This window comes from Vigna unguiculata, chromosome 5, assembly GCF_037176805.1.
Source record: "Vigna unguiculata cultivar grain cowpea cultivar isolate G323 ecotype 2 chromosome 5, ASM3717680v1, whole genome shotgun sequence".
Classification (NCBI taxonomy): Eukaryota; Viridiplantae; Streptophyta; class Magnoliopsida; order Fabales; family Fabaceae; genus Vigna; species Vigna unguiculata.
The window spans coordinates 13,525,703-13,587,275 of NC_140796.1; the positions used below are offsets into that span (position 1 = coordinate 13,525,703).

A 61,573-nucleotide genomic window follows, 5' to 3' on the forward strand; every position below is an offset into this window, starting at 1 on the left:
GTGGAAAAAGCAACAGAAAAATGTGAGTGTTGAAAAAATAGGAGACACAAGTATGGAGAGAAGGAATAATTTCAGCATACTTAACAATGACCCAATCAAATTTCAATTGGAAAATATTAGGAAAGTGATTTTTAATAATTAAATTTTGACAATTTTTTTACAACTTTGAGATGCCTTCTCGGTTTATAAAAAAATTGTCAAAATTTTACAACTTCCCTTTCGATTTAATATTTTGCACGTTGAAACCCTCTCCTTAGCATGCACACCACTGCTTTGTTCATCATTGTTGGTTTGCTCGTCGCACCTGCTTGGGTAACCACGATGTTATTTTTTTCAAGTCGCTGAGGCGGGTCTACATGCTGCCACCGCTAGTCTGCTCGTTGTCGCTTCTGATCTTATTACCATCGGTGCTACTTGTCGTCAACAAAAGATTTTTCTTTGTGATGCAGGACTAACGTAGGGAACCCTAGGTACATTTTATAATTTTAATTTTTTTATAAATTATATTCAATTTTGAGATGGAATTTTTATAATGCAAGGAACCTTCGACATGTTTGTATGATAACTTGTAGATGGAATCTCATGAAGAAAACCAATTTTGAAGAGAAAGATACAAAGGCATGGCAAAAGGTTGATAAGAGAAAATCTCAAAAAGTTGGGGTAGATGAAGATTAACGAATAATGAGCTTTCTGAATACTTTTTTTCACTTTGATGACATATATTAGACCACTTGTTGAAACAATCGATGTAAAAATATTAAACTTATTACGGCACTAATGTTTAAAATTAAAATTGGATTGAGTCAACTACTTATATATTAAGAAAGAAATATCACCATAATTATTTGTTCAATGTTTCTTAAAAAATTATAAATATTATGGGATAAACAATATTATTTATCATGTATTTCTTATGTATTTAAGTTTGATTGAATTTATTATTTGTGAAATTTGTGAATTTATTGTAATTAAGTCTATTAAATAAAACTTAACATAATATAATGTTCTAACTCAATCCTAATTCAAATAAAATTTAACCCAACCCATAAATTGTAATCCTGATAGGGTGGGTTTGCAATTTTGTGTAATAAGTGTAAACAATTTAAAATTCTCAATCATTCATCAAACATTTATATAACAAAAGGATATCAAATAAGAATTATCTATTAACAATTTTTAAGAAGACTCGGATTTAATAGGTTTAGTCAAAGATTAACATATGACTCATTCTAAGCTTCCAAGGTATGTAATCATTGACTTCATAAGACAGGATAAGTTTAAGAAATACAAGACTAGGCACATATATGTGTTCCAGATATGTATTAATTTTTCCTCAATTTTACAACGTAAAATTTTAATGTACTTGATTTAGACACTGAATAAAGTTAGACATCTTTGTTAAACATAGGTGTATTTACTTTATACATACATTCAAATAAAGGTTCACACATTATCAAACATCGTGACCATAACTGATTACGTATCATATAAGCATTATATAATCATTCCAATAACATTTAAATTAGTATAACATCATTTATATCTATAACATCACATCACACCTTGAACTGAGCTGAATAATTAATGAGAATTTAAAAATATTGTTAGATCTAGATATATATTTAGACAAGATGATTTCTTTCTTATTTTAAGGAGAAACAACTTGCTTGAATGAGTACACCATCATTTGAACAACAATTTGCCATCATTTGAACAACAATTTATTGTTTAAGTAAGAAAATAATAGAGACATAGACCTAGATCTTTGTCTCATTTTTTTCCGAAGCAGGAATATATTGTTTAAATGAAACCGTACCAAGAACTTTATACATTAACTTAAAACATCAGCAAAACCCACCAACAACATATTTTATTTGCTTAAACATTCTTAACAAGTTCAAAATACCAAATACCAAAATACGAATCATCTTCTAAGAATTTCTACTCAGAAAGGTCATTTAAAGCTCAATACAACATTCAATGACATTATATCTTCAATTAAAAACACATGTCAAACAAATATTACAAAATATAAGCATCCTACCAAGTTTCAAAACTCAATAACAAGTGACTTTCTCTTCCAACATGCACAACCAACCATGGTCGTTCAACATTTCAAAGTCAACTACAAAATTGTCATTAAAATCTAAAATTTCACACATGCATAAATTTAAGAATTTGGAAAAAGAAAGAGAATAAAGGGAGCGGGTATATCCACAATTACAAAAACTTTTGACCTCAAAAGTTCTCTTACAAAAAAACAAAGAGAGACAAGGACATGATTCACACACATTTTCATGTATCTCAAAGGTAAAGTCACTAGACGTGAGATTCCAAAGCACCTTAATCATGTAGATATTCCTACCACACAATTATTTCACTTAGGAACTTACAATGTCGATCAGTCTACCTTTAAAAGACATGTTATCCTTTACTTGTAATGTATCAGACTTTAAAATATGTTTGGATCAAGTACATTCACTATTAGTTGTGAGACATGGAAGATATTGTGGATATTGACCACTAGAAGAGAAAAACCAAGTCAATATGCAACAGGGCACATCCTTATAAGAAATCAATAAGGTTCTATAAACTTTCTTGATTTGATAATCCTTTCCCACACTAGCAAAAGGTCTGACTCTTTAAAAAATATGTTCCCTAACAGAGAACTCCAAGGATCTTTGTCTCTAATTTGCATAAGATTTTGGTTTATTTAAAAGTCTCTCTTGAATCATATTTACATTTTCATTATCCTGTTGCAATAACATTAAGGTCCAATGCATTTCCTTCCGTACAAAGTTTCATAATGAGTCATATAAATACTTGTTGATAATTGTTTTTATAGGTGAGTTCTACTATTGAAAAATTCTCATACCAATACATAAGTTCTAAAAAATATTTTGATGATTAGATCGTTGTTTATAGTTGTTCGTTGGTCTGCAAGTGGTATGCTGAACTAAGTTGGAGTATAGTTTTTAAGTCTTTTTTGAAGCATCTTAAAAGTGAAGTACAAATCTCCATTCAATATTATGTTTGACGGCACCTTATGTAATTTCACAATTTAATCTATATATATTTGTCAACTTCGACAAAGAAATTATAAGATTGATTGGGGGGAAATGTGTTGACTTTGTCACTTAGTCTACTATATCTAAAATCATGTCATGCTTCCTTATTATATGTTGCAAATGAGAGACAAAATCTTTTGAGATATTGTTTCACATCTAGAGATGACAACGAGGCGGGATAAGACGGAGGCGGGTTTCGCTATCTCATACACATCTCCATAAAAAAATCCATCCTCATCCCCCCGTACCCAAACCAAATAAGTATCAAATTTTTGTCTCATACTCATCCTCCAAGTAACGAGTATATACTTGTACACACATACTCATACACACCTTCTTACTATTTCCCTATTAATTAATTAATTTTTATAAAATAATAAAAAATTATAGTAAAGAAAACAAAATATTATCAAATATTTAATATTAAGAGGATGATTGTTTCTTTGATATCAAATATTTAGAAAGAAATTATAATTGTATACATTTCAAATTAGAATACCAAATAAAATTTAATGAGAACCAAAACATTTAATAAATTTGCAAACATTAATGCCTAGTTAATAAAATTTAAAAATATATTTTTTAAAATATAAAAGGATAACAAATATTCAAATTAAAATATATTAAATGTTTGTTTACTTCAATTTTTTAAATTCTAATGAATCTCTCTTTTATATACTAATAAAATTTATAATACACTAGTGCAGATTTGGGATTTTACCGCGCCTTATAGGCCTCGGTTGACGAGCAACCGAAGCATATAACGGTGCGGTGGCAATTTCGAAATTAAAGGCAACTTATAGGCCTCGGTTCAGCCAAAAACCGGTGCCAAATGCTGCTTTAGGCCTCGGTTCTTAAGAAACCGGTGCCAAACGCTGTAATAGGCCTCGGTTAAGGAGGCCCGAAGCCAAAAAGATTGCCAGATATTTCAAAAATGCCACTGACGTTGGGACCTATAGGCTTCGGTTAGGGAAAAGCCGGTGCCAAAACCTGTTATAGGCCTCGGGTGTTAGGAAACCGAGGCCAAAGAGGGATTATATGCCTCGGTTCTACGTGGAACCGAGGCCATATTGTTTAACTAGGGCTCAAAAACAGAACCCCTTCTTCCTCGCGCGCGCAGCTGCCACTTCTCTCTGCAAATTCCGGCGACTCTCTGGAAGTTCCGGCCACTCCATCAACGCGAGCCCCGTGTTGCCACTGCCACCGCCTCTCGTGCTGCCGCTGCCACTGCCGCTGTTGCGCTGCCGTCGTCGCTGTTTCTTCTTCTCTCTGCGACTTCCGGCGAGCCCACCACTCGAGACCACCACGCGAGCCTCCTGCCACCACCGCCGTCTCGTCTCGCATCCAGCCACCGCAGTCTCGTCTCGCCTCCAGCCACCACCACGCGAGACCACCATGCGAGCTCTTGCCGCCGTCTCGTCTCACGTCCGTCCACCACCACGCAAGACCACTGCCGCTGTCTCGTCCCTCTCTCTGTCTCTCTGCAAGTGTTCCGGCGTCCCTCTACCACCACGCGAACACTTTCGTTCTTTTGCCGCAATTGTCGCGCCGCGGTTTTCTTTAAGGTAAATTTCGAATGCGTTTTTGTTTGATTTTCTGTTTTTGTGTATGTTAATTTTAAATTTTAGTTATTGTGAGTGTTAATTTGGATTGAGATAGAAATTGTTTGGAGTGTTTTGATTAATTTTGTGAAAGGATTGAGTCTCAATTTAAGAGCATTGTGTCTTCAGACGTAGAGCATTAAGTCTGAATTTAATTTAAGAGAATTGTAAAAACACTATAATTAGATAGGTAATATATGATGTTAAGGAAATTGTTGTTTTTGCTTTTATTTGTTACTTATGACTTTCTCTTGTGTTTTTTGTTATCTCTTGTAGCTTTCGAACGCGTTGAATTGCATCATCTTCCAGTGTCATCTGCTCTTTTTACGCGCTCCCAGGTTCTTAATTCTAATATTTTCCTATGATGCCAATCTGTTGTTTGCTTTATATATTTTATTAATTATTTGTTAAAACATGTTGTTTGTTTTTTCTTATATGTGAGTTAGCCTTAGTTTCCCGTTTGAGATTCAATACGTAAATTATGTATTGTCCCCGAGTTTTCATTTTGAAAAAATTACATTTTTTTAAAATTAGATATAAGGGGATACAATACTAATAATTTAAATGTATTGAATCTTGAATTGTCCGATTGGACAGTTTAAGAAGATTAATCACTTTCTAGTAATTTATTAGTGCATATATATTTAAAATACATATCTTAAAATTCATGAATATTTGTCAATTGTGTTTTGTATTGATCTTCGGGTGCATATTTGATTGTGGTTTATAATCACTTTCATTTCGTGTATCCTGAAGGCCAATGCGAAATGCTGGCAAAATTTCGTGAAATTTAAGATATGTATTTTAAAAATAATATGTACCAATAAAATAAGGAAAGTGAATCTTCTTAAATGGGATAGGGTCACACCTTGATTACGACGTGAGCATTGATTCAAAGATTACTGAAATTGTTCACGCAATTTCAGTATGGATCGAGATTGGATTAATTTACCACGTATTAGCGCTGAGTATGAGAATGGAGTAGAAGAATTTATAAAATTTGTGCAACGTTATGAGGGGAAAAGTGATGATGAGGTGAAGTTCAGATGTCCGTGTGTCAACTGTTTGAATGGAAGAAAATTGAATGCAACTCAAGTTAGGGAACATCTTATTTGTGATGGTTTCCTTAAAAGTTATACAATATGGACATGGCACGACGAATTAATACACATTCCAACTGTTTCTCGATCTGAATATCTTGCCAATTCCTCCATGAAAGAGCGACGAGAAGAGCGACGGGAAGAGCGATGTGAAGAGCGATGTGAAGAGCGATGTGAAGAAGACAATATAGAGCGATGTGAAGAATTTGAAGATTTGAAAAAATGTCCAAAGTGTGGGTCATCACGGTACAAACAGAAAAGAAACAGTGAAGATAATGGTCAAATAGAGAAGGAAGGATCTGCTTTGAAAGTAGTCTGGTACCTTCCAATCGTGCCTAGACTTAAGCGTTTGTTTGCAAATCCTAAAGACGCTAAAAACCTTAGATGGCATGCAACTGAGAGAAGATGTGACGGACTCCTTCGTCATCCAGCTGATTCAATGCAATGGAAAAATATTGATCAGGAATTTCCCAAGTTCGGTGAAGAATGTAGAAATATTCGTTTTGGCTTAGCTACCGATGGAATGAATCCATTTGGTAATTTAAGTACAAATCACAGTTGTTGGCCTGTTATATTATTCATTTACAACTTATCTCCTGGACTCTGCATGAAGAGAAAATACATGATGTTGTCTATGATGATATCTGGTCCAAAGCAGCCTGGAAATGACATAGATGTATATCTCAATCCTCTAGTTGAAGACTTGAAGGTGTTGTGGGTTGATGGTGTTGAAGTATTTGATGTTGTTGCTTCTGAAACTTTCATGATGCATGCAATGTTATTTTGCACCATTAATGACTTTCCATCTTATGGTAATTTGTCAGGGTACAGTGTCAAGGGTCATAAAGCATGTCCTATATGTGAAGAAAACACTGCATCTCATCAATTGAAAAATGGAAGGAAGACCGTGTATCTGCGCCATCGAAGGTTTTTACAAGCTAATCATCCTTATCGAAGGTTAAAGAAAGAATTCAATGGACATCAAGAGAATGACAAAGCACCAACTCCATTAACTGGCATTGAAATTCATGAAAAAGTTAATAAAGTACATCATGTATTTGGTAAAACGTCCAAGAAGTCATCTGCATCGAGCCCTTGGAAGAAAAAATCAATATTCTTTGACCTTCCATATTGGTCGAAGTTAGAAGTTAGGCATTGCATAGATGTCATGCATGTAGAGAAGAATGTGTGTGATAGCTTGATTGGTACACTACTCAACATTCAGGGAAAGATAAAAGATGGAGTAAATGCTCGTTTGGATTTGGTTGAAATGAAGATCCGAGAAGACTTGGCACCAAGGGAGGTTGGTAGGCGCACTTATTTGCCCCCTGCATGTTACACTATGTCCAGACAAGAGAAGATAAGTTTTTGCTTATGTTTAAAGAGTGTCAAGGTACCTCAAGGATACTCTTCAAATATTCAGAGTTTAGTGTCCATGCAAGACTTGAAGCTTGTTGGCCTCAAGTCTCACGATTGCCACATCTTAATGCAACAATTGTTACCTGTAGCTATTCGTGGAATTTTACCCAAAAATGTTAGACAAACTATAACGCGTTTGTGTGCATTCTTCTCTTCAATTTGTAGCAAAGTCATTGATCCTTTAAAGTTAGATGAACTTCAAGCCGAAATTGTTATCATCTTGTGTCAACTAGAGATGTTTTTCCCTCCATCATTTTTTGACATCATGGTACATTTACTTGTTCATGTGGTGAGAGAAATCAAGTTTTGTGGACCAGTATACTTAAGATGGATGTATCCCATTGAACGTTACATGAAGATTTTGAAAGGGTATGTGAAAAATCAATATCGTCCAGAAGCTTCAATGATCGAAAGATATATTGCTGAAGAAAGTGTCGAGTTCTGTTCAGATTACATGGCAAAAGCAAAACCGATAGGAGTTCCTCACAGATCATGGTTGAACAGGTGTTCTATAAGTAACAGCATACGAGGTGTGAGTGTGGTTACCAAAAATCGCGAAGAGTTGATGCAAGCACACCTATACATTTTGAACAACACAAATGAGATAATGCCTTACTTATCTGCACACAAAGTCATTGTGAAAGAGAACAATCCAAGACAATCAGAGAAATGGCATTTGATGGAACATAATAGAACATTCATGCCTTGGTTTAAATCTGAGGTTTTGAAAGATGCGCAATGCTCTGAGACTTTGATGTGGTTAACAAATGGGTTGAAATTTGATGTCATCTGTTGTACAGGTTATGAAATCAATAATTGCACATTCTATACAAAGTGTCTTGATGATAAAAGCACAGTACAAAATAGTGGAGTCAGTCTTGAAGACGAGTCGCTACAATTTTCTACATCTAAAGATCAAAATCCCGTAGTAGGATCAATGACATACTATGGTGTAATACAAGAGATATGGGAGGTTGATTATACCATGTTTACTATTCCACTGTTCAAATGTAAGTGGATTGACAATAAGAGTGGTGTCAAAATAGATGAATCAGGAATGACTCTAGTGGATTTTTGAAAGGTGGGTTATTGAGACGAGCCATTTATCATGGCACAACAAGCATCTCAGGTTTTCTATGTTAAAGATCCTACGTCTGAACATTGGTTTGTCGCTCTTCATGGAAAAAAACAAATTGATCCTAATGAAGAGAATATGAGTGATCTTAATATTGCTGTCACCCACCTATTTAGAAGAACGACAAATGTTGATGAAATTCATCTAGTTGATGATGTACATGCAATTTGAGAAGATCACGATGAAGGAATATACATATGACCAATCAATAACTTTATGTATGAATTTCATATTCTTGTTAACATTTAGGTGTTTTGCTAAATAATGTTTTATATATTAATTTGTCAGTTGCTTATTAATGTTTTTTTATGTTTTTATTTCACATATACATGGCTGAACATACTTCATCAGAGGATGAAGCACCTACTAAGAGACCCACTAGAGGAGCCACTAGGTTGAGAGAGCTCTTAATTAGAAGAGCTAAAGGTCAGAAAACACATGTTGATATTAACGTCGACACTGGTGAACTTAGTGGTCGTTATGGGGACGTCTTCAAAAGCTATTTAGGAATGTTGGCACGAGAGAGAATATCAATCCTTACGCCATCTTTTGATCATGTCACTGAAGTTGATCAGGAAATGATATGGCAAGATTTATTGGTAACTAATATTAATGTTATTAAAGTTATACTTTGACTTTGTTGATACTATGATAAATATTGTTGATGACATTTTCTATATTGTAGCTAACATTTGATATTCCAAATGTGCCGACCTTAAGACAAAAATGTTTGTCATCGGTGGCTGAGAAATTTCGTGGTTTTAAGACCAAGTTGACGTCAAGGTATGTCTTTGGACATAAAAAGAATGAAAATCCATTGTTGAAATACACTTGGATTGATCAAGACACATGGCGTCAGTTTCTTGAGCTTCGGACATCTGAGGGATGGCAGGTATGTTTATTTGAAATCATTAATAGCATAATTGATAATTATGCAAAATTTTAACTAATTCATAAAATGGGTTTTATATGTTACAGGTCAAGAGGAAAAAGGCTCAAAGCATAAGTGCTCAAAATAAAAACCCGCACATATTATCTCGTGGTGGGTATAGAAAACTTGAAGAGAAGATAATGACAGAAAAGAAAAAATCTAGGCCCCCACCTTCTGAGGGTGAAGATACTGAGCCTCCTTCACCACCATCACGTCATCACAAGTGGAAGTTAGCCCGTTTACGCTCATCGGGCAACTACACTTCTGACTCTGCACGAGAAATCTCTGAGAAAATTGTAAGATACAATTCTTATCTAAATTGCTCGTTCATGTTTTATATTGTATTTTGATTTATAAATGTTTTTGTTACCTTGTAGGATTCGTTGGTTGAGCAGACCTCCCAAGGAGGATTCATTCCAGAAGGTCGTCATGACATACTTGCTGCTGCAATTGGACGACCTGAGCACCCTGGACGTGTGCGTGGTGCTGGATCAGGAGTCGGCATACGCCAATTTTTTGGTTCCTCCTCTCGTCAGTCTTCATGTAGTCATGGTGCTGATTATGAACAAAGACTAAAGGAAATGATCACGGCGCAAGTGAGAGAAGAACTAATGCGCCAATTTGAGCATTATGGCATTCGTTCGCCAGTGGATCATCCGCCAGAACTAGACCCATTTGTGCCTCCCACGGGTAAATTTGTTTTCTATAAGTTATGAATTGAATAAATGATATTTAATAAAGTAATTGAATAACATTAATAAATCGTTGGCTCTAACAGGTAGAAGCGGAAAGGGGAGTTGTTCAGCTCCACCCGGGGATGACATGGATGACACTCATCCATGTCAGCTATATATTTGGGATGGTACAGAGAAGACACTAGTGGCTCGTGGAAAAGTATTTGAGGCAGCCATAGTTCTTCATGGCATGGAGTTATCAGAGGATGAGGTTAAGGTCACGGTAGAGGAGGTTCTCATGCCGTATGCTTTAGTTCCTGTGCCAACAGATGAGGTGTATACTGTGGCACAGGCATTCCAGTGTTTCCTCGCCTGGCCTAGAGATTTGGTTGATACTGACCCCCCGGTACAGACTCTTAAACCCACAAATATACTACATTTTTAAGTTTACATGTTTATTATATTCAAACTTAAATTATATTCCATTTTAACTGAAATTGCATCAATATAGGAAAAACCTCAATCAAAGAAGATTCTTCTCTCTTTGGATGATCCTCTTGGTGCATTGCTCCAACTTGCAGAAATCATAGCTGATAAGCCGATGCAGGTTCCTTGGGATGCTAACATTTTTGGGAGAGATCTTGACATCCCACTTTACTTGCATTCCCAAGATGTCTTGGAGCTTGCACGAGGACAAGAAGAACTCAATATTACCATTATTCAATTATGGATGATGTAAGTCTTTTAGTCATTATATATAGTTATTTGATATATTTATGTATTTACTTATATCAAATCAATTTTTGGTTTAGGTATCTGTCTGGTGTCACTGAAACTATGGGGCTGAATGATGTATATGGGTGTATAGACCCCCAACTCACCCATGAAGGCAACAAGTTTGATGACATTCAAGCATATGTGACCAAATGCTTTCAACGTGGAAAAGAAATTTATTTTGTCCCTTATGTTGCTGGGTAAGTCATTTTTGTTAACTTATGAATATAATAAGTCATTTTAATGCATAACAATGAATTTATTTTCTTATCAGGCGTCATTGGCAGTTACTTGTGGTTTCCCTAAGGGAGAACCTTGCTGTGTGGTTTTGCTCTTTGCATCGCCCTCCCCCCAACCATCTTAGACAAGTGATAGATTGGTAAGAACCTCAATATCAATCTTATGAATATGACATGTTATATAAAAATATCCTAACTTATTCCCTATATCATAGTTCAATTGCTGCACATAACATGTTGTTAGGGAGATCAACGGCTAAGGCAAAAGGTCTTGTATGGTGTTCTCTCCAGGTTTGATATTTCTATCCATATCTTCATGATTGTTTGCTTGATTTTCTTCATTAATTAATTGTAACGTTGTTAATATAATGTAGTGTAATAGACAAACCGGCTCATATGAGTGCGGTTACTATATAATGCAATGGATGACAACCACTGTGCGTGCTCGTATTACAACAAATTGGGAAACGGTAATATATATTTGAATTAAAATGAATACTTTGCAATATTTCCTTTTTATATACTAACTTAACTTAATCTATTATTTTGTAGACATTCAAGAGTCCTGCAGCAATTCCCGCAAAGTCCATCAAGTTTGGTAGGATAGCATGTGCCAAATATATAATTGAAATGTACCATAGTATTGATTAGAACATGTATGTTGATTACAAAAGATTTGTAACTGTCTTTTAAATGAATTTGAATTGTAGATGTGTTTTAAAATATTCTGTTTTGGTCTATTCTGGTCTGTGCTGGGTGCTGAATAAAATTTGCAGGTTCAAATGTGGGAATAACACCAAATCAGAAACTGCATTAAAAAAAAACAGCGTATTAGGCCTCGATTCATACCAAAACCGAGGCCAAAAAGGGTATCGAATTTAAAAAAAAAAAAAAAAAGAAGCCCATATGGCCTCGGTTCATACCAGAACCGAAGCAAAAAGAAAACTTTTGGCCTCGGGTGCAACCAAAACCGAGGCCAAAAAGGGTATCGAATTTAAAAAAAAAAAAAAAAGAAGCCCATATGGCCTCGGGTGCAACTAAAACCGAGGCCAAAAGGGTATCGAATTTAAAAAAAAAAAAAAAAAGAAGCTCATATGGCCTCGGGTGGCACAGAAAACCGAGGCCAAAAGGTGTGCTCTATGGCCTTGGGTTCGTCTGAACCGAGGCAGAAGGGCACTCTATGGCTTTGGTTCTTAACCGAGGCCAAAAGCTGTGCTCTTTTGGCCTCGCCCCAATATGCTTCGGTTCCCGAACCGGTGCAGAATATGATAAACAACCGCTGCCAAAGGTCCTTCCTACACTGGTGATACATCACTTGATAAAAATCAAACAAAGAACAAAGATTAAACTAATAATAATAAAATTTTAACATAAATCTTATATTTTTTGAACTTCAATATATGATGGATGGTTATAAAAAAAATTCATGTCAATTGCATTAAATTTGTATATTATTATAGCAAATAAAATTTATTTATACAAGTGACAAACTCAAATTATTTATGCAAGTGCTTGTATAAAATTTATTTATACAATCATCTTAAGAAATTTTAGAAAAATAAAAACAATGAAAACTTCTCACGATTACTGTTTTACCAATGTTTATACAGAGAACACATAGACAGAATACAAAAAGTCAAAGTACAACCCCAACCCTAATCCGAAAGATGGTTCCCATACATGATAATAAAAAAAATTATATTTTAACACTTGCAAAACATGTGGCTGCAAATAGTTGATCATCCTCCTTTTGATCAATAATCTTAACTTCTTCCTCTTACTGTTTATTTGTGCTCATGCATATAACTGCTTCAAATTCCATCATTTGATTGCTAACATTTGGGAGGGTGCTTCTCCCTGCACCTCCAACACTTCTTCTGTACCCCCAAAAGTTACAATAATGCCCTTCATTAAGATACAACTGAGAGTGGTTAGGGACGCAGTAAATTTCATTTACTGTGTCGCCAACTTCTGCACCCCCAAATACTATTTCTTCTCCGTTTGTCTCTCTTTGACTCTGTCTTCATTTAAAATTTCTCAGTTTCATTCTCGTTTCGTGTGGTCCCTTTCACAGTTTCATTCTCGTTTCATTCTCCTGAGCTTTCAATTTTGTGTGCTTCATTCTTTCATTGTCCGGTGGTGTGGTCCCCTTTTGGAGGTTTGTATCACTTTTATTCAATTTCTTTTAAGTTTTTTCTCTCAGTGTGTCAGTGTCTCACTCTCTATGCTTGTGGTGGTTCAAGGTTAGCTATTTGTTGGTTGTTTGAAGAAAGGTGTTATCGTGAGTAACGTGCATCCTCTCCAAGTGTGGTACTTTCGTTCTGTCCAGGTTAGAGTCTTGAGCTGAAGTTTTTTTTTTCTGTGTATGATGTGAAACGGCATTCGTATTCCGTTTCAGAATATATGAAACAGCTTTCACATTCCGTTTTGAAGAAATACACGTAATTTTTTATGAAACGGATTCCCGCATCCGTTTCACACATTTACGAAACGGATTACATAAACCGTTTCGGGAAGAATTTTAAATTTTGTGGGAAACGGAATTCGTATTCCGTTTCCCACAAAATTTAAAATTTTATCCGAAACGGGTTACGTAATTCGTTTCCTGGAAGTTTTATATTTTTACGCATCCACACATACCCTTGCACACATCAAACACAAGATAAAAGTGATTCCCATCACTTCTAAAAAAACCCTAATACTTGTAACCAACAATCCTAATAATTTTGAGTGACTTCACAAAATGTCAATTTTCTACTTTGTCGAAATTCTCTTGTTAACAACTGAAGGCTAATGAATTATTTGAATGAAATAGTTTCTTACTCCGGTTAATGAATTATGCTGGTAACAAAATAATAAGTAAAAGTTATCTACGTACTACATACACTGGTGTGTGATGGTTCAATAATATAAATATTAGACAGGGAATTTGAAAAACCCACCAAAAAAACCCAAAACGGATACTAAAATCCGTTTCACCACAATTAAAAAAAAAACGGAATGTGTATTCCGTTTCATACACCTCCGACACGGAATTCACAATCCGTTTCAGCACGATTAAAAAAAACAGAAACGGAATGCGTATTCCGTTTCATACGCCTCCGACACGGATTCCACAATCCGTTTCTGCACACTTCAAAAAAAAACATAAACGGAATGTGTATTTCCGTTTCATACACCTCCGACACGGATTACACAACCCGTTTCAGTAAAATTCAAAAAAAAAGAAGAAACGGAATAGTGAGCTACGACTAACTTTGTTGATTGTTAATTGCGGATCCGTTTCGCTCCAACTGATGAAGGACCCTGCAACTGTTTGCAGAAGAACTATAATGAGCTACGACTAACTTTGTTAATTGTCTTCTTCACTTGCTGCACAGACCAAACGTGCACCCACCTCGCCAACTCATCACAACCCCAAATAATAGCATACCAATGACCTATTCACGTGCCTATTTAAGGCTCTCAGATTGCAACCCTTTTGCACCACCCATAAATAAAACCTCTTCTTTCTTCAAAGTCTGAAATCAAAGAGTGAGAATCAAGCTACAAAGCCCTGCAAGCATAGAAGTCAAGGGTTGCTTGCCAAAAGGTTCGAGGCATAACTTTGCTCCTAGCAGATTCGTCAACTACAAGACTCTCGGCTCTGCTGGCTGTTCCAGAATGCATTCTGGAAAACCTTGAATAGTTCAAGATTCTTCTCAATATTTTGAGAGTTGATCCAATCTTGGTGCACCCTCAATGCCTCATTTGGAGTTGAACGCATTCCAACTCCAAAGTCACCAATCGATAGAACCCAGCTGGGGAGCCACTGGTTGATATTTATGTCGTGGTTGATATCTTTATCTGAAACTCTCAGTTTTTAACGTTAATGTTTATTTCCGCCAAGGTTTCTTTTGAACGTTAATGTTCGATCTTAATATCATGAATAGAAGAAAAAAAAAGTTAATAAAGAGACAGTCAACTAAAAGAACGTGTGGAAGTAGCTTCCGTTACTGAGGTGTGCGTAAATTTTTTTTCAGTGGAGTGTGTTAAGTGTCTGTGTGATATGGAGGTTAAGTAATGGAACAAAGGCATTTGTTTTGTCAATGATTATATCCTGTTTCTGCACTAATATAAAAGAGCTCTTCTATGAAAAATATTTAGCACTAATTATGTTTGTTAAGAGTACAACGTAAAAGTGGAAGACTTTAATTTATGTTAAACAAAATAACGTAAAACATTTGAATCCAAAAACATTACTCACTCTTAAAATATATCACTAACGTGAGAACTGGTATCAAAATCTTTTCAATCGTTGATAATATATCTAACCTTGTTGAAAAACATGTGTTATATGAAGTAAACATAAATTATAAACTAATATACATTAATTACGGGAACTAAAAATAAAAACTTTAGCGTGTAAAGGGTGTGCATGAATTGCAAAACGCATAATACTGTTGTATAAAATTTATACATTGATAATTAAATTGGGCATGTAAATACTAATAATAATATTAATCAAACCACACTATGAAAAGTTTCGGGCCAAGCTGACGTCCATATAAATTAAAAAACAAAACCCAACATCTGAAACACATTTTTATTCTAGGTGCAAATCCTAACAAGTTTAACCAAGCACGTGTTTTCTGTGTGAAGGCTTTTCACGTGATATCTCGTACCAATAGAGTTGAACCTCGTAATGCGCCTCTTCCATGTAGTGGAGACGCAGAAGGGAGGGCGCCGGCGCCGACGACGGTTCGCCACGACTTTGATGTGCGTCAACAATGAGGCTTTGGAGAGAGCCATGTTAGACAGAGAGAAACAGGAGTTTCTTACAATGACCATACAAGACTTCTCGTCTAACGATCGTCGTACGTGCTACATCAGACCACGATTGACAAAAAAGAAAAAGTTAAGAAACTGATGCTAATATCCGTTTTATAATTTTCTCAAACGGATCATAAGTTTCGTTTTGTAAAAAAAGCAAAATAAAACTCGAAACGAATTTCGAGATCCATATCAGAAAAATATGAAACAGATATTGATATCCATTTCATTAAAAGCAAAAAAAAATTAATGAAACATATGGAATGAGCTTGGAGAAGCTTGAAGCAGATCACTGATACAACCTTAAGAGAGGGAAAATAGGAAGCACCATTGGAGAGAGCATATTCAGAGATGGAAAAGAGAAGGACCACCTGAGATAAGAAACATAGAGAAGGAGAGAACGAAAATAGAAGAAAGAACATAACAAAAATATTGGGGGTGCAGTATTGTGGTAATAAAAACAAAACTAGCCGTAGTAAATTCTTCAACCAGTAAAATACTTATTAGGAACAAAATGGTAATTTTTGGGGGTACAGAAGAATGTTTGGGGATGCAGGGAGAAGTCCCCCAATTAGGAGCATGTGTCTTCCAACATTTGAATGGAGGTGACCCATTTTGTCGAAATGTTGGCAATATAGGTAATATTTTTTTTCACCCATTTGTTTGTTGTAATTATTTTCATTGCTCTAAATGTTAGCTGAATGATTCTTCTTGTAGTTTTTTGCTTGCCGGCTCTTGGCCAGAAGAACATTTTCAATTTTCTAATCTTTCTTAATCAATCTTTGTTACTTTTGGGCCAGAGGGAATGTATCACTTTTTCAACAAAAGAATAAGTTCTTTATACATTTATGAGATAATTACCATAATTTTCTCAACAGTTTGGAATTTGCAAAAACACGCATAACAACTTTATCTTGTTAGCATGAGCCAACAATTTGTTCAATCATTCCTTGATTGTGTTAGACTTTTTCGTCCTCTGAAACTCAAATTGCCTCATTAAATTAAGTACCAACATTAAATTAAGTACCTACATATGCTTTGAATTCTTTCATCTCCGACATATATTTTTAGATCATCCCAAATTGTTTTAAATGAGAGCCATGATCCTACTAAAGATGGTTAGAAAGACACCAACAAAAAGGCATGGCTTTGTCTTTACTTTTCAAACTTTTCTTTTCTTATGATTTAGGTTGTGGTGGGATTGTTTGACAGCCAAAGAGTTTCTTATTCCTCACCTATAATTTCTCAAATATTCAACGCTTTTATATAAACATTTATTTTGATTGGTCAAGATCATAATTTTCCTCATTAAAAACTTAGAAGAAAAGTTGTTAGAGAAAAACTTATTTCAAAATCTATTTCCAAAATCCCTTAAAAGAACAATTATCACTGCCAAAAAATATATAATTTTATCGAAAGTTTAGTTTTACATTATCCAGAATTAAACCCTCCGTTAAGTTTGTATTTAACAAAGATTTTAAGACCTTTGTTAAGTGTTGTAGGTTTTGGGACCTCCGCTAACTACCTAGGTCTTGAAACATCCGTTAATTATCCTGGATTTTGAAACCTCTGTTAACTATCCTGAATTTTGAAATCTCTGTTAACTATTATGATTTGTCATTTATACACTCCAATATATTTTTTCAACCACAATTATTTACGGTATATAGTTAAAAAATTTCTCCATCGCTGTATTAAAGATGTTTATTACAATGAAGTGCTTGTTTCAATCATATATCAACATCAGAGAACCAACCTTACTTTATGTATAATGTTTACGATGAATAATGAAATAAAAAGGAGGCAAATATTGCAAAATTTGTTTCTTTGCTCTCTCATTATTTGCTACAATTAGAACCACGCAACCTATAGATAAACAACATACTATAAATATATTCTATAATGTAATCTACATGTTCCTTTCTAAAGCAACCCAATACAAACTCTGCCTCTTTCATGATCATTGCAAATCCTCTAAATTTTACACTAGAAAACACATGTTTGTGCTTTCTAGAGCCATGACAGCCCATGAATTTTCCTGTCTTCCTCAGAAAAGGAGCGTAATAGACATCATACATACAATACAACTCAGCATTCAGCATTATGGAAACAAAAATTACTGTAATGAGCAGAGTCAATAGATCAAATTGCATAATGAATGGCAAATGAAGAAAACTCAAAGGGAAATATGAGACAGATAAACATGCATTAGAGAAGAATTCCAAGAGAAGTACATTGTAATTACCATTGCATTGCAAGCAGCAAGGTAATCAGTCATTGATAAAAGAAGTACGAAATTTCACCTAATCAAACCTAGAAATGCATGTTAGACTAAGCTAAAACAAGAGCTGTACTAAACTAATGAAAGAAAAATCTAACAAATACTTCAGGGAATTTTAACCGGAAATTCCTTCTCCACAAATACTGATTCTCTCCACAAACTGCAGAACTGTTCCTGAAAACCCCTGAAACTGTTTTTGCCAGCAGACCCAAAATCCAAGCCTCCGAATTTCTTTCTTATGGCTTCAAAGGTTTGGCCTTTTCTGAGTACAGTGCATACTGGCGCAACATGAGGAAAGTTTGCACTCTGGAGCTTCTGAGTGCCTCAAAGGTTGAGATGTTTGCTCCACTGAGGAGAGAGGAGTTGAGAGTGTTGGTGAAGTCGCCGAAAAATTGTGCAGCATCAGGTAAGGTTGTGGATCTGAGTCAGTTGCTGTTTGAGCTAATGGAGAACATCGTCTTCAAAATGGTGTTCGGGCGTGCCAAAGATGATTGGACTTAAAATTGATGACTCACGAGGTGATGAACTTGGTTGGAGCTTTCAATTGCAGATTACATGCCCTGGCTTAGGTGTTTGATCTTCAGGTATCAAATTCAATCATATGTTGCAGCCAAAACTTGTTAACATATGCACTCATTAGATCATTTTTCATAACATATGATGAAGTGGTGCAACATACATACATACATACATACATATACATATATATACATATATATATATATATATATAACCAAATGAATTTGAATAAAAAATCAGTTTTGGTATCACAAGTGATCAATTATATATCAGTAGCAGGAAACAACTCATGAGGAGCTTTGTTTTCTGGTGGATACAGATGCTGAGATCAAAGACTTGTACTACCAATCGTTCACCAATTACTTACAACCTAAAAATACATATATTTACCTTTTTCTTTATTATAATTTTCATTCATATCCTTATTTTCGATTTTCATAACAAAAGAAAAGCAAAGGATAATAGTAGGTTGACATATATTTTTTTATAATGAAAAATAATATGTTAAATGAGTATAAAAGTGTGTACAAGTAATTTTTTAAAAAAAAAAGTAGTGTTGTCTGTGTTTTCGTCTAAGTTCTCTCTGTCCCACCAATCAATTATAAATTAAAAAGGATAAGAATATGGATGTAATTTTTCTAAAGTCCAATCAGGGATAAGTCATACAAGTATTACGAAGACGGTGGTCATGTTTTATTCAGCTACTCAGATTCCATTATAGATACAAAAAATTTCTTGTTCCATCAGTTTTCTAATTTCAGGAAATAAAATCTTCCAGTAAAATTAAATGTAATGATATTATTACCTGTAACTCTCTTGAAACGCATCCAGTGCTTCCCTCCAATTGCTTGTAGAATCCAAAACATTATCATGAACCTTTTTATTTTGCTGCTAAAACAACAGTATATGTAAGAAGATGCCAAATTGTATGCATGTTCTCAAGGCTTGGAAGAAGCTTTGGCCATGTTTGTGTTGGAAGGTGGAGTGTAAGAGTAGTAACTTGAAGGAATTGTTGGCTAATTAGATTTCAAAAATGGAGGCAACCTGTATTCTGGCCATGGTGTTCCCGGTGGAAACTCAAAGACGGGAATGTTTCCCAAATCAGGAAGTGATGAAGACAAAAGTTTTCTGCTAGCTTCAACCTCACCAGTGTTAAGTGACAACACAACGAAGAAAGTCAAGAAGAGAAAACAGAGAGAGGCCATGTTTTATCAAATGATGTTGTTGAAGCTAAGAAAAAAGTGGTAGTGTGGTGCACCATGGTCTTCTGCTATTCTAATATGAAAATTTCAAGCTATATATAAATATAAACTTAACAAGAAGATAAAATTTTCCTGGACATCCTAGTACTCATCACTCCCCTTAACTAGCAGGATCATGTGAAAGGTGAGTTACCATCTAAAACACCATTGGCAACATCAGTGGCTTCTGCACGAGTTGGTCTTAAGTTGTCAGTCACTATCCATAATGCGTGTAAGCACAGCAGGTTTCCCAGCCATATTACACTTGTAAAGGGCTGATTTTTGAAAGAAAAATCCCTACAGAAGCAAATAGTAGTTGATTAACACCTCAACAATGGTCCATCTATGAATTATGATTGACATTATGAACATTGAAATTAAATATCAGTTCAAAACACCAGATGCTGCTTTTGTCATTCCCACAAAAATACACCAGATGCTGCCAAACCAGCAAGGAATGACTGTAACAAAAAAACCATAGCAAAGAAATTCATGAGCTTAATGAATCTTTCATAACTTCATAATAATTATATCACAGAGGCTGACCTGAATGAACTCTGGTTGCATGCAGGACAGGTCTCCCACCATTCCACCTTGAAAATGAGCATTTGTTACTCCATAAACACCACTAAGTGCACATATAACAATGAATATATTTCAAGCCCTCCTTTACCAGCTGTTGCTGAATTCACCTGACAGATTGGTTTGAGATGAATCAACACCATCCCAGAGGAATCAATTATCCAAGTTCTCAAATTAACGAATAGGACTTACAGTTATCACCAACAACGTGCTTATAAAAACAAGTATGTATCCAAACATATTCCGAATTCGTGAATTGAGTTTTGCCTCATCATACGCTAATATATAACAGTAATATAGATAGATCAAGGTACGAACCTCTAGCCGTGAAATCTCACTGTTGGCCATGCCTGCCATGGATGCTTCTCTTCAATCAAAAAAGATTTATCACCTCAAGGCTTCAATGTGTATGTATAATCTATTTGACGTATTGAAGATAAACTATACGAAGCCACCTCAGATACCACCTTTTTGTTTTGAGTAAAAATAGAATAATTTAAAATATTCTGAGAATTAAAAAGTCTAACACATGTTTTCAAAGCAATTATAAAATCTTATATTTCAGGTACTATCAATCATGCTACAATTTAGTCAAAGCATGTGTTTCCCCATATGAGCACTCCACCACCACACCTACAATATAATAATTCAAGTGCAGGGCAGATATTGCAACTAATAGCGACGCATTAAAATTTGACAATTGGCTGCCACTGTTTTAGCTTCAACTTTCAAATGATGATTGATGAAGAGAGATCTTGGATAAATCTGGGAACATGTTTTCAGGAATTTGAATACACATTACAAAAGAAGAATTTACAGCATGGCTTCTACCTTACCTGTTGTGAAAAGATGAAGAAAATATTGAAGGGATAAAGAGCTTCCTATCTTAGTAAAACACTGCATGTTGCCCTGAAATGATGAGAAATATAGAAAGATATGTAAATTTGAAAGTATACATATAGAAAAATTAATTATTTGCTTTCAGGTTTATTTACAAGATATAGAAAAATTATTCCTCAAATTTGCTTGGGGCGTTCAGTCTTAGTAATTACTAAACTATAATATGTACGTAAGTTCAACCCCCTTTAGTAGCCATGTTTTATTGGTTTTATTGCTCAAATAAGAATATATATATACACACACATATTCCTGTCTATTCAACACAAAATAAGACCAAGAAACATTTCAGAAATATAATAAAATAAAATGGAAAACTGTTTATCAAAGTCCTTTTGCATAAAAGTAATCCTTCAGCTAAAAATTGAGATTCCCACTGTACTTCCTTCAAGAACTTCCCCAAGAAGCTAGAACTAACCGTACTTTTCATCACACAACAATGCCAAGCAAAATTGAGGTTTCAATATTAGAAAGCAAATAAATTTTAACCAGAAAAGTACTAACAAATACCAACTAAACATAGTAAGAGTGAGTCAGTGGAATCTAAAAGTTCACAAATTAAAACCATAGGTCATAGGTTATTAGCTGCTTACGTGAACATGCTCCAAAAAGAGATAACACAACCATCAAATTCTCAATAGCAGATGTGGATTGAAAAAGTGGTAGACTCCAAATCCATGTGTCGTGTCTCCAAAATAGCCTCCAGCATAATATTCAGTGGTTTTGATAAAAGCTTTCGATTTATTGTACTGACATAATTTATTTTATTTGTTGACATGTGAAAAACTAACTTAAAGTTGATAAATTGATTAAAGTAGCATACATGGGAAGTAAAACTATTTACTGATCCGATAAACATGAAATTAATTATACAAAAGGATTTAAATTACGTTCAAACACTATTTTAAAATAGATATATTAAAAATGTTATTAAAAACTACAACTTAATTACATTTTTAAATTAATCAAATGAAGATAAAGGAAATCATAGTCCTTCTTAACTCTAGTTACTTGAAAATGAAAAAAAAAAAAAAAAAAAAAAAAAAGACTTGGAACACATACTAGAACAAACTTAGCTGTAAGAACCTCACATAACAGGGAAACACTCATTCTTGATTCTTACCAAAAGTCATTCCCGCCTCAACCTTACTGAAAGCAGGCCTATAAGAGATATCTTCCCACCAAGCTTTTACATGGGGACGTTCATTGATCATGGAAGCACAAGGGGTCTGCATTAAGTACCGAGTTTCAGAGACATTGCAAAGATCAACAATGCTATAAAACTCACCAGCAAGTGTTGCATGTGCAACACTAGAAAAGTTAGTGGGTGGGAGCTAGCTTATTAAGGGAAGAAAAAATACACTAGAGTTTAATGGCTTACGTTCTTGGAGAGAAAAGGAGGTTGTCACCATTTCTACAGCACAACAATTCATCCAAAATAAGATTTTTGAAAAACAACATCTAAAACCTCAGGCGTTATTGTCTACTCTAACCTCCCAAGAAACAATGAATGCTAATTGAAGAAGAAAATAACTTTACAATGCAACCCATTAGTAGACAAATCGAACAAGCCGCATAAATCATCAACAGAAACCAATCAATCAGTTATCTAACAACCAAGGCATCTAAATTAGAACTTGGTAGTTTAAGTTCTACTTAGGCATGCAAGAAGAAAGCAGAAAACTCATAAAGTGGTAGTGGAACCAATAAATCAACAACTAAAGGGGGATAACAGACCAGATCCTCCCAAGCGATCCCATATAGAACCTATAAACACCATAACTGTGTCTCAACCCCTGAAGCGACTCCCCATTGCTGTAAAACTACACCCGTTCCCTCACTATCTTCGTCGCCTTCCTTCCCGCTTCAGCCGGCTATCCGTTGAACCACTGCACCGGCCTCGCTGCCACCACCTTTGAAAACCCCAAGCGCTTTACATTCTCCTCCCACAAATGCTTCACCGCGGAAAAGGATCTCAAAATCAAACCCTTGTTCTTGGACACAAAGTACAGTGCCACGACCACGAAAATCAACCCCAGTAAAACTTTCTCCAAGGAGGACACCTCGACGTAGAAGAAGTAGAACAAGAGCGAACACACAACGAGAAAAGGACCGCCATGGCGAAATAGGCGGATGACCTGTGGGATTGGGTTCAAGGACGCGTTTGGGCTTAGGGTTTTGTCAACTCGTTGTTCTTGTCGTCGTCGACATCAAAGAATAGCTTTTCCTATTCCTGCAATTCATGTTCCTCTTTGGTGACGATGGAAGAGGGGCTGTGGATGGAGGATTGGATTGAAGAGGAAGAACAACTAAGGAACGATATCAGGGAAGTTCCCAATCGAACATACAAAGCATGAATCGGATCCAATCACCACTCCATCGCCACAATTTGTCCAGAGCAACGTAAAACACGAGATTTATGAAAAAAATAAGTGAACTAGGGTATTAGACAAAGAGAAAGTAAAACTACATTCAGAAGATTGAAAGAGAGAAAAAAGTGCAAGCGTACCACGCACAGAGGGAAAAATTTTATTCAAATTGGAGCAAGAGGTAGAGGCATGACAGATCTAAAGACATAGAGTTTGACATTTTTGAAAGGAGAAAGCATGTTTCTACTGCATACGAACGAGCATCACCACAAAGCGAGAGAGATGAATATTTACAGGCTTCTACTATAACTATAACTATAACTATGAGTAAATAAATTGGCAGGGATATCATTCAAATACTCTTATCTAAATTATTATTGACACGTGTCATTTATTTTAGTTTTTTGAACTTTTTGAGTGTAGCAGATTATTTGCACTTTTTCTCGTAATATGCAATGGCACCTACATTCATTCTAGATGCCGTGACTAATCATTTCAGAATAGAAAAGTGATCGAAGAAGCTTTTAGCTAATATTAAAAAACTAAATTTTGTTAGGACGAAGTCTCGCAATTTTTTGTGCTTTCTCTCTTGTTCATCTTAATTTTGAAATTTAACTCTTTTTTTTTTAGAATATATATATTCGGATAGTGTATATTTCAATTATTTTTTAAATATTTTTGGATTGTAGATGTTTGAGAAAATATTATGTTTTGGTTTGTGTTGCTCTGTGAAAAAAAATATACAGGTTTAAATGTGGGAATCACAATAAAACAGAAAATTTATTTAAAAAAAAAAACAGTAGAATAGACATCGGTTGTTATCAAGACCAAAGCAAAAAGGTACCCTATGGCTTCGGTCATATTTGACCCGAGACAGAAAATGGACTATATGGCCTCAGTTCCAACCATAACCGAGGCCAAAGAGTCTGCGAAAATTTTAATTAAAAAAAATATTTAAAACCTATGGCTTCGGTCCTACTTGACCCGAGGCAAAAAATGGACTATATGACACTAGTTTGCTAACAACTGAGGCATAAAAGGGACTATATGGCCTCGGGTAACAACCAAGGCCAAAAGATCGTCCTAATATGTCTCGGTTTCAGACCCGAAGCAAAATGAGAAAAATAACCGGGACAAAAAGCCCTTACTGCACTGATGTTTATATGTTTTGTTTTGACTTTTGTTGTGTCTGTCAAGGTTTTGTCATCTTGATCAGTGACTCTTTGTTTCCATTTTTGCATTTGATGTGATTGATTTGTTTGCATGTCTTATTGCCCTCGGTCCTTCATCTTTGAAATGGATTTTTGTTTGTGATTTTTTTTTTATTTGGATTGTGTTTATTTAGTTTTATAGGTTTTGTTGTTAAGGTTTTGTTTTTGTTAATGGGGTGATTGTTTTCTTTCCATTTCCATGCGCCATTGTTTTGGCTTGATGGTTGTTGTGATTTAATAGTTTTTATGGTAAAGTTTTCTTAAAGTGTTTTTATGTTGTCATATTTTTCCCGAATCTTTGAAATGACTTTGTAGTTTGTTAATTCTTTTTTATACTTTTGTAAAATATTGATAGTTTTCTAAGGTATGGTTTGTTTACTTTTTGTATTTTTTTTTATTTTCTTTTGTATATTTGAAATGACTTCAGTATGATTTTCTAAAATTCCAGTTTTTTTTTTCTTATTTTCTGAAGGTTGTAATCGCTTAACTTTGTAGAGATTATTGTGATCTTTTCATGATTGAATTCAAAATTGCTTTTTTATTTGTGTTTCTGTTATTCCAAAATATAGGAAATTAATTTGTGTTCCTCTTACTAGAAATATAGGAAATAGAGATGGCAAATAAACTCGTCCCCGTGGGTATTACCCGAACCCGTTCCCGTTTTGACGGAGAATCCCCAATATATTTTTTATCTTATCAGAACTTTTATGTAATTATGTTAAAATGATTTATGTTAATTAAAAATTTTTTATGCCTCACATTTGAATATTTCTATTATTTTTTAATATTTTTATTTATTATATATTTTCCTTTCACATGAGAATGTTTATACTCTCAATTTAAGGTAATATAAAAAAAATTATTTACTTATTATTATTAATTTTTGTTTAATTTGAAGAACTCTTTTGTTTCATTAAAATAATTTTCGTTATTTTTCAACTATTGAGTATATATGTTGATATTTGAAAAGTTCTCCTAGTTCTCTAAGGTATTTTTCATCTGATCATACCTTAATTATACATTTGATTTTCTATGTCAAAATTTTATTATTGTGTTTATTATTTATTCTTTGTGTCATTTTGATCAAATGATGTATTATAACTTTTATTAGTGTATAAAAAAGAGATTCATTAGAATTTACAAAATTGAACTAAACAAACATTTAAAATATGGAAGAAACAATCATCCTCCTAATATTGAATATTTGATAATATTATGTTTTCTTTACCATAATTTTTTTCTCTTATAAAAATTAATATTGAAGTTGTTAGAACACGGGTACGGGTATGGGTACGAGATTATACCCGTTACCCGGTGGGGATGGGGATGAGACAAAAGTTTGATACCCGTTGGGTTTGAGTATGGGGATGAAGATGAATTTTTTTGTGGGGATGGGTATGGGATAGTGAAACCCGTCCCTGCCCCGCCCCGTTGTCATCCCTAATAGGAAAAGTTATGATGTGTGTAAAAGAAAACAAAATTTCCTGTACTATTAATGTCACGTGGTGTTATGATTTCTGATATTGCTCAATCTTTTCCCCTGCTTAGTTGTTCTCCTTCTTTGGTCTCAAGCACGAATGCGATAGTTGATTGATGTCATTTTGAGCACAAGTGCAAAGTTTTTTTTAACTTTCATCAGGTAAGATTTTAGTGTTTAATTAGGGTGCATGACTATTACATTGGATTTTAGTATTAGTCCCTTCAAATACCGGCTAAGTTGTGTTCCTTTGCTAGTCTTATTCCCTCCCTAAATCTTCATTGCGGATGAAGATGAAAGTGAAGGTTGTGTTTAATTTTTTTTTTTCATTTGGTTCATGAATCAACCTCAATACTCTTTATTTCCTCTTGATTGAAGAATTAACAAATGTATAGTAATAAAGAAACAAAGCATTGTTATTTGTTGCTGACATAGTGTGGTGATGACTACAGAAGTGGTTTAATTTCTACGTTGAGATAGTTAGGCACACTCATCCATGAAAGTTGAAATAGTCCCATTAGAAGCCAAAGTTTTGCTCCTCAAGCCAAAGTTTGAGGCTTTGAAACCTCATGAAATGTCTCATTTTACGTTATTGGATCAAACAATCTTAGATCATCCTCTGCTTCATATTGGATCAAATTAAAAGCTTGGGTATTTCTTACTAATTTTTTTAAGAAGTTGCATTCCTATGTATAGTATTAGCATTATGAACTCATTTTTCATTCTTTTAGTCATATTATTGTAAAGGTGTGGAATTTAATTTTTTACATTGAATTTGTTTACTTTTGGTTGTAGTGACAAGAGCTCCTCAGTATTATGCTTTTCCTTGAATTTGAAATTGAGAGGTAGATGCTACTAACATATATGACATAGTAAAATTGTTTAATTTTTAGATTATAAAAGCAATGTTTTATTATGACTCCACAACAAATTTTAGAACGTACCATTTTGAATGTTTAATTTTGAAAAAAAATAATAATATACAAGTGTAGATTTCATATATGTTTTTCGCTCCACCATTTTGAATTGAAATCCTCTTTTATACTGTTATATCGCAAGTGCTTATAATTGGAATCAAGTATTGTAGAATCAAGAAAATGTTGTGTACTCGAATATTATCTACTTTATTAAGAAAATGCTTAATACAGTGATTGTGTTAAGTTAACAAATAATGTTTTTCAAAAAAATCTATACTTTCAATTTTTTTATTATTTGTTTTATTTTTATTAGCTATACTAATATCGTTATTTACTTCCAATTTTATTCACCTTTTAATTGTGCATATTAATCTTAAATATTTTTTAATGACGTTGATATTAATATTTTGAACGCATTTTATTTTATTTATCTAAAAATGTGCATGCATTTAAATTTTTTAGAGTTATTTGGGTTCTAAAATTATAGTTTATTTATCTAGAAATGTGTATGCATTCAAATTTTTTAGAGTTATTTAGGTTCTAAAATTATTTAAGTTGAATGCCTTTATAAAATTTTTTATCGTTTAAATATGATTTGTCAAATGATGTTTTGATGATTTGGGAAGTTTTGCAGGTTTGTTAACACAAATTCTCCAAATTAGTTAGACATAAATTTTTTTTTGTCTTTATTATATACTAATAGGCCTATATGTTAAGATTCTATATGAGTATTCTTTTTCCATATTTGTTTTTAAACTATTGAATTTTTATTGCCAATGACATGAGGTGTGTTGTTTGATGATATTTCTTTATTTCACATACATCCATAGACTTATTTCTTGCATAGTTATCTGATTTCATTGTTAAAATATACAAATTTGAAAAGATACAAATAATCATAGTAATTAATGTGTTGAATCTCTTGAGTTGTCATTTAAAGGCTGAGATAACCTTTCTACATCAAGTCATGGAACTGCATAATACTATGGATCGTGTATGAAAAAACAAGGCTTTGGCATTCAATTTGCTATATAATTTTAGTATGGATTTTGATACACAAATCTACATACAAATTAGATCATTGATTTATAATTATCTGATATGATACACCTTATTTATAATTATTTGATTAACCTGATTAGTTCATTTAGCTTTTAATTATAAATCTCTCGAAGTGAATAGATGATACATGGGAACCACTTTTCTAGACTTGTGGGCAAACTATCTTTTATAAATCTGGCTGGAAGTGAACGAGGTGTAGATACTACAGATAATGGCAAGCAAACTATTTGAGTTTTTTTTTTTAATCTTCAATCACATCTTTTAACTAAATGCCAATAGAAAAAAAAATCATATTTTGTTAACCGAATGTTGGTACTTCATTTGAGTAACTAGAAGACTTACAAAACAATTAATGTGTCTACTTTGTTAGATTTCTTCTTTACATTTTTTTTTTCAAATTGGCCTAAGAAATGAACTGAATATGTTTGTATGGAGTTGGAATATGTGAGTGTTGGGTAGCCCTCCAACAAATTTCTTAACCTTATCAGTTGATTAGTCTTAAGGACAATGCCTAAATAACTTCAAGGTTAGTTTATGAGGGTGTGATGCATTTTTTTAGTATTATGTGTAGTAACCATATGCTTGCATTTTTTTTCAACAAGCAAATCATTTCGTCAATCGTTTTTTGTGTTAGCGGGACATTGGAAAGTGTTTGGAGTAGGTGTGGCCATTTTGGGCAACATGGAAATGAATTTGGAAAACACCTAATCTTGAATTTTTTTTCTCATTGGAAAAAACAATTTGTGTGTCAGTGTTGTCCAAGTGTAATTAAAGCAATGTATTGATTATTAAAATGTTTTAAAATTGGAATTTATTCCGTGTTACTTTCACCCTTATTGCAGTTGAGCTATTGACAACAAACAAATTGTCTGAATTGGCGTGCTTGGCATTATATCTTATGTATGAGAAAAAAACAGGGGAAGAAATCTTTCTAGTATCCATACATCAGAGAGCTTGATCGTGAACGAGGTAGGGACCAGCTTTCAGTGGAATCACCTCTTCTTTGGTCAAAATCTAAGCTGGACTACCTGTTAGGAAGTCCAGTTAAGGTTAGCCCCCTCTATCCTGATTAGTTTAGTTTAAAGCTTGATATGTTTCAAATATAACCAGGCTAAATTATGTTTGATATAGCTTATATGTTTTAGTTATTTTTGTTGTCCTGAATCGCTTACAAATATGATTCATGATTAAAAAATTTGTTTGGTAATTCACAAGTTGAATGTTGATTGGATAACCTGCTTTTGGAAACACTAATAAGTGTCTTTCGCAAGTTAATAATTTACATCAACAATTCTATTTGTAGGTTGATATCAGTGGTTTGGCCTTTGTGTATCGTTATACAAGCTCACTGAAAACACAAATTAATTTGGTTTTCTTACTTTATGTGTTTGTAGAAAATACATTTATCATGAATAGAATGCAGAAGTTGTCTAAGGAGGGAAATTTCTATGGACTTTTATGTTATTAATATTCAACGAAAACCTGATAATTTGTTTGAACTCACAACTTTCTCTCTGTTGTTTTGGCAGTCATGCAAAGTTAGGTCTTTATAAAATGCTCCTTCATCGAGCACCAAATGCTCCTTCTCTGTTGATTGCACTTGAAGGCCACTCTGCATTGCATACATTCATTCTAAAGCTTTTATCAATGTGCCGATGGGAGATGTCTGCGCAGCCAAAGATTGTTGTCAAAATTGAAAGTGAAGAGGATATGTTGGCTTTGTAGGTGATTGTTGTTTAGGACAGTTCGAGCATTAGCCATCATTTTGTGTAATATATGAAAAATTGCATTGGGTACTTGGCAGCTACAATGCATTTAGAAAATTGTTAGCGGGACATTTTTTTTACACTAGATACTATCGGTTGAATTTATGAAAATCATAATATTTGGGTGTCTTCTTATTTTTTGAGTCCCACTCATTCTGAAGTTTCTAATGAGATTTAACCAATAATAAAGTGTATTATAAAGGATGCCTTAGAAAGAGTGTGTTGTTAACATTCTTTATATCTTAATCAAGTATTGGATCACAATGAATTTTGATTTTTGATTGGAAACCAATTGCATATTAGTCAAGGTTAACTTCCAACAATGATTATAACAGACAAAAGATGAGTAGGAAGAAGAATTATAATGATAACACGAGTTATTTGAAGATATTATCATGTGAGAAATTGAAATGTACTTTTATCAATAAAGATATATTTTTTCAAGTATGAATGAATAATGCACATCTGCATCTCCAATTATATGTAGTGTATTTTTTTTTTTTACTAAAAGATTGTTACAATAAAATAAAACAAATAAAGTTGGATGGGTACACTACATAATTTCAGCTTCAATTTGTTTGTTCAGGGAAATCAATTTTACTTCTATAGCATCTTTTTATTGTCATGTTCTTTTATGTTTTTAGTTTTACTTCTACTCTACTTGAATATTCTTCTTATAAACAATAAGTACATTGTTATTACATAACAAAAGGATGTCAGACAAGAATGGATATACACATGGACAAGAACATGAAAGGTTGTATTTACTTAAATCATAAAATAAAATAAAACACAACTACAAAATAGAATCAGTTTTCTTCAATACAACAAATATTCATTTACCTAAACATTACCTATAACAATTCCATAAACTTATAACCACGTATCAATTTAATTATTATTATACATTTTAATATTCAAATATTTACATAAAAAAATAATTTAATATATATTATCATATAATTATTTAATTATTTCTTTAAATTATTAAGCTTTTCAATATATATATATATATATATATATATATATATATATATATATATATATATTTAAAACTTATTCATTTAAATATAGTAATTATATAATAATTACTATATTATTCAATTAAGAAAGAACATAAAAGCTTTAGATTTAGGGAAATGATACTTTGACCCGAAATTTTTAACCCTTTTTTTACCTGCTACGTGGCACTATGGCTTTATTTTAAAATGTTATTGAAAAAAGAAACTGAAGGACATGCTGCGACCCGCGTGTGCATGAGGAAAGACAACGCGCGAACCACCTCTAAAATCGAAACATTTGATTTTTTTTCTCTCAGGCACGAACCATCTTTCAACCCAATCGAAGCAACCAAGCGGTGCCTTCAGCTTTTGCAGAAGCGGTGGTCTTTTCACTCAACCCACTTGTACAAAAATGCGAAGTTGGTAGCGGAAGCAGAAGGAAAAGCACTTGGGCAGCGGAAGAAAAGCAGAGAACGAGGCTGTGTGCGAAAATTTCATTCGTCGAGGTTTGTTGTGGTGTTCATGGGCGTCCTCATAGGTAGAAGAACGGAATCCCTAAAAAATCCCAACTTCGTAACGGAATAAGCGGTAGAACGAAGACGACGTCGACAGTTCGTTTTTAAGGTGGAGTTTTGTTTTCACCCAAACCCTTCGCTTTCGTCCATTATTGCGTTACTGCATTGTGTAAACAGATGAAGTTCTGGTTTTGGGTTTTTTTTTTTACGTGTGTCGCTATTATGATGAAAAAAAAGTTTGTGTTCCTTAAGTTCATTTTCTTTACGGTTGCCGGCGCCAGGTAACAGAGAGGAAAGGTGAATTTATGTTTTGTGGAGGTGTTTCGGTGTAAGGCAAAGTGAAAATTGTTTCTGAATTTGGTTGTAGGTTTTGTAGTTGAGGTCCATTGATTTGATTTTGTCTGTTTATTGGTTTTTTTTACGATGTTGTTGCAGCATGGCTCGAAAGGGGAAATAAGAGGGGGAAAAATCGGACGTTGAAGAAGAAGACAGGGTTAGTGCTGTTAATTATTATATGGTCTTCGATTTTGTGCATGATAATATGGTTGTTGAGCATGATTTAATTTCGTAAAATTGAATGGAAGGTTCGGCCGATAAATTTTGTGAACACAAAGCACATTGTGGAGATAAACAACGTGTTGACTGATGGAGACAGAAGACGTATAGGACTCACCCCTTTCAAATGGTGTTTGGAGTTAGAGAGGTCTTTAGATATCTGCAGTCCTCTACTAGTTGAGCTACTTCGGCGATGGGATGAGGGTGAACAATCCTTTCACATATGGAAGCACCTTGTGCCTTTATCTGTGGTTGATGTTTGTTTTACTTTGGGGTTAGGTGTAGTTGGTGAAAAAGTAGAATTTGATGTATATGGATGTGGGTTAGTTGGTTCACTATTTGGTGGGGAAAGAATAACTATTAAAGGTATAACAAACATGATTAGAAGTGTAATAGGAACCGAGCGGGATGATGTAGCTAATCTTTCTCTAATTTGCGAAGAAATAGCGAGAGAATAAAATTGTATCGTGTTTGTAGTAAAATAACTACATATTTACCATAATATATATTTGTAACTAATCTCTCACTAATTTGTGAGAAAATAGTGAAGGAAACCATTTGTAGCTTCTTTGTAGCAAAATAGCTACAAATTTACTAGAACATATATTTATAGTTAATTTCTAACTAATTTGTGATAAAATAGCGAAGAAATAAAACTATACCTAGTTCGTAGCAAAATAGCTATAAATTTACTAAAAAATATATTTGTAGTTAATCATTCTCAATTAAAATCATACTAAAACTATTTTTAATTTTAGTAAATATATATATATATATATATATATATATATATTTAAATTTAAATATTTAAATATTATTTTTAGTTTAAATATTTTTAAATTATAATTAATTTAAATATTTAAAACAAAATTAATTTAAACATTGAAAAATTATTTTTAATTTAAATATTTTAAAATTATATTTAATTTAAAATTTTTAAAATTACTTTCAATTTAAATATTTTAAAACTATTTTTAATTTAAATATTTTAAAATTACATTTAATTTAAATATTTTAAAACTATTTTTAATTTAAATATTTTAAAGGTTAAAATACTCCCTTGGTCCATATTTTTGTTAAAAAATCTCAAATAGGTCCTAAGATTTTTTTTAGTCTCAATTAGGTCCATATTTTTGAAAATGTGTAACAATTGGGCCCATTCCGTCAATATAGAGTTAACAGTGTTAAGGATATGCCACGTGTCAACTTCTCATTTTTTTGAATTTTTTAATTTTTTTTATTATTTTTTTAATTTTTTTTTGAAAATTATTCATGCCACGTGTCGCATCAATATTGTGTCACGTTTCAAATCAGTAAGGTGACACGTGTCAAGTCATTGTTTGAATATCAATTTGGTCCATATATTTGTTATTTTAATTATATTTCAGTCCATTTTTTTTAAATTTTAAATTTTATCCTTTCCAAATTGAGATCAAATTTAACTTTTCTATAAATTTTATGATGATATTTTTATTAAACATTTTAATAATATTAAGTTTATTTTATATATTTTTTTAAAAATTTTAAAATATTTATTTTAACTTGTTACAAAATTGTTTTAAATAATTTATATACAAATGTTAGAGTTGGTTTAAAATTAACAATTTTATAAATTTAAATATAAAATTTTAAAATAATTTTGTAAAAAGTTAAAATAAATATATTTTAATTTTTTTTTAAATTGGACTGAAATGTAATAAAAATAACAAATATATGGACCAAATTGAGATTCAGATCATGATTTGACACGTGTCACCTTACTGACTTGACACGTGGCACAATATTGACGTGACACGTGGCATGAATAATTTTCAAAAAAAAAATTCAAAAAAAAAAATTTAAAAATTAAAAAATTTTAAAAAAAATCAAAAAAATTCAAAAAAATGTGGAGCTGACACGTGACATATCCTTAACACCGTTAACTTTATACTAACAGAATGAGCCTATTACACATTTTCAAAAATATGGACCTAATTGAGACTAAAAAAAATCTTAGGACCTATTTAATATTTTTCAACAAAAACATGGACCAAGGGAGTTAATCATTCTAAAAAATAGCTAGTTCGTAGCAAAATAGCTATAAATTTACTAAAGAATATATTTGTAGTCAATCATTCTCAATTAAAATCATACTAAATCTATTTTTAATTTTAGTATATATATATATATATATATATATATATATATATATATATATATATATATATTTAAATTTAAATATTTAAATATTATTTTTAGTTTAAATATTTTAAAATTATAATTAATTTAAATATTTAAAACAAAAATAATTTAAACATTGGAAAATTATTTTTAATTTAAATATTTTAAAATTACTTTCAATTTAAATATTTTAAAACTATTTTTAATTTAAATATTTTAAATTACATTTAATTTAAATATTTTAAAACTATTTTTAATTTAAATATTTTAAAATTACATTTAATTTAAATATTTTAAAATTATTTTTAATTTAAATATTTTAAAATTAATTTTTTAAATATAATTATATATATTGAAATATAAATGATAAATGATAAATATTAATAATTTAATTAAAATATATAATAAAATAAGACACGTGTTTTTCGGTAACTAACAAATATAATTTATATTTAAAAAATAAAACTATTCTAAAGAAAAAAATTTATAAAAAAATAAAAAAGCTATCAATATATTAACAAATTATAAAAATATACTTTATTATTATATATAATTTAATTTTTTTATTTAAAAATTATATTTGTTATATTTAGAATTGTTCAAAACCTTATTTCCTAATCCCATTAAACATAATTTTGCATATGTTTATTTTTGACTTATTTTTATTTATATTTCTTCTTTTTTAAAATATTTGTAACAGTTTTATATATATTATTTTATTTTTCACTAGAGAAATTAAAAATTAGTAATATGTGAAAAATTTATATCATTTTAATGTTTGAATTTTTAAAGCTCCTTAAGTTTTTTTCTGGAAGCTTTTCTTTCTCCCTTTCTTCTTTCCCTTCCTCTCTTATTTGTATCCGTTAGGTTAGGTCTCACAGAAACTTCCACTGCACCTCAATCCCATCTCCATACATTGCATCTCACTGGACCTGCACCGCACCGTTGGAATTGCACCGCTCCGCTCCGCCGCAACTGCGGTGTATCGTAGCGCTTGGGAACTTCATCGTTAAGTTCGATTTTTATGAAGGTCAGAACTTGATTTGGTTTGTTTCAATAAAAATGTTAGGATTAGGGTTTAGGGTTCTTCTCCATTTATGCGGATGACTTTCGTCTAAATTGATTCTTTGTCTTAATGTGTTGGCTTAGGAACTGTATTGTTTAATTTTTTTTTCTCACCCAAAATACCTGAACCGAAGTTGAAATAAGGTTTAATGACACGCAAAGTTCTCGTTTTGGTTAAGAAATCTCAATTGGGTCCTCAGCTTCAAAATTGTCCCAATTGAGTCCTTAAGTTTGAAAATTTGTATTAAATAAACCATTTCCGTCAAGTACTGTGAAACGGCGTTTGATGTTGCTGTGATGTAATATTGAACAGTACACGTGTAATTTGTTGATAAATTTCATTGTTGTTGACGTGTATATAAGAAGAGGCAATGCTTATGACTTTGCCCTAGCAATTGAAGAAAGAAAAAGTAAAGTAGCTATGTCATTTTCAAATTCGTCTGGATCTTGCACATGTGGGGGGAAGCAACCTAGTGGTGGGTATGATGGTGGTCGTTCATCTCACGGTGGTGGATCTTCCCATGGCTGTGGCGCAAGGATTTTTGCTATTAAGCCCATGTGCTACTGTGGTCAGACAGCTGTATTGAGAACAGCAAAAACCCCTAAGAATAGGGGCAAACAATTTTGGGGATGTCCTAAGTTTAAGGTAAGATGTGGGAAAAATTCATTTTTTGTTCAATTTAAGTTTTCTGGCATGAAAAAATGATAACGTGATTGTGGTATTTTGTGGAACAGAGTGGGTCTCAAGATTTGGGTGGCTGCAATTTTTTCCAATGGTTTATTGAACAGGAAATCGAAGAAAGAGATATGATGCAGATGGAAGAAAAAGATGTGGTGAAAATGGAAGAAAAAGATTTTGGAGGGAATAAAGTGCTGAAAGTAGAGAAGATTGAAGAAAAAGATGTGGTAAATATGAGAGAAAGAGATGGTGGATGGATCATAACTAGGAAACTAGATGAGACTATAGTTCGTTTGCAAAAGTGGATGAAGTTGATGTTAGGGATGATGGTTGTTGTATGCGTTATGAATGTGATAGTTATATCACTATTATTGTAAAGACCTAACGTGTTGTATGGGGTGGTTGAACTTTTGTGTTATTTAATGTTTTCAAATGAATTAAACAGATTTAGTTCTAAATTATGCGGTATGAGTCATAAATTATACGGTATGAGTCATAAATTATGCGGTATGAGTCATAAATTATACGGTATGAGTCATAAATTATGCGATATGAGTCATAAATTATACGGTATGAGCCATAAATTATGCGGTATGAGTCATAAATTATGCGGTATGAGTCATATTTAATGTTTTTATATCCTGTCAATGCACTAAACTGAAAATGTACCAAAATACATAATCAGTCATCCTGTCAATGTTTTGAATCCAACAATTTCACTTAAACATGAAAGTGCACCAAAATACATAATCATTCATCCTGTCAATTCTTTGAATCCAACCATTGTACTTAAACATGAAAGTGCACCAAATACAATACATTAATCAAAGCCCATAAAAGAGATATCATAACATACGTAGAAAATAAAGGCATCCAAACAAAAGAAATGCCCACAAAATAAAGGTCTAAAGAGATCCATCCAAAAAAAAAGTCACTTCCAGTACACAACTGCATTTGGTGTGAATCAAATAGGACCCCTCCTTGGCTTCAATTTTTCCCTCATTTGTGGTGTGGGTGTAGGTTGTGTTGATGGTGTTGGATGAGGTGATGGTCGTGGATGGGTGGATGGTCCTGCTTTGGGGTGTGGTGTTGCCTGGGTTGAGGGAGTTGATGCAGTTCGTTGTGGGCCAGATAATGTAGCAGTACAGTTGATTGAGCCAGTTTGGGTAGGTGGTCGTGGCTGCATGGGTTGTCCTGTCTGCTTGGATGGTCCTGCTGCAGATTGTGTTGATTGAGGCTCCTTTGGCTAAGTGTTATGGGGACAGAATGTTCTATTGTGTCCAACACCCCTGCACACAGTACATCTTTTCTTGTAACCTCCCTTTCTTAACTGAGTGTCATCCTTCTTAATCTCCCAAGCCTCTAGTCTCCTCTTCTTTTTAGGCCTTCCTGGCATCACTCTTTTTTTTGGGGGAAATACATCTGGATATGGAGTTCTTTCCCATGCTTGTTGACCATTGATGGGGTAGATGATAGAATTGTAAGTTTCTTCATATGTGGTCTTTCTAAACCAGTCAGACATGAAGTCCTCTCCATTTAAGTTGAGAAATTTCATTGCAGTAAGTGCGTGACAACAGGGCATGCCACTAATGGCCCACTTTCTGCATGTGCAGTCCCTTTTGTCAATGTTCACAGCAAACTGCTCCCCAAGTTGAGAAATGTGCCTAACTTCAAATAACTTATCTGCTGACCACCTGATTTGTAATAAGAACATGTTATGTACAAGTAAGGAGGAAAATAAATAACTTAAAGCACAATGTGGACCAGATATTAAAACTGACCTTGGTATCCAATATCTTGTTAACCATGATTCCTTATCAAGCCTGTTTTGAACTTTTGGGCAGATTGAGCCTTGACATGATTTGAGCTTTGTTCTGTTGTATGCCCATCTTTTCATTATGTAAACTCTAACATCCTCCAACATGCTAATGATGGGTTTACTTCTGGTATGAACTATTGCACTGTTGAATCCCTCACACATATTGTTCACTAATGTGTCACAATGAGCTCTTGAAGTGAATCTTGACCTTGACCAAAACCTGTTGATTACACTAAATTTTCAAAATCAATTCAGGAAACAAAAAATACAAAGTATATGGAGGATGACGTGCCTTGGTGGAATTGCAATCAAATGTTTGAAAGCATCCACATTGACCTCCTTAATGTTTTTCATGTGGGCCTCCCAAGCTTGTGGATATGTGGCTCTTGCAGCCTTCCACATGAGTTGATGCAGTTTTTTCCCTGGAAATTTTTTTCTAAAGTTGGAGTATAAGTGCCTGACACAAAAGCGCTGGTCCACTCCTGGTAAAAGCTCTTGTATTGCAGGTAACAAACCCTTACATGTCAAAAATTATAAGCATTAAAAATCAAGTCATGAAAAAATTGACTAAAATATGAGATAAATAAAATGAAAGTTATACGTGCAATTCACCTTCTGTTGGTCCGAAATAAAGGTGCATGTTGCGGCCACTGTTTCCCCACCTATGTCTTCAATGAGTAGGTCCAAAAACCATGACCAAGAGTCCTTATTCTCGACCTCTACAACGACATATGCAATAGGTAATATTTGTTCATTACCGTCTCTTCCAATTGCTGTCAATAACTCCCCTCCATATTTACCTTTCAGGAAGCACCCATCTAACCCAATGAAAGGCCTACAGCTTGTGAAACTATCCTTGCATGCCTTCAAACAAGCATAAAATCTCCTGAAAATTAATTCACCATTTATTTCCTCAACTTTGATCTTCACTGTTGACCCTGGATTGGTTCTCAAGAGTTCGTGTGCATAGTCATAGATTCTCTTGAATTGCTCTTTATATGAACCCTCCACATTTTTTGCTGCCATTGCTTTAGCCCTATATGCCATATTCCTAGATATTCCTATATTCCATTTTCTGCTCACTTTCTCACACATATCAGTAACTTTCATATGTGGATTTTCCCTAACAGTTTTTTCCATGTGCTTACTTAACCATTCTGAATTCATCAATTTTAAGTTGAAATCTCTGCTACAGGTATGAACATCAATTATTTTCCTTAGTTGCCATGTGTTTATAGCAGACATGTATGCACAATAAGCATACCATGTGCATTTTCCACCAGCACCCACACATTTCATTGAAACTCTCTTCTTATCATTCTTAACAAATTTCAAATTTTTCCCATTTTGAAGTAAATAAGTGCGCATGGCATCTGTGAACTCCTTCTTCTCAGTAAAAAAAGTTCCTACTTCCCATTTGAAATCATACATTTTTTTTGGCATACAAAACGTTGGAAACCTACCATAACTTTCTTTATCAAAGGTATCCTCCTCACTTTCTGATGCACTAATTAACTCATCAGAATGCCACTCATTATCAGAAACAGGACTGTCTTCAACACTATCTGAATCACTTTGCTGATGTTTCACATTTTTCCTAGAGGACCGTTGTGGTTTTTTTCTATCTTTTGTCTTTGCACACTCAGCATCCTGCTGTGAAACATTTTCAACTTCACATTCAATATCATCAACCCACTCATCTTCCATATCACTGTGAACTTCACATTCAATGCTAACATCAATTAGTCCCTTATCACTACAAGTCTCAGATTCAGTATCCTCTTCCAGAAGTACATCATCAACATATGTATCATCTTCCTCCTCTTCTTCACAAACATCTACATTTTCTTTTCTACCCTCACTATCATCCTCCACCTCATGTTCACCTCCACCCACACCATCCTCCACCTCATGTTCACCTCCACCCAAACCATCCTCCACCTCATGTTGACCTAAACCATTACCAGCTCCTACCTCTTTATCAAAGTCCTTGATGGACAATGGGGCCACCATCAAGCGAATGTCTCCTCTGAGGCCATTCTCAAACTTCCTGCAACGCCACTCCTCATCAAGCGGCATGGTGTAAAAATGCCCCAGATGCTTGAACCTCTCGGCGTATTCGGCCATTGACTTGTTCCCTTGTGTCAACTGGAGGAACTCCACCTCCTTTGCGTATCTCACGCTGTTTGGGAAGTACTCTGAAAGAAACCTCCTCTTGAAGGCTTCCCATGAGACATCCTCATGCTTCTCTTCCATCACTAACCTCATACTGGCCCACCAATGCTCAGCCTCTCCAGTGAGCAAGTAGATCATGAAAGCAAGCCTGCTCTCATCGGGGCACCTCTTGGCATCAAAGATGCGCTCCATATCCTTCATCCATTGGTCCGCCTGGTCAGGACTCGTCTTGCCATCAAACTTGGCAGGTTGGTGCTTCAAGAAATCTTCCAAACTCCATTCAGGGGGTGGAGGTTGGGGATGAGGACCATACATCTGAGCACCAGCAGCATTCTCCCCCAACTGGCGAAGAGCATCCATGTGCTGCCTCTAAGCATCATCAGCAGCCTGCCTAGCAGCCTTCATCTGCTGCATCACAAGGTTCTATTGTTCAAGAGAGGCTTCTTAGCATTGTATAGCCGCCTCGTGCTGCTGCAACATGGCATTGTTTTGCTGGGTCAAAGCTGTAGCCATTGCCTCGATTGCCCTAGCAAGGTCTTGCCCGTCGCCCTGAGGGGGTGGAGGAGCAGCTATACGTGGGGATGCCATATCATTGGACACACAAAAAGAACCATTAGAAACTGGGTTAGACTGGGAACTAATTTAAACACGACAAGAAAGGCACAACGAAAGCTAAGCACAAAGCCCATAGAAGCTAAGGAACGAAGGCTCTGATACCATAAAAATGTGACATCCCATTTAAATAGAATAATCTACTCAATAAAACATCGCATGATTATAATAATGAGAAGCAATCAGATGAACAGAACACGTATCGATTTCTATTACAGTTATCCATAGGAGTACTTAAAAGGAACCATAGGCATATAACCATGCCATAACCAAAAGAAAATCTAAAAGTTCAACGGTTTTGCAAAAGGGGTTGCCACCAAGGCAACTATTACAAAAGGCCCCATGGTCGTGAAACTGCTCCTAAGAGTCACCAGGACAGAATAATCTAAGTTGCACCGCTGCTACCCCCGGATCCATCTCAAACATCCCTCTCGTCTACTCTCACCAAAAGGTGATCATCGCAAAGGAGAAAATATAACAGAAACATACACAAAATGCAAGGATAAGCTAGTGTAATTTAAATTTAACATATTATAACAGACAAGTACGTAAGACAGTCCAAGCATGCAAATCAGTAAGCACCGAGAATCATGTTATGACAGACAAGCAGGACACTATGACTCAATTATTCGGATAAATATGCTAAGATCGGATTCACTGGAAGCTTACACTTGTGGTGGCCTCTACTACTCTGCAGAGCCATTGCCAATGGGTTTCACCCTACCACACACAAGGTTAGCCTTTAAGCGTCTAAGGCCATTATCCTGCCAGAGACTAGGGCCTCCCGCCGCTTTCACCACTTGGGTCAGTTTGCTTTACCTGAGACTCACTGACCCATTAGAGTTTCGGGATGCGGTCCTTACTTGAATCCATATCTTAACATATACACTATACACCACCATGAGATCTTCCCACGAGACTCATGGAATTACGCCTAACACATACACAGTTCATGTCTCTTATACCATAACCACCACCTTTATTTCATACATCCAATTCTCATGCAAGTTCTCAACCAACCAACCAAAATCCAAGTGTTACTCATGCCAACATACCAACTTTTAGTTCATAAAAATCAAACAACCATATATATTCACATGCTTCAGGTTTTGGAAGAGGGTAAGTAAATAAATCACACAATTCACCCATCAAAACAGAGAGAAAAACAGAGTTGAAGCCACCCGTTGTAGCAGCCTCGCTCAAGCTAGGAGTCGTCGCCCAGACGAGAGAAGTTGTCTCACTCAGGCGACGGGCTCTCGCTTAGGCGAGCCTACAACAGTGGGTCCTAGGAGGTTTCACGATATCTCGCTTAGGTGAGGTTGTCTCATCTAAGCGAGTTGGCCTGTCACTTAAAACGCAGCCCCTCTCCTAGGCGAGTGCTCGAGGCAGAACCCTGAGCGAGTTGCTGGTATTCTCGTCTAGGCGAGACGAGCTCGCCTGGGCGAGAATATCAGTTCTCCCCCACTATTCCACACATGCAAGGCAGAAAAACAACACAGAGCAATATCCAGAACGTAAACCAACTATTTGCACATGATTTAAACACCATTTAAGCACCCACCACATGGAGCAGAACAGACACATGAAATAATAACTTTAAACTTGAAACCCTAGCTTCCCTTACCTCTATTTTGAGCACCAAAAGCAACAGATCCTAACTAAGGGGGGTACCACAGCTCCAGGAACTCGAGTAGTGAGCTGAAAAGTGAAAACCAGGGCAAAACGAGGTAAATACTTGGAACCCTACCCAACCAACATGCCCAAATAACGAAATGAGGAGGGAATAGACCAAAGAACTCTGAAGTTCAACTTACCATAAGGTACTAGATGGGTTTCGTTAGCTCGAAGGTGGATGAAGAGCGTGCCCTAGCAGAGCTCCTAGCAGAGCTCCTAGCAGAAGACAAGAGAGGAGAGGAAACTGTTTTCTGAAAAAGTGACCAAGTGAGAGTGAGAAGTTGGCTCTGTGTATTGGGGTCCCCTTACTGGACCGACCTTAGGCCCACAAATAGCTAGGCCCAAACATATATAACTGAAAATGGGACTTACATGGTTCAGATTTTAGTAGATTATAGTTTGATCCAAATACTAAATTTAAATTTAGACTGTCCAAAATTTAAAATTCATAAAAATAAAATAAAAAATTTGATTTGAAAAATTAAGAAATATGAATTCAAACTCAAAGATTCTAAAAAATTAACTTTTAGTGAAACAGCTCAGATCAAAACTATATCGGATCAAACAAACTAGATTTTATGTCCACCTTAATTATAATCATTTATCCCTATTATTTAAGGTTTTGCTATCTACGGTCTTTTAATTCTTCTACTTGCCAGAACTACATAAACAAATTGGATCCAATGAAGAATCTATCTACTTATACTATGTACACGTGTATTGTAGGTAAATAGGAGTATCTTCTCAGCATTGAATGTCATCTTTCTAATGAATCATATTCAAATTTAAAACTCTGATTTAGTTATTTGGTTAAGCTCCATTATCATTCTTAATATTACTTTTTTGACCAGGAGAATCGTACTTTAGTAAGGAACCTACCGTTTCATCTATAGTAGCAAATAAATAATTGAGCAAGCTCACCTACCCTGATAAACATTTCTGCTAAAAAAGAATTGAAAATAAGTCTCATGAGTCAAATAATATCCTAAAAGTATATTTCTTCAATATATATGATAAATATTTTTTTAAGGTTTACTCTTGCTTTGGTTGAAATGGGGTCATCAAGTAGCTTCTCTGACTAGATTTTCTACTGATTTTTTTGTGATGTCTTCTGCTGAGCATTAAAAATATATTGTATTGATATTTTAAATATATTTTTAATATATTTTAAAACGTTAAAATTAGTGATAATCAATATATTATGAAGGCAAAGTAGAGGAAGAACACAAAAAAACTCAACAGAGAATCCAAATTCTGTGATATGCATCCATCCCATCATGTAACAGGACAAAATAAACATTTAAACAATACCATAGCCCACATATATAAGTATCAAAATAAATTTTAGATTAAATTACCTTTTTTTTCTGATTGTTTTATTTTAAATATTATACTAATCCTTCAAATTTGTAAATTTCAATTTAGTTTTGATTTTCAAAATATTGATATCATTTTTCTTAAATTGTTTAAAATAGATTAAAAAATTTTCATCAAAATTAAATTGTTAATAAAGATAATTTGCTCTATTGATATAAATAACACTAGAGATGGCAAATACACCCGTCCCGTGGGTATTGCTCGAACTCGTCCCCGTTTTGACGGGGAATCTCCACATTGACTGGGTATGGGTATGGGGAATCCCCAACTTTTTCAATTGGGTATGGTGATGGGTATGGGGATGTACATATCCCCGCCATAATACCCGTCCCCGCCATTTTTATGTCTCACATTTGAATATTTCTATTATTTTTTAATATTTTTATTTATTGTATATTTTCCTTTTACATAAGAATGTTTAATACTCTCAATTTAAGTGTTTAATAGCATAAATTTTTCATTTACTATGTAATATAAAAAAATTTTATTTACTTATTATTATTCATTTTTGTTTCATTTAAAGAACTATTTTGTTTCGCTAAAATAATTTTTGTTATTTCTCAACCATTGAGTATATATATGTTGATATTTGATAAGTTTTCTTAGATCTCTGAGGTATTTTTCATCTTATCATACCCTTAATTATACATTTGTTTTTCTTTATACAATTTCTTTCAATAATCTCTCATTGTTTTTAAGACACATATTTGTTAATTTTTTAATATTTTTATTTGTTGTTTATTTTCATCATATAAAATATTGTTTTGATATATTTTATCTAATTATTTTTTATTTTCTAACTCATTATCAATCATATTGTAATCCTTTTCACTATAATTGTATAAATAAATTGTATTTACTACAATATAAAAATTTAATGTAATTTTCATGAATATTTTTTATCACCATCCAACATATATTGGAGTTCAAAAGATACAAGATTTATGTCAAAATTTTATTATTATGTTTATTTTTATTTTTTTTTGCGCCATTTTGATCAAGTAATGTATTATAATTTTTATTAGTGTATAAAAAAGAGATTCATTAGAATTTAAAAAATTTAAGTAAACAAACATTTAAAATATATTTTAATTTGAATATTTGTTTTCCTTTCATATTTTTTTAAAAATAGTTCTAAACTTTATCAACTAGATTTCATTAATGTTTGCAAATTTAATAAATGTTTTGGTTCTCATGAAAGTTTTGGTTCTCATGAAATTTTATTTGGTATTCTAATCTAAAATGTAAACAATTATAATTTATTTCAAAGTATTTGATATTGAAGAAACAATCATCCTCCTAATATATAATATTTGATAATATTATGTTCGTTTAATCATGTCTTTGATCCCCATTTTGGAGTCAAAATCTCAACTTGGTACCCGAATTGTTTTAAAGTTGTTAATAGAAAATAATATTAATAGAAAAAAATCATAAATTAACTAGTTCATGTAACAATAAAAAACATATAAATTTAAAATTTTAAAACAATTTTAAGTAAAGTTGAATGTGAAATACAATTTTAAATAAATTTAGCTATGTTAAAAATATATAATAAAAATATCAAATTTAATAAAAATATTTGTATAACATTTATATAAAAATTAATTTTTGTTTTAATTTGGAGAGGGACGAAATTGGATTATTTTTACAAAAATAAGGACTAAATTGAGACAAAAATTGAAATACAGGGACAAATTGAGACTAAGGAAATAACATCTGGCATAACACTGACACCTGACATTATCACTACCACATCACTCTGTCACTGCCACGTGGCACAACGACAGCTTGACACGTGGCAGTTTTTTTGATTTTTTTAAAAGAATTCAAAAAAATAAAAATAAAAATCAAAAAATTGAGAAACTGACATGTGACACTCCCTCTAACGGCGTCAACCCAAACTTAACAGAAAGGACAAACTTGAAACGTAAATATTTTGAATTTCAATATGGATAACTTCATTTTAATGTTCACATGTTGAACACGTATAACTTTAATGCATTTAAAATGAGATTAAAAACAAAAAAATAAATAAAAGAATACAATTCTTGACAAAAAATCACAATCCTATAAGATTAATTTATACACCTCTTATTAAATATTTTTAGATTATTATTAAAATTTGACATAAATATATTATAATTTTAAATGAAGTATTATTTCACATATTTTATTATTTAATTTATTTTTAGTACATTAATGACATCATTACTTAATAATTTATTTATTATTTTACATCATATTTTAATTATTATTATTATATTAGTATTGTTATAATATTTTTATTAAATATTATTACATATTATAATATATTATTATAATGTTAAGAAAAATAAAATATTTTTAATTCTCCGGTTTCTAGATTTTGTTTCCATTTCAAATGCAAATTATTCTCCATAGGTTAAAAATATGCGAAAGTACACTTAAAAACATTAAAAATATTCATTAAAAAAATTATAATTTTTTAATTTTTTGGATTTTGAATTTTAAATTCAAATTTATTACCACAGTTTTACAATTTTTTTATTTCAAATTCTAAATTTAAACTTTATTATCATATATTCTGAATTTCAAATTTTTAATATTTTTGATAATATGAATCTTAATTTAAAAAAAATGATATTAAAATTAAAAAAATAAATTGACATTGAAATCGTTACTTATTTTTATATTTAAATTTTTTTAAATAATTCATGATTTTCACATTTTAATAATATGATTATGTCTATAATATAGAAATGAATTTTTAAGTTATTATTTAAGTTTAACATAAGTATACTCTTATTTAAATTGAGTATTTTTCAAATATTTAATTATTTAATTTATTTTTAGTTTATTAAAGATGTCAATTTAATTATTATTTATTTAATTTTTATATAATAATTCAATTTTATTATTATATTTGTAATATTATGTTATTATTATTAAGTATTATTATTTATTTTAATATATTATTATATTTTTAATAACGCATAAATGTTTTAGATTTTTCTGTTGCTAAAGTTTGTTTTTATTTTAAATGTGAACTCTTTTGAAAAAGGTTTGCAATAAATGAAAGTTCCAATCTTTTACCGTTTTTTCATTTTAAATATCAAATACAAATTTTGTTACCAAAGTTTTACAATCTTTTGTAATTTCAATTCTCAAATTCAAACTTTTTTATCATTTTAAATTTATCTTTAACAATGTGAATCTAAATTTTAGAAACAAAATGAAATTGAAATGTTTAGTTACTTCTTTTTTATCTTCAAAAGTTTAAAATTTTATTATTTTCACTTTTAATATTACATCTATACCTACATTATTAAATTTACTTTTAAAATTTTTATTTAAATTTGACGTAGTTATATTGCAATTTTAATGAAGTGCTATTTCTAATGTTTAATTATGTAATTTGTTATCAATATTATTATTATATTATTTATTTTATATTTTATATTACTATTTAATTTTTATTATTATAATGTTATGATATTATTATATTATTATTAAATATAATGAATTTTTATACTAAAATATTAATTTTTAAGAACCAATAAATTTGTTGAATTTTTCATTATTACGAATTTGTTTATATTCTAAATACAGACTCTTTTCATATGTTAAAAACATGTGAAAGTTATTTAAGAGTATTAAAATAATATAGTAAAAAGAATTAATTTTTGTAGAATAATTTGGATTTTAAATTTTAAATTCAAACATACTTTTACAGATTTTGACATTTTTAATTAGGAATTTTAAATTTAACAAAGATCGAAATTGAAATCGTTATTTTAATATTTTTTTATTTTTATCGATCCGGATATAAAAGATCATATAAATATTTTTTATTATATTAGGTTTTGCATTTAAGTCAAATTAGGTTGTTTTTTTATCTAACACATTGGTAATTTGTATTTTTGTGATTTTAATTTGTATTTGGAGTTTAACATCTTTTTGAATTGTATTTTGATTCTATTAATGTTTATTTAGATTTTATTCATAATTATAATTTAGTTTTTTTGAGCTAAAGAAAAAAAATTGTATTCTTTTTAATTAAGTGAGTCAGTGAACCAATCCATTTAACCTGTCAACCCATGGTGGGTCGGGCTGGGTTCAAATTTTTTTAGCTCACTAATAAGTGAGCCGGGTTAGATTGGTTCACTAAGTGGACAACTCGTGGTGGATCGGACCGAGTTGGATCAGGTCGAGCCAAGTTACTCGGTTTGACAACTCTAAAAATCACTACAAGAAAAATAATTTATATTAGGAGTTATTTTTTGCATTTTCGGATGTTTTAACCACTGCTAAAGAAGTTATCCGTTTTTTACTTTTTCCCTATAAAAACCATTGTCGTTATTGAATTACTGGTAGTTTCAACTAATCTCTGATAAAGTAGTACTTACCAGCGATTTTGAAATCCTGTGTATTTACCGGCGGTTTGAAACCCCTAGTATTTATCGTCAGTTTTAGAACCCTTAGTATGTACTGACAGTTCTTGAACACCTGTTATTTACCGATAGTTCTGGAACCTTTAGTACTTTGTAGAAGTTTTGCACACCTCTGCTCGTTGTAAGCAAATTTAAATTCTTTATAATGTATGTCAATACTAAAAGCATCTTTTAAGTGTTTTTTTATCCTTACGATGCAATTCATTAGTCGCTGATGTTTTTGTTTACGTTTCAACCCTATTATAATGTTTTTACCCCTATAATTTAAATTTAAACCCTGTTATAATGTTTTTACCCCTTAATTTTAGTTGTTACACTTTTTTAATGCATATATTTCCTAAAACATGATATAAAAAATAAAAATTCTAACATATCACTATTTCGAATTTCAATCTGCATCAATAATCGACACCACAATACAATAATCTCAAAACGTCAGATACAATTTCCATACTCAAATCACAATCGTAACCGTAACATCTACAACGTATATTGGATTCAGATCCTTTGCCTCCGAACACTCATACGGCTCGCGGTCCTCGTTGCTGTCGTTCAGTTCATGCTCGGAAGAATGTTTAGAAGGGAGAAAAGTTCAGTAGAGCCACGATTTTTGTTTCATAAACTGTGTAGAGATTAGTAGAAGAACGAAAGAAGAAGACTTCGTACTAATGAAGGAGCTATGCTACAAATTATTATAGTATAAAAAATATTGTAACTTGTAAAGAAAATAACCAAATTTAAAATAATACATATAAATTTGTGACGGCTAAAAAATTAACCGGAATAAAATATAATTTTAACAATTTTTTTGACCGTCACAAAATAATTGCTAAAAAAACATTTTTCTAAGTGTATATTAACTACTACAAATTTTAATTATTTTAAATAAAATTGTTAATAGTGACGAAGTTATATTTAATAAAATTGTAAAATACTAATATAGCAATAAAATTAATTTTAAAGATTTTAATATTTAATTACTTATTTTGGATCCAGTTCGTAGGTGGGCCCAACTTTAAAAATGCAGAACGAAAAGTTGGCCTCACCTTCATCCTTCGATCCAGAGTTTCGTTTCCAAACCGACTCTCGACATCGACGAAACTGCAAATTTGAGGTCAGTTTGATTTCTCAAAATGGAAAACCCAAATTTTTCGATGTTGCCCTATTTCACGTTGTGATTTTCCGCTGTTTCTGGACTGATTGTGTTGAATGATTCTGCTGTTGAATTGCGGTTTTGTGTTCATCCAATTTCAAATTGTTTATTGTATCATGTTGTTTTTGGATTAGGTTTGCGTTGCTTTTCTCATGTTTATGGATTGTTATTGTGTATGATGAGTCAATTGTGTTGTGTTATTGTGTATGTTTTTCCCATCAAAGTAAATAGCTTTGATTACTTCATCGTTTCTTTATCTTAGTTTTGGTTTTCCAGTAAATTCAATTGGAGGTTTACTTCTGTCAAGAAAAAATAAATTAGGAAGTTATTATTAATGATTTGAAACTGAATAGAGCTTGACATTAAAGTCTTTTACCTTTTTCACCAATTTGGGGACTTCTTCCACCCTCAGTTTTTGAAATGATTGAACCAGTTTCAGGCTTAGAAGTTCATAAGCTCATACTTTCCTCTTCTGACTTCAAGTTTCCAAATGCAATATCAATGCATAGGAATAATTTTGCAACAGTGTCTTAGGGGTCGGTTGGAAAAGGCCATGTCATTGCAGACGCATTAGCAAATCCATTTAAATGAGACCATGCATGGTTTCAACCTCTATTGGTACTCCATAAGATTTCCATAATATTTAGGAAGAGAAAACATAAAGAGCTTAGGAAATAAAGTGGTGCAGTTAGAAAAGATGAGAGTGTTTAGACAAGTGTAAGTGTAAAAAGGTGATGGTTGAAGCATTATTATTATTATTATTGGGGAGGCCGTATAGTGTTTGGTTTTTATTTTTGGGACCGAGAGATTTTTTTCTAAGATACAATTATACAACTATATATGTAAATGTTATTATAGAAGTACACGGTGCACACCACTTAAGTCTATTTAGCTCAATTCAATATTGCTTTTTCCATCACCTTAATGCCCCCAGTTGGATCACAAGCCTCTTTTACTTAGCTTGGCAACTACTCTTCTTTATCACTGCTTTCTATACTCTTAACACTTCCATAATCTCTCATATATGAGCTATCATCAATTTGCTTCCTTTGTTTCATTTGAACATCACAATTACCTCTCTTACTTTGGAAGCTACAAATCATCTCGTATTATATATAAATGAGTCATGTTTCTTTATTTTTATCAAATTTTACTATTTAGTTTTCTATGATGATATTGAAAATTGTTAATTATCATGGATAGGAATGGATGTGAATAACTTTAAAACTCAGCTGAAAAAGCACAGTGATAACATAAGTGCTCTGGAACGCAATATGCAATACAGCGGGTCCATAAATATGCTCATGAAAAACCTTTCCGTCAAGATTGAATCGAGTCATGCTCAACATTCTGAAGCCATAGGAGCCTTGGGGCAAGAGGATGAGAAACTATTGTCAGGTAATTTTATTTATTTTTATTTAAAAAAAATTGAAATTTTTTATTTATTTGTTTTTATTTTTGATGTGTTTTTCTTTTCAGATGTTAAATCAATGAAAACAGAGAGAGAAATGATACGTGGGGAGATGAAGGAAATAAACAAAACTTTAGAAAAGCTGAAAACTGATAAGATGGAGGGAGAAAGGTTGTTGGGGGAAGCTTATGACCGTATCTCAATGCTGGATGCTGAAATGGAGACATCAAAAAAGAGTACTACAGATACGATTGCAGGTTTATTTTCAAAGCATGCTAAACTGATTGTTAAGTTGAAGTAGGTATGTGATATTTTATTTAATGTTTGTTAATATTTAATGTAATTAGTCCAGAGTTCTAACCTTTATATTTAATTTTTAAATTTGTAGCTGATTGATCGGTACTAGAATGAGTATTTGAAAGTAACCAATATATATGAATGAAAAGTTACGATTTGGATCTCCACACTAATTTAACTAAAATGCACCAGAATCGTGATATATATTATTATGCAAAGTTATGTATCAGTGTTTTCAACATATAAAGCAGTCCATCCATCATCTCTGTTGGGATAGATTGAACTACCGTTAGGAACATGAAAACGTTACTAATGAAACTTGTTTATATGCAAATTATATTATTGCTATTGATGCTTTTATTGGTATAGCAGAGTGAAGCAAGAGAATGCTGAAAAAAAATATTATTCAACTTAGGCACAACTCTGGAAGATAATTTAGTTAGGCTTGAAAATTAGGATGGGATACATATTTCTTTAAATAATCTATGGGTTTATATACTTTAGTCCTACTGATCAAGGAAGTAAATGTCTCAGTAAGCTGTACTCCCATGATTTTTGGGATTTATACAGGTTACTAACTAACGGCATATAGATTCTTACGCCCCTCTGCAAGATAGTGAGTATGTATTCTTCATCCCTATCTTGGTCACAATTCTGTCAAATGTGAAGCTGTTCAACCCTTCTTGAGATTTGTGTAAGCTGTTCTTGAGTGGGTACATGTAGAGCAATTGATAAGCCAATATCAAGTTTCTCCTTGATAAGATGCCTATTCACTTCAACGTTCTTAGTCTTACCATGTTTAACAATGTTATGAGCTATGTTGATTACTGATTTACTGTCACAGTAGATTTTCTCAGGTCCTTTCAAAAGGGAAGAATACTTGTAAATATTGTATTTTCATGGTTGTTTTATTCTTGAACTCTAAAGTTGACTTACAAAAATGCATTTAGCTGTCAGAAAGTAATTCATTACTGAATGTTATGCACTTAATTCCCTAAACTTTGAGGTAGAGTCTTAGTAAAATGATAGACAAGGACTAAGTTAAACAATCCATCTAGCAAGGCTATGTTAAAAAGGCAGCTAGTAGTTGTTGCTCTAGTTTTCTTGCCTTCGGCAAATATTGGTTTCCAAAAGAATGAAGTCTTGTGTTTTAAGAGTTTGAAAAAGGATGCATGGGCAGAGATGAGAGAAAATTGGAGCTGGTTTGTAGGACATTGCATACTTGTTTGTTTTATAATTTGGGGAGGCCGTGAAGTGTTTGGTCTCTGTTTTTGGGCTGTGCGATTTTTTTTTTAAGATACATTGATACAAATGTATACAAATATTATTATATAAGTACACAGTCACACCACTTAAGTCTATTTAACTCAGTTCAATATTGCTTCTTCCATCACCTTAATGCCCTCACTTGGATCACACGCCATCGTTATTCAGCTTGGCAACTACTCTTCTTTATCACTGCTTTATATACTCTTAACACTTTCATTATCTCTCATATATGGGCTATCATCAATTTGCTTCCTTTGTTTCATTTGAACATCACAATTACCTCTCTTACTTTGTAAGTTACGTATCATGCAATTGAAAAATTATTACACGATCTCGAATAATATATGAATAAGTCCTGTTTTTCTTTTCTTTTTTTAATCTATTTTTACTATTTAGATTTCTATGATGATATTGAAAATTGTTAATTATCATTGATAGGCATGGATTATGATAAATTTAAAACCCAGTAGAAAGAGCACAATAATCATATAAATGCTCTTGAAGACAACTTGCGATACGATCGTCGGGTCATGAATATCCTCTTGAAAGACATTAAAGAGGAGATTGAAATGTTTCATTGTAAGCGTTCCACAGACTTAGAAGCGTTGATGCAAGAAAATGAGGAATTGTTGTTGTCAGGTAATTTTATTTATTTTTATTTAAAAAAAGAATTGAAATTTTTTATTTATTTGCTTTTACTTTTTATGTTTTTTTCAGAAGTTGAACCAGGGAAGACGAAGAAACAAATGTGTGAAAACATTAAACATGGATAATGAAAATATGAGTAGAGATTTATCTGAAAAGGTTGAAAACTTGGAGCAGGTATGTGTTGTTTGTAATTAGTTTCGAGTTCTGACCTTTATATTTGATTTTCAAATTTATAGCTGCAATACATGCTGATTGATTGGTGCTTGAATGCGTATTTGAACGTAACCAACATGTAGGAAGAAAAGTTAAGATTTGGATGTACAAACTGATCTAACTAAAATGCACTAGAATGGTGATATATGTTATGCAAAGTTATGTATCGTGTTTTCAATATGTAAATATGTAAAGCAGGTCCATCCATCATCTGTGTTGGGATAGATTGAACTGGCGTTAGGAACATGAAAACGTTACATAATGAAACTTGTTTATATGCAAATTATATTATTAGTATTGATGTTTTTATTGGTATAGCAGAGTAGCAAGAGATGCAGAAAAAAAAATATTATTAACTTAGGCACAACTCTTGAGGATAATTTAGTTAGGCTTGAAAATTAGGATGGGATACATATGTCTCTGAATAACATATGGATTTACATACTTTAGTCCTACTGATCAAGGAAGTAAATGTCTCTCAATAAGCTTTATACCGGTTACTAACTAACAGCATACAGATTCTGTCATCCCTATCTTGGTTACAATTCTGTCAAATGTGAAACTGTTCAACCCTTCTTGAGATTTGTGCAAGCTGTTCTTGGGTGGGTACATGTAGAGTAATTGATAAGCCTCTATCAAGTTTTTCCTAACTAAAATGCCTATTTACTTCAACGTTCTTGGTCTATCATGCTTGACAGTGTTATGAGCTATGTTGATTACTGATTTATTGTTACAGTGGATTTTCTCAGGTCCTTTCTAAGTGGAAGAATACCTAATAAAACAGATTTTGGGGCTCTAATATCAAGTTTCCCTTGTCTTGGTTATGTTAGAAGAAATGAAACACACTCAAAGATTGATTATGCAAATGAACAAATTCAAGCAACATGGATTCCCGATGTTTTTCACTTCTTTAGAGCTCAAAAAGTTAGAATGAAACAACTAAACAACTAAACCTTTCAAACTTGTTTTTGGATCTTTCAATATATTCATTTTTTGTTCTGTGATGGACTATTTTCAGATATATAAATCATGGAATTTGGTCATGTGGGTTTCATGAAAACACTATGCTCATTTTGGTGACATATATTTAAAATGTGGAATGCAGCTGAGTTTTGTTATTATATAGGTGAAATATTATCTTTCCTGTGCTGCACATTGAATTTATATGTACTTTCTGTTTCATAGTTAATAATGCAGTTTTCAGTTTTCAATTTTAAGTGTAGCAGAGGAGGGCTGAGGCTGCATGGATATGGAGTGGTCAAGTCATGACCTTTTGTTTCATAGTTAATAATGCAGTTTTCAATTTTAAGTGTAGCAGAGGAGGGCTGAGGCTGCATGGATATGGAGTGGTCAAGTCATAACCTTCTGTAGTCTTTGACAGACATGTTAGACAAGTATTCTTTGATTTTGTAGGGTTTTTTTTGAATATGATACAATACGGGTTAACCAGAAAATAAGCCCTCAAGAGTGCATAACAAACCTTCAGTGGCTGAAACATAAATAAATAAATAAATATATATATATATATATATATATATATATATATACTTAATAATTATAATTATTCCCATATGAAAACCGTACTACAATCATTCTTTTTTCTCTTCATCAATACATATTTAATAGTTATAAATGAAATTTTTCTTATTAAAACACCCCCACTCTCTAAAATATATTATAGATAGATATATTTAAATGTACTTATTTATAACATTAGTATTGTAACTGATATTTCTAAATTTTAATGCAATATTACAAGTTTATTAAAAAAGTTATTAATATTTTTAATATTTATTTATGTTTCATTCATTTTTTTAATGATTTAAATTTAATTTTTAAAATATTAATTAATTTTTCATATAAATAGTCGTATATTTATTTATAATACATATTGAATAGAAGTAGAATACATATTGAATATAAAGTAAAATAAATTTAAATATAGTCACATTTAAAATGTTAGTATGTGTTTTATTATTTATTACACACCTGTTTATGAAAAATTAATTGAAATTTTAAAGAATTAAAATTTGTATTTTAAAAAAAATCTAAATTTGATTATTAAAAAATTAATTAAAATATAAATAAATATTAGAATCGCTTATATATTTTATAAACATATAACAATGTAATATATATAAATACATTTAATTAAATTTTAAAATAATAATAATGTAAAGATATCTCATTAAAAAGGTATATATCTTTTTAAAATAAAGTAAAATCTTTAGTAAAAATAATTAAAAATAAAGAGGAAACACATTTCTCACTAGATATGATTTTCTTATCTTATTTAGAATTGAGTGCGCCACTTTAACTTAAAATAAAGTGGAAAGCTATGATTAGTCACTTGTAGATTAAACTAGGTGAACCTTCTTTGGTCTTTTTAAGAGCTTAAATATTTACAAGTTTTATTTATGAATAAATATTATATATATATATATATATATATATATATTAGGTAAATAGTCCCTTTAATTGAGAATGATTAACTACAAATATATTTTTTTAATAAATTTATAGTTATTTTGTTACAACCTAAGTATAGTTTTATTTCTTCGCTATTTCTTTCTAAAATGTAAATCACAGAGTTTAAAAGATTCTGCCATACCATACTCAGACTACAAATTAATTCAATCATGAAACATACACAATATCACAACACAATTGACTCATCATACACAATAACAATCCATAAACACAGTGAGAAAAGCAACGCAAACCTAATCCAAAAACAACATGATACAATAAAAGATATAAACATTGTACGGACCATCCAACCTCCGAAACAAAAAGTTTTATAATTTTCAAAATATTTAAATACATTTTTAAAAACTATAAAAAAAAAAGATGGTGATACAGAGAAACTATTTATTGGACTATGCTCATGGTTAAAAAAACTAAACAACTCATCATTTTAAAGTAAAGAAACTAAACAACTCGTAATCATTGTTCAAGAAAATTAAACAACCCGTAATCATTTTAAAGTAAAGATTTTCAGCCACTGAGGTTTGCTATGCACTCTTGTAGGCTCTTGTTAACCCGTATTGTATCATATTCACACAAAAAAACTTACAAAATCAAAGACTACTTGTCACCATGTTTATCATGCCTCTTGCAAAAATGTAATGTAGGTCATGACTTCACCACTCCACCATATCCATGCAGCCTCAGCCCTCCTCTGCTCCACTTAAAATTGAAAACTGCATTATTAAATATGAAGAATAAGGATAGTTGCTCACAAAAAAAATTAAAAGAATACAGAAAATACATATAAATTCAATATACAGCACAGGAAAGATAATATTTCACCTATATAATACCAGGTCAAATGCAAATTGTTCACTATCATATACATAACAAGGTTACCTACCTGAGTTGAGTTATTTTATTACCAAGTGGTATTGTTAGCTTCTTAATGTTATTTGTCTCAAATAGCAATTAAATTCCATATTCCATACTATACCACCACAGAAAATGTCTGGATTTGTAACACGGTTACACTAGATCACCATGACAAAGTGCAAAGGTGCCAAGTGTGTGCAAAGGTGCCAAGTGTGTGTGGATAGGTGGCCATACTAGTTTATTACCAATAACAGCAGCCTATATATCAAATCATGATACCACACATCCAAGCCTAGTTCACCCCAAATTATAAAACAAACAAGTATGCAATGTCCTACAAACAAGTACCCTAGGCTTTACAACCTTACTCAGCTTTTCAGTTAAATTTGCAATCATAGCTGCAATCATAGCTGCAGTATCCTTCTCTGATGTCCTCATGTAATCTTTGAGCTTTGATAACCGCTCATTTATTTCCCCCACCAGCACTTCTTTGTCCGCCTTCATCTTAGCCTCCAACTTTAATAATTTTTCCTTCCCTTCCTTCAATTCCTTCCATTCCCTATCCAGCTTCTTCATTGCTCCAGTCTCTGAAAAAAAAAAACACAAAAAATAGTAGCAAATAAAAAAAAAATTAATTCCTCTTGTTGTTTATAAAAATAAAAATAAATAAATTACCTGATAACAGATCATCATTTTTTTCCTTCAAAGCTTCTATGACTTTGAAATACTTAGCATAAATGGATTCAATCCTCTCTTCAAGGACCTTCATCTGCATATTCATGGACAAGCCATGACCTTCCAATCTGCTTTGAAGAGCATTTATACGACCACTGCACTCTTTCAGCTGGGTTTTAAGATTATCATATTCCATGCCTGTCTGGCTTCTGAGTTCGTTGCAATCCCTCGTACAACACCTCACTGCGAAAAACGAAAATCAAGAGACGAAAAACATAATTAACCCTTATTTCAATTATTTCTCCTTACACATCATCCTTATCAGCCAATATTTTTTCTAAATTAATCCGAATTCAATTTTCTAATACAATACATACATTACCAAACCAAATCAGCAGCAGCCACCAATTGAGCAGCAGCAACACACAGCAACAACGAAATAAATTTCAAACAGTATACTAATTCAGCAGAGCAGCAGCAACACACAATTCAGCAGCAAGACACATTTCAAACGAACCCAATTTCAATAGCAAATCAATTCAGCAATCAACACCAATTCAGCAGCAATACAAGCTATTGTAGATTCATACAAAGCAACAAAAATGAAATATTTTCATTTTTGTTTTCTTACCTAGCACAACTCTGAATCATAAATTAGTGTGTGTGGAGATTATTTTCAACATATATCCAACTAACCATAAAATTCGTTAGCCACAAAATTTAATAATAAACATACAGTAAAAGCTACACTGAAAGTGCGTCTCTATCTTTGTTTCTTGTTTTTTTTTATCGAATGTTTCAGTGATATGCAATTTGCTGACACATTAAGGAATCATCCCATAAATTTATAAGATATACTATGATTCACAATTTCAGGTAGAGAAATATTTTTAATTTTTTTTTAGTTTTGACATGACAACTAGTCTACCAGAACAAATCTCAAGTTAAAACCAAGTGATTGGTTCTCTTTCAACACCAATGTTTCATTTCAAATTTATAAGTATACGCTTACGAATTATATACAATTTAAAATTTGATAATTCTGTTACCATACGAAAATATATCTTGATAGACTAAAACAAGAAAATGCTTATAAATTATTAGTAACCTCAATTCTTAAATGGGATGCTTATATGCTTGACACATGTTACCCAAAAAATTTATAACAGTAACCTAGTACAGAACTAATTAGTTTCTGCTACCTATATGAATTGAACGTTATCTGGTGAGCGTGAGAAGGGGGCGAAGAAAATGCCCCGTTATATCCGCACCATGCACACTAGTTGTCTAAAAAGGTTCCACAGAACAATCTCCATCCCTAGGCACCAGTACCAGTACCACTTACACTTGATACTCATCATAATCATAATGTTGTAATGAAGAGAGGACATGGAAATGCAATCACGGAAGCATCACAAATAATAAATATATTCTTTTTTCATAATTTTTAGAACCAAACCAAAGTCAACAATATTAGCCGTTTGTAAGATGATGGAGATTGATGCACTTTGGAGATAAAATTCTGATGGAATTGACTCATAAAATATGATAGATTAGGGGACTCATAAAATATGATAGATTAGGGAATTAATGGCAGCAACTACGAAATTGAAATTGGGAGAAGATTGAAGGATAAACAGCGATTAATGGCAGCAGCTATAACAATAATTAGGATTCACAAAATGGGTCGTCCTGATCGGAAATCACAAAATCAGAAATCTAAGGTTATGAAAATCAGGAATTTAGGTTACAAATCGGGAGAAAGGAACCAGAACGAAAATTACGAAAAAACCTGTCTTGGCTGTAGTCGTGGCGGTCGGAATCGTCCGCCAATCGTCCGCCAATTAGAGAAGGAGGAAGGGAGGAGTTAGGAGAGAAAAATGATTTTTCATATTTTTCAATCAGGTTACACGTTGCCTCAATCAGGTTATTTTTCAATCTTAATTTTAGTGAACTAGCTTTCACAAATTCTCCAGTTTTTGTCATACCTCATTTGCATCATCACTGAACATTATGATTTCTTTATCGTTTGGATTCAGGGCAATAGTTTTGATGTGATAATACTGAGTTTTGTTATCCCTATTTGTTATCCATTGGTTTCTGGCTTTCTAATGCAATGTTAATTCTTCCTGATTCAAAGTTTCTTTAAATTCATTTGTTTAATCATTTTACAGCTTTCATAGGTTCCTTGTGTTTAGAGTAGCAAGTTTCCACTTAAATCCCCACTAACCTTTGGTCATCTATTCTTGTATCACTAAACATTAACTTATTCTATTTCCTTATATCCATATATCTCAATTTTTCAGTGATTCTTTCGTTTTATTTACTTTATTTGTATCTATATACTATTAAACAGTTCTTTAAACGTTAAATTTCTTAGCTTAGTTAAATGATATCTTTTTCTTTTTCCATTGTCATTCATTTTCAAGTTGAGTTAATAATGATTGAGTTACTAAATGGAGCATGTGAACCTTGATTACCTAAAAAATATGCAGACACTATAATCGCGGTGAGTTGGTTTAAGGGTGTCATATTTCTTTTTTGTTTGTTGCTAATGCTGAACTTGAGATATTTATTTGTGTAGAGGCCACCATTCAAGGTTTTAAAGGCAAAAGCTATACCGACGAAGAGATTGAAGTCATACTTAGAAGGAGTAGAAGTGTTGAAATATTATGAAATCTTATTGGTAAGTAAAGTAATCATTTGTAAAAAAAGAAAATTATTGTTAAGAAGAAAAATAGTAAAATTGAGATTGATGTTTTAGTTTAATAAAAGCAACTTACCATTTTAATTCAAATTAGGTTGATTGAAAAAATATTGATCTCTTCTACTTTATGATTTTTTGCCCTTCGTACTAAATGACAGTTGTATATAGTAATTTCTCTTTTAAATGTATATAAATTTAGACTTTCCAAAATAATAATAATTTTATTCTGAAACATGATTGAGAATAATTTGAAAATATTAAAATATTTATTTTTATAATTCATAATTATATGATTTGTTTTTAAATTTTTTAATAATTGATCAATTAATTTTATTAATTGCTTTTAATTTTCTAATTATGAATGAATTGATTTTTATTCTGTACGTTTTGAAAATACGGTTACGATTAATAAATATATGATTAATTTCTAAATTTTTTATTAAATTAGTTGATTTCATTAATTATATTAAATTTCTTTAATTATGGAGGGAATTTTTATTGGTAATTAATAATACTATTATAATTGTTATTATTATTTCAATCAATAAATATATTTTATTTTAAATCATTCATTTAGTCAACAAATTTTGAATTAATATTTATTGAAAATATTTTGTTATTTCAAAGTAATAATTATTCTATTTTAAAACATGATTGAGAATATTTTTAAAGATTTAAAGATTTATTTTTTACATCTATAATTATATGATTTGTTTCTATTTATTTTTTTAATAATTGACAAATTAATTTTATTAATTGCTTTTTATTTTATAATTATGAATGGAGTTTTTTTATTGTAAAGGTTTTGAAATCTTTTAAATTTTATATGTTGCAATGATTATACTATTATACTTGCTATTATTTTTGTTATTATTATTTGAATTAATTAGTATTTTTTATTTTGAATTATGTTTTTCATTATTAGTCAACAAATATTGAAAATATTTATTACATATTCTATTACTTGAAATATAATTATTTTAATTTGAAACATGGTTTAGAATATTTTTAATAAAGCATTTATTTTTACGATCCATAATTATATGATTTTTTTTCTAATTTTTGTTAATATTTGATCAATTAATTTTATTAATTGATTTTAATTTTTTAATTATGGATCGATTGTTTTTAATTCCATACATTTTGAAACCTTTTAAATATATACAGTTGCAATTAATAATTATATAATTAATTTTTATTTTTTTTATTAATTAGTTGATTTCATTAATTATTTTAATTTTATTTAATTATGAATGTAGTTTTTATTGGTAATCGATAATATTGATAATATTATAATTTTTATTATTTTTGTTAATGTTATTTGAATAAATATATTTTATTTTAAATCATTCACTTAATTATTAATCAACAAATTTTAAAATAATATTTATTACAAATATTTTATATTTTATTACTTTAAAAAATAATTATTTTATTTTGAGAAAATATTTTTAAGGATTAAAACATTTATTTTTACGATCCATAATTATAAGATTTGTTTCTATTTACTTTTAATAATTGACTAATTAATTTTATTAATTACTTTGAATTCTTTAATTATGAATGAATTTTATGTATTTCAAACGTTTTGAAATCTTTTAAATTTATATCTTGCAATTAATAAATATATGATTAATTTTTGAAGATTTTTTTATAAATTAGTTTATTATTATGCAAAAATAATTGTTACTCTTTAAAGAATGGATAAATAATTA

At 31.9% G+C, this 61,573-nt stretch overlaps 4 protein-coding genes and 2 long non-coding RNA genes across 33 annotated transcripts; 3 read left to right on the forward strand and 3 right to left on the reverse strand.

The window, feature by feature from the left end:
* The first annotated feature begins 8,652 nt into the window (after positions 1-8,652).
* LOC146886093 (uncharacterized) lies at positions 8,653-10,728 on the forward strand. The gene is made up of 3 exons (XM_085673303.1): positions 8,653-8,749; positions 9,750-9,944; positions 10,033-10,728. Exons 1-3 carry the CDS (start codon positions 8,653-8,655, stop codon positions 10,371-10,373), a joined length of 633 nt encoding a protein of 210 aa, XP_085529429.1. The 3' UTR covers positions 10,374-10,728.
* A 78-nt stretch (positions 10,729-10,806) lies between these two features.
* On the forward strand, positions 10,807-11,672 carry LOC146886094 (uncharacterized). The gene is made up of 3 exons (XR_014994856.1): positions 10,807-10,902; positions 10,977-11,081; positions 11,157-11,672. It is a non-coding gene; the product is annotated as an uncharacterized LOC146886094 (long non-coding RNA).
* Positions 11,673-17,940: 6,268 nt separating this feature from the next.
* On the reverse strand, positions 17,941-23,977 carry LOC114184997 (uncharacterized). 22 transcript variants are annotated; one of them, XR_014994909.1, is made up of 8 exons: positions 23,783-23,977; positions 22,397-22,502; positions 21,213-21,285; positions 20,695-20,743; positions 20,341-20,486; positions 20,193-20,255; positions 19,359-20,091; positions 17,941-18,650 (listed from the first exon to the last, which is right to left on the reverse strand). It is a non-coding gene; the product is annotated as an uncharacterized LOC114184997 (long non-coding RNA). The 22 variants fall into 22 exon arrangements; XR_014994903.1 differs by having other exon boundaries at positions 20,695-20,794; XR_014994898.1 differs by having other exon boundaries at positions 17,941-18,594; positions 19,359-19,441; positions 19,949-20,091; positions 20,695-20,794; positions 22,397-23,975.
* An 11,145-nt stretch (positions 23,978-35,122) lies between these two features.
* LOC114185515 (uncharacterized) lies at positions 35,123-54,129 on the forward strand. 7 transcript variants are annotated; one of them, XR_003604828.2, is made up of 6 exons: positions 49,139-49,254; positions 50,497-50,691; positions 50,773-51,005; positions 52,709-52,909; positions 52,988-53,092; positions 53,868-54,129. XR_003604828.2 is itself a non-coding variant. In XM_028073274.2 (4 exons), exons 2-4 carry the CDS (start codon positions 50,499-50,501, stop codon positions 51,577-51,579), a joined length of 390 nt encoding a protein of 129 aa, XP_027929075.1. In that variant the 5' UTR covers positions 49,139-49,254; positions 50,497-50,498; the 3' UTR covers positions 51,580-52,700. The 7 variants fall into 7 exon arrangements, 2 of the variants coding, with proteins under 2 accessions (XP_027926070.1, XP_027929075.1); XR_014995387.1 differs by having other exon boundaries at positions 53,881-54,129; XR_014995388.1 differs by lacking the exon at positions 49,139-49,254 and adding an exon at positions 35,132-35,336 and having other exon boundaries at positions 52,988-54,129.
* On the reverse strand, positions 37,297-39,429 carry LOC146886095 (uncharacterized). Its single transcript, XM_085673304.1, has 4 exons — positions 38,482-39,429; positions 38,162-38,385; positions 37,832-38,089; positions 37,297-37,744 (listed from the first exon to the last, which is right to left on the reverse strand). Exons 1-4 carry the CDS (start codon positions 39,310-39,312, stop codon positions 37,297-37,299), a joined length of 1,761 nt encoding a protein of 586 aa, XP_085529430.1. The 5' UTR covers positions 39,313-39,429.
* A 1,893-nt stretch (positions 54,130-56,022) lies between the features above and the next one.
* LOC114186275 (uncharacterized) lies at positions 56,023-59,133 on the reverse strand. Its single transcript, XM_028074333.2, has 4 exons — positions 58,936-59,133; positions 57,152-57,394; positions 56,845-57,063; positions 56,023-56,334 (listed from the first exon to the last, which is right to left on the reverse strand). The coding sequence occupies exons 2-4, from the start codon at positions 57,345-57,347 to the stop codon at positions 56,267-56,269; spliced, it is 483 nt and encodes a 160-aa protein (XP_027930134.1). The 5' UTR covers positions 57,348-57,394; positions 58,936-59,133; the 3' UTR covers positions 56,023-56,266.
* Between the last annotated feature and the right edge of the window lie 2,440 nt (positions 59,134-61,573).

Bases quoted from the DNA above. Each gene is read 5' to 3' on its own strand.
- LOC114186275 (XM_028074333.2), bottom strand. From the start codon at position 57,347: ATGGAATATGATAATCTTAAAACCCAGCTGAAAGAGTGCAGTGGTCGT. The intron at 57,064-57,151 runs GTAATTTATTTA...TTTTTTTTTCAG, and splicing joins AAATGATGATCTGTTATCAG to AGACTGGAGCAATGAAGAAG. The intron at 56,335-56,844 runs GTAAGGTTGTAA...TTAATAATGCAG, and splicing joins AAATTTAACTGAAAAGCTGA to TTTTCAATTTTAAGTGGAGC.
- LOC146886093 (XM_085673303.1), top strand. From the start codon at position 8,653: ATGGCTGAACATACTTCATCAGAGGATGAAGCACCTACTAAGAGACCC. The intron at 8,750-9,749 runs GTCAGAAAACAC...GTGCTGGATCAG, and splicing joins CTTAATTAGAAGAGCTAAAG to GAGTCGGCATACGCCAATTT. The intron at 9,945-10,032 runs GTAAATTTGTTT...TGGCTCTAACAG, and splicing joins CCCATTTGTGCCTCCCACGG to GTAGAAGCGGAAAGGGGAGT.
- LOC114185515 (XM_028070269.2), top strand. From the start codon at position 35,793: ATGTCATTTTCAAATTCGTCTGGATCTTGCACATGTGGGGGGAAGCAA. The intron at 36,018-36,106 runs GTAAGATGTGGG...TTTGTGGAACAG, and splicing joins GGGGATGTCCTAAGTTTAAG to AGTGGGTCTCAAGATTTGGG.
- LOC146886095 (XM_085673304.1), bottom strand. From the start codon at position 39,312: ATGCCAAAAAAAATGTATGATTTCAAATGGGAAGTAGGAACTTTTTTT. The intron at 38,386-38,481 runs GTGAATTGCACG...TTGACATGTAAG, and splicing joins TTATTTCGGACCAACAGAAG to GGTTTGTTACCTGCAATACA. The intron at 37,745-37,831 runs GTCAGTTTTAAT...ATTACAAATCAG, and splicing joins ACAAGATATTGGATACCAAG to GTGGTCAGCAGATAAGTTAT.